The 71,643-nt window shown below is 47.3% G+C and overlaps 1 protein-coding gene and 1 long non-coding RNA gene across 2 annotated transcripts; both read left to right on the top strand.

The window, feature by feature from the left end:
* Positions 1-17,466: 17,466 nt before the first annotated feature.
* LOC134429177 (uncharacterized) lies at positions 17,467-49,444 on the top strand. The gene is made up of 2 exons (XR_010030538.1): positions 17,467-17,532; positions 47,511-49,444. It is a non-coding gene; the product is annotated as an uncharacterized LOC134429177 (long non-coding RNA).
* Positions 49,445-53,454: 4,010 nt separating this feature from the next.
* Positions 53,455-54,369, top strand: LOC134429302 (olfactory receptor 14I1-like; the record flags this gene model as incomplete). Its single annotated transcript, XM_063176434.1, has 1 exon — positions 53,455-54,369. A coding segment is annotated over exon 1 (915 nt), but the record flags the coding sequence as incomplete, so codon positions are not given.
* Between the last annotated feature and the right edge of the window lie 17,274 nt (positions 54,370-71,643).

Genomic DNA, 71,643 nt, shown 5'->3' with positions numbered 1-71,643 from the left:
GTGGTGGGCAGTCACTAATATTAGCTCAGCAGAGGCCTCTTCGGCTGTCCAAGTGTAGCAGAAATACAAATTCTCTGCTTCATGACTGTGTGGCAACAGCTGCTGGTGTGGATGTGTCAGCGTTGCTTCGTGGATTACTCCTGGGAAGGAATTGCGTGCACAGGCACAGTATGATGCCTTCAATCTCCTCTAATTACTCCAATAGGATGATGGCCAGAACTTTTAGGCAAAAAGCATCATGACAGAATAATTTACAATATTCTCCAAACTACTCCTGTGGTTTTGATTTTCTTACTCATTAGGTTCAGTGTCTGGCCTCAAGAAATCAGTCCAGAAAGAACAGGAAAAGCTCAGCTTACAAGTTAGAGTGCAAGTCTTTAATCTGCTGGTTTTACAGCATGTACAAACAACTTTTCAACATATTTGCAAAAAAATCTCTTAGTTCTTGCTATACCTATCCAGAACCTGACTCCTTCCTCGTTTTATTTTGATTTGAGATCCAAGCATGATTTTTTTCTGGACAGGGAAGTAAAACCAGCTGCAAATACAGACTACAATTGTGCCTCTATTCTGCAGGAACTGAGCTGTAGCTTGGAATTAAAGGCAAGAAGTGATGCCATGGTAAATGTGACCATTTAGTGCTGGCATAGGAGCCTTCTGCAATGCTCCACCAACCCATGGTTCACATTGCTACAAACTCTCTTTCTGGTGTTACAAAGAGTGTTGAAGATCTGACTGTAAGTAAAAAAAAATAACCAGAATGTTAATTTTTTTTAATATGGTGAACAATGACTATCTAATAATTCAGAGCTCATAGAAGTGAGTATTCAGATTTCCACTTAGTATGTGCTGGCAGTTTTAATTTGAAATCAACAGGTTTATCCAAATCAAGTTATCCATAGGAATTAATTTGCTCTATGATCTACCTAAAAATGCCTCATTGTCTGATAAGTTTCGCAGAAATTTGCAAAGTCAACACTCCACAGATTTTCATTTCTTGTTTAGTGGCTATTCTGCAGGAAAGCTTTTACAGAGTAATCAGTTTGGATGTAATTAAAATGCCAGTACATTTCACCTAGCCATTTTGGTATTAGAACAAAACCATATGACTGCACAGCCTTTTAAAAAACATTTTAAAATAAATTTTCAAATCAACAGTCTGAGTAGGGCTCAGAATAAAAACTCTACCAAACTTCAGCTCCATTGGAAGATTCCCTTGTCACCCTGTGAATCAACTCTCCATTCAGAAGATTAAAAGTCCCCATTATGGTGGTTTTGGTATGGTTAGGAATTGGGGAAGGGTCTTCTTCCTTCTCAGCTCCATGCTGCTGTGCCTTTGGGATGTGGCCTGCTGGCCTTTGTTTGTGCAGCCCTGGTATTTCTCCATGAGGCAGAAAGTGCAATTGCATTTCCAGCCCAGAGCCCATGAGGAGTGGGGCGTGCAGAGCTGTGCCAGACCCAGGCCAGCAGCTGTGCCCCAGAGGGTTTTGGTTCCTGCCCAGTGCAGCTGGTGCGCCTCCTCCGTGAGTGCCTCCCTTGCCAGGTGCCCATGGACAGCAGGTGCAGGGCTCTGCAAGGGGCATGGAACAGGGTGGGGATGTCTGCTGGCAACAGAGTGCAGCGGAGAGCAAACAGTCCAGGATGGTCCTGGAGTGTGTGACAGAGAACTCCTGACACAGCTGGGGACTGGGCCAGTGAGGGAAGGCACTGCTGGGCCTGCTGTTTGTGAGGAGAAAAGGGCTGCTGGGTGACAGGAGGGCTGGAGGCAGCCTTGGGCTCAGTGACCACAAAATGCTCGTGTTTGATTACCAGAGAAGGAACGAGAGACGTTGGGGAAGTGTTGACCTGCAACAAATTGTGAATTTGTTAAGCTTTAACAGGCAGTGCTTAGTCGTACCTTCCCTCACACCAGTGGTTAATGTGTGCAAGTGGATGTCTTAGCCTTGAGAATAAAGACAGCGGGCCTACTGAGGAGGTAGCTGCAATGCATTCAAGGAGGAGAGGGGTCTTAACCATGGGAGGAGAATTTGAGGAACGGGATGTTCACCACATGACCACCAGAGACCCTCAAGAGACCCCTACTCTAAATGTTAGTAATTTTGGGGAAGGGATTTAAACATGTCAAATACTTTGTGAGAATGTTTAGCCTGTGAGTTTGAGCAAAGTAATGAATAAAAGTAATGAAAGTAATGTCTTAGTTCCATGGATACTAACATGTGGGTGTGCATGTTTCAGGGCAGTGATTCCCATGCACCCAGCACTGAAATAAAGTAAAGCTTCTCACACGGAGCTGGCAGTGTGGATCGGCCCTGCTCAGTAACTTTCATTTTGGTCATTCCTATTGAAGCATAAAGAATGGTTGAAATGAAATATTTTCCAGCTGTTTCCCTTTGGTTTACCTGTCTGAGGGTTAAAATTCTGTGCTGCAGGTGTGCTGGGTATGTGCAGAGCACTGCAGCCCCAAACACCCCTTGGCTTGCCCACAAGTTGTCATGCCTTGTTGCCAGCTGTGCCCAGCTGTGGCAGGAGAAGGAGCCCGCAGCACAGTGGGCACCGTGCCCTGCCCAGCCGGGGCTCTCTGGCACAGAGCAGCAGCAGCGCCAGCACCGTTCAACCCGCTCCTGCCTTGGCTGCCCCTGGCACACAGAAGCCTCTGGAAATCAGCACGGCCAGTGGCGTTCCCAGCTTGGAGCAGCTGCTGCTGGCGGGCAGATGCTGCCAGTTCGACTGCTGCCAAAGGGGAAAAAAGGCAGAGATGTACCGGAGCCCTGGGCATGCCTAATAAAGCTGCAATGTCAGTAGCCCCACGTGTCCTGTAACTGGCTCCCAAGGCAGCAGAGAAATGGGCTGTTGGAATGTCAGTTCCTAATGACTGCAGATCCTAATCACAAGACAGTTTGGCACAGCTCAACTGTGTCATTGCAAAATCACTCGCTCCACATGCCTTGTGGTCTCGTGCCACCAACCTCTCAAGTTACTGATTTTCAATGTCATTTTACGTGGCAATAAAAAAATAGACTTTCAAGGACTGAGGAGGAAGGAGCTAACCTTTAATGAAATAACAATCATGAAGAGGTATAGGAGTCCCAATGTTGTGAATTATTTAGACAGGTGAGAGGTCATGGTCTTACCCCATGGATGTGTTTTTGCATGAAGCAAACATGAGAGGTAAAAAACCCACTTTGCTCAGTGGCAGAAAGTAGAGCTGTTAATTTTTATTTATTCATATTTCTCTACTCATCTCCAATGGATGAAAAGAAAGTGCATCTTGTCTGCATGAGTCTTCCCTGGCATACCTAATATGATAATTATTCCAAAATTATTCAAAACCTGCATCAGCTGTATCTCCCAAACTCAATAGCCTCGAAGTTCACTGCCTCCACATTTATTTGGATTGATTTTTTAAAGTTTCTAAAGTGCGGATGAAACATCCTAAAGTGGATTTCGCTTGGATTGTTGCCCCTCTTTGCCATTGCTATGCATGCCAAGAAGACTAGGTTATTATTTCCAGAGACACCTTGCCAGGTTTTTTTATCTGGGCTGTTTCTAAACTGCACTTTTCATTTGCTTCCCATCTAAGACATCTCCTTTTTCACAGATATATCTTTCTCTTTGAGACTGAACAGATTGCAAACAATGCACAGCCAAGAGGGAATATCTATCCCTTTGATTCTGTCCTTGTAACAAAGGCATCTGGAAATAAGAAACCTGGAAGCAAAAAATCAACGTAGCCATGCACATTCATCTCCACACCCTTGTTTTCTTTCTTTCAGCTACCTTCTGGGTGAGGAACTCTTGCTGGTTATGGAGTACATGGAGGGAGCCAGTCTGAGCAATGTCATCAGCCAGACCTGCCTGTCTGAAGATGAGACAGCAGCCATCAGTTGGGAGATCAGCAATCGCATCTGTGTTTCCAAGGGCTTGGGCAGGATTGTCTGGGAAACAGAGGCTCAGAACAGGAGAGGTTTCATGTGCCAAGCTTGTTTCTGTTTTTCTGCTACTCTATGGACAAGTGAAAGCATCTCAAGTGAAAGGCCTGCCAGTGCCCCTGCACTCCCTGTACTCAGTGCCAGTTCTCCTATCACCTGCTTTTGAATTCTCGGTCTGCCTCATGTATTTGTATTTGCTGTTCTCCACCTTGCCTCTCTAAATGTTTGCCTGGAGTCTGTCTTCACTGCATTCCTGTCCTGTAAAATCAAAGGTGCTGGTGGCAGGATTTGAAATAACCAGTAAAGAAAAAAGAGAGAGACTTGTTTCTCTCAGTCCTCAGCTAAAAAGGATAGGAGTGCAGCCAGAATGCTCTTTGCTTCTGAGCACATGCACTGCAGCAGGAGTCATCCTGGCTGGTTGGCAGGGGACAGCCTACAACAGCAGGTGCTGTTGCTCTTTCAAAAGCTGACGTGCCTTTCCTCAGAAAGGTCCTGCTCTGCAAGTGTTGGAGCAGCAAGCTTTTCCTCTCAGTGGCCGCTACTGTTCTGCCATTTCTCCCCATTCCCCTGGAGAGAGAATCTTTTGGAGCTGTTTCCTTTCTTGTGTGATGAAATCACATCACTCATATTTGCCCTCCTCTTTCTTTTTTCTCCCTCAGTGCCTGCAAGGACTGGATTTTCTTCATTCAAAGATGTGATCCATCGAGATGTGAAGAGCGGCAACATCCTTTTCAAATCCGACGGTTCTTTCAAGCTGGGTCAGTATATTCTTGGTCAGGTGCAGCGTTCCAGGGATGTGGGTGTGGGGCTGCTTGGAGTGACTGCCAGCTCCCCAAAAAATGCTGCTGGTGGCAGTGGAAGGACCCCTGCTGTGAGCTGAGGGCACAGTTGCAACGTGCACAGAGGTATAAGGAACCACAAGCAGTCAAGAGTGGCCTTGCTCTGTGTGTGTCCCTTCCGGAGGGAGGGAGTTACAAGTCTAAAGTTTCAAAAGAACAAAAGCCACTGCTAGAGGCAGTGTAAAAAATGGGAGGATTTTTAAAGTCGCCAATGCCAGGAGATTCAACAGCACAACTTCAAACTTCTACTGGGGAATTCTTTTGCTTGTTTCCTAATTGCACAGAATTCAGATAAAACCAGTATTTTGCTTTCTCCTCAGCTGATTTTGGCCTCGCTACTCAGCTCAGCCCTGAGCAGAGCAGACGGTGCTCGGTAACCGGGACTCCTTGGTGGATGGCGCCTGTGTAGAAGTCCATCCGAAAATCCTTCATTTTTTGCCTCACAATTGTCATGAGAAAAGACTACCGAAGAGTTAAAAGTGCTGAGCCAGTTGGGAAAGAAAGTCTCCAGCTTATCTACTGTGTTCACAAGTGATGTTTGCAGAACACGCCATGCTGTACTCGAAGGGGGCATGCTGCCCTTTTCTGGACAATTGAACTGGACTTTCTTCCAAACTCCTGAGCTGGCTGGACTGAGCTCTGGGGTGGTTCCCCTCCGCTCCATAAGAAGACCCCTCTTGCCTGTCTTCAACCACCGTGACGGACCAACAGAGATGCGAATCCCCTCATCAAGGAACCAAGAACCCCTCTGGCACCCTATTGACACCCCCATGGCACCCCCATGGCACCCCCATGGCAACCCCCTTCCAGAGACTGGGACTGTTCTCCCTCCCAACTCAGGGAGGGGGAAAACTTAATGTACCTGTGAGCATTCGGCCATGAAAACAATGGACTTCTCCCCTCCATGGAAACCTAATTTCAGTTACCTTCCCCCAACCAAGAACAGTATATATATTGGGGTTCGGTCCGACTGTCCTTTGAGTACTCCCCAAGACGTGCACCAGCGAGTTTCGGCGGCGGGACCCCAAAGACATCACGTTTTGGTAGCTATACCCCATTCCCTGACCTTCTTTCCTCCCTTTTTCCTTGTCTTACCCTTCTCTTCCCCGGATCCCTTAACCAAACGCATACTTAGCTGTGGTTATAATCAATAAACTATACCTTGTTGATTTGTTACTGCAAAACCCCTGTGCCTCTTGTGTTGGTTATTTTGCACCCAAAAATCATTCGTCACCCGTTTATTTTGGGCGGACCTTCACATAATTGGCGTCACGGACAAGGATTCCAGCAGCCAGTGAGATTTTGCAGGTTCTGTGTAGTTTGTAACCTCTTACAGACTACACACGCCAAGGCCAAATCTCACACTCGATTGAGCACACAGGCTCCGGAATTGACACAAAAGATTTTTCGGTGCAAAAGCAGGGAAAATTGTTACTGTCATTTCTGATACTGATTTTACCGGCACGGACACTGACACTGATACTTCTCCTGATCCTGATATTGATGCTGTTACTGATATTGATACTGATATTGATACTGTTGTTGTTGTTGTTGTTGTATTTGAATTGAATCTGAACCTGTTACTGTTGTTTTTGAGTTGAATCTGAACTTGTTACTGTTGTTTTTGAGCTGAATTTGAACCTGTTACTGTTTTTTACTGCTGTATTTTGTGTACCTGGACTGTCTAAAAGGGAAGGGGCAGACTTGAAGTAATTAAGCAGTGCCTTTTAGACAGATATTGTCCCTTCACCTACACAGGGAGCGAGGGGCGGCGCAGCGAAGGCTGAGTGGCTTTTCCCTGTTCTAGGTTTCTGGTCCCCTCACAGAGAAAACATTTGTGTGTGTGTGAGTGTGTGCGTCTGGACTGTCTGGAAAGGAAGGGACAATCTGAAGCAATTAAAACAGTGCCTTCCAGACAGATTTGGTTTCTTCAGCTATCTAGGGAGACAGAGTGGAACAAAAGTCTGTATGATTGTGTAACTTGAGTTCGCAAATCAGCTCCCTGGTATAGTCCTAGTCCCTTCACACAAAAATGAGTGAAAATCTCAATCCTAAAGCAAAAGCTGACTTTTACACCTTGCTTGCTAAATACCATGCCAAACCATCATCTGGTGGAGAAACTTGGGCAGAGAACAATTGGTTTAATTTGGAAAATGTCATTGATAGAATATGTTCTCTGCAACATGAATCAAAATTCAAAATGGGTAAAAATAAAAACATTCTTTGCTCAGTTCTTGGAGCATGCCTTACTGCAGCCATAGAAAACCGCTGTAAACGGAGAACTGAAGAAATGGTAATTATAGATTCCCTTCAAAATTTGGTTGAAATTTTGCAAAAACAGTTAAATGAGGACAGAAATGAAATTTACACACTGCGAGCTGCTCTTAGGGAAGAACACCAAAGCCATACACAAAATCAACTCCTCTACAGAGGAGGAAGAAAAAGTAACACCTTGCATTAAAAAGATTTATCCTTACAAAGAACTTGAGGCAGCAAAACAAAAAGAATCTGAAATAGCTAAAATTTGTGGGGAAAATTGTTGTCCTCATTTGAGACCTTTTATTAAAACTGAATACAATTACATTAATGATGAAGACATGGATCCCCACATAACAACCAAACAAACACCATTCAGCGCTACCGAATTAGCTAAATTAAAAAAGGAATTCGGTCGCCTTCCCCACGAATCAGAAACAGAATATGTGTTCCGTGTGTCCCTCACTGGTGGAGACCAGATTAAGTTAACTGAACAAGAAGCCAGTGGTTACTGGGGACACGGTGTTTTCCTAACAACGGGAGATAAGCGTGATGCCTGGTCTCTAACACAACGTGCAGCCTATTGGGCTGGGGGAATAAATCCCCTGGAAAGGGGTGATCCCTTAGCAATTGCCACTACCCCGACCAAATCCTAGAAAGTGTACAAAAAGCTGCATGTTTGCAAATGATTCATGAGAAGAAATTAATTCCTGGTTTTGAATCCCCAATGCAATTGCCTGTGAAGCCTGAAATTATGACCCCTTTAATTCGCGGGCTTCCAGAAACATTGAAATCAACCGCAATCACTATTCAGAAAACAGTTATGGCTCTAAGCCCAATAGATAGATTAGAAAGACTTCTTAACAACTCCACTGATCAGTCTGAATCCACTGACACTGCACCTTCTCCCTACACACCAACACAGGCTCCCACAACACCATCTGACACATCTAACAGTAACCGCAAGACTTGGACATGGGGTGAGGTAGCAGTTGATTTAATAAACTATTGTAGACAGTATGGGCCTGTAAAAACCCTGGAAGAAAAATCTGAAAAAACAAAAGGTGTCCGGTTTATGGGAACCCCTAACACTGAAAACACAGAACCAGGAAAACAGATTTCCAACAGACAACGCTGGTGGATGCTGGGAATAAAGAAAGGGGTTCCCCGGGACATAATGGATGGTTTACCACTTGAAAAATTGCAGAAAATCATAACTAACTGGAATTTTAGAAGAACAAATACCCAGCCCAGTGCCCCGATCCCCCTCCCTCACCAGAAACTAACAAATACTCCTACCAGTACACAGTTCAGTACACACAATACGTCACAGTCTTTCACACAGAACACAAGCAATGAGCCAAAGTTAACCCTTTCACAGTCTCTTCCTCGGAACCTGGGCAGTGAAGCTGCATCTCAGCCTCTCCCACAGAACACAGCCAGTGAGCCAAAATTAACTCTTTCTCAGCTTCTTTCACAGAACTTGGACAGTGAAACCCTGGCTGCGTGTCTCCTGAAAAGCACCAGCAGTAAGCCGGAAGTAACTCTTTCGCAACTTCTTTCACAGAATCTAAGCAATGTAACTGCCCACCCGCCCGTGCCCCAAATCACAAACAGCGAATCTTCACCAACAGAGCTTTCGGGAAACTAATATCTCCACTGCTTACAGGTGAGCGAAGGGGTGGAGATTGGGTTTACTTACGAAGGCTCACAAAAAATAAATCAGGAGACATGTTAATTACAGCAATCACGGGTCCTAAAAAAGTTCTGGTAACCTACATTGTTGATACGGGAGCCCAGATCTCTGCACTAACACATAGAGATGCCCAGAAGTGTGGAGTTGTTCCAACAAAAAAGCAATGTTGCGTTCTTAATGCTTTAGGAACCATAGAACCCATGAATGTTGCTTTAGTCAAAATAACACTCCCTGGAGAAGAAAATCAATTGATTATCAAAATGGTAATTGGGGACATACCGAATAATCTGCTAGGGATGGATGTCCTCTCAGGAAGACAGTGGGAAGACACCGAGGGTTTCCTGTGGTCTTTTGGCACTCCACAACTTAACATTAGACTGCTTCAAACTGCACCCGCACTGCCTTACAGTAAAACAATCAATGTGAAACAGTATCCCTTGCCTTCTGGAGCTAGAGAAGGCATCAAACCAGTTATTCAGGAATTGCGTGATCAAGGAATAATTGTTAACACACACTCCCCATACAATTCACCCGTGTGGCCAGTCCGAAAGCCTAACGGGAAGTGGAGGCTTACGGTTGATTACCGTAGGCTGAATGCCAACACTGACCCTCTGACTGCAGCAGTGCCAAATTTAGCTGAACTGATAACATCAATACAAGAAAAGGCTCACACAGTCATGGCAATGATAGATGTCAAAGACATGTTCTTCATGATACCTATACAGCCAGAGGACATGGATCGCTTTGCATTCACATGGGAGGGACAACAGTACACATTCACCAGACTCCCTCAGGGATACAAACACTCTCCAACACTAGCACATCATGCTTTAGCAAAAGAATTAGAAAAGATACCTAAACCTGACACTGTAGCTGTGTACCAATACATTGATGACATTTTGGTAGGAGGAGATGAAATTAAAGAGGTGGGGGATCTCCAGCAGAATATAATCTCTCATCTGGAGAGCCTTGATTTAAAGATCCCTCCAGAGAAAATCCAAAAGCCTTCTCAGGAAGTGAAATTACTGGGAATTTGGTGGCGATCTGGCAGCACATGCATCCCACCTGACACTCTAACTTCTCTAGAGCAGATGAAAATGCCTGAAAACAAAAAAGACCTCCAGCAAGCCTTAGGACTGTTAGTATTCTGGAGGAAACACATCCCAGATTTCTCAATCATTGCTAGGCCCCTTTACAATTTACTGAGGAAAGGAATTAAATGGGATTGGACTGCTTCTCAGGAGGAAGTACTGCAGTTATTGATTTTTGAAGCCACTGCACATCAGGCATTGGGGCCCATCCATCCTAAAGACCCTTTCCAAGTGGAATGGGGATTTGCCTCCTCAGGGCTATCAATACACATCTGGCAGCGAGGTCCTGAAGGCCCAACAAGGCCTGTCAGCTTCTTTTCCCGTGGTTTTAAAGATGCTGAAAAAAGATACACTACCTGGGAAAAAGGATTGTTTGTTGTTAGCTTAGCTCTCATTGAAGTAGAAAAAATCACACGGCAGCAAGCTATCATCTTGAGAGGTCCCTTCAAGGTAATTAAAGCTGTCACAAATGGGACCCCTCCACCTGACGGCATAGCTCAAAAATCATCAGTCAGAAAATGGTATGCTCAAATAGAGTATTACTGCAATAGTTTTTCTGTCACAGAAGGTGCTGCAAAATTCTTAGCCATACAAGACACTGAGAGCCTAGATAGTAGCCAAGACAAACCTGCTTCTGTAATAAAAATAGCACCACCATTCTCACCTGAGTTAGCAGCAAACTGTTGGTTTACAGATGCTTCCTCAAAGCGGGAAGGAAAAATTTGGAGATATAAGGCGGCTGCCTTACATATTTCATCTGGTGAAAAGATTATCACAGAAGGGGAGGGCAGCGCTCAGGTAGGAGAACTCATAGCCCTCTGGAGTGCTTTCCAGCGTGAGGCACAAAACACTTCTCCTGTTTACATCTATACTGATTCATATGCGGTATACAAAGGCTGCACTGAGTGGCTCCCTTTCGGGCAACAGAATGGCTGGGAAGTTAACAGAATCCCAGTGTGGCAGAAAGATAAGTGGAAAGAAATCCTAGAAATCGCCAGTAAAGGAAACTTTCTGGTTGGTTGGGTAGCTTCTCATCAAACAGATGGAAATCAAGCAGGTGAATGGAACAACAAAGTTGATGAACTAGCAAGGCTTAGCCCCCTGAAAAAAGAAACTATTTCAGAGGATTGGAATCAACTGTTAGAATGGTTACATGTAAAAAGGCAGCACACAGGTGCCAAAGATCTGTACCAGGAAGCACACGCCCGCAGCTGGCCAGTCACCAGAGAAATGTGTAAAACATGCATATCGGCCTGCGAACAGTGCCGCAAGCGACTGGAAAGGCATCCTTTAGAGGATGACCCTCTGCATTTGAGGAAAGGTAAAGGCTTGTGGGATGCGTGGCAGATAGATTATATTGGTCCTTTTAAGAAATCAGGAGGTAAACATTTTGTGTTAGTAGGAGTGGAAATTGTATCTGGGTTGGTACAAGCTGATGCTTTTAAAAGGGCCACAGGTGAAAATACAGTTAAAGCTTTGCAGGGGTGGTTTGGAACTTTTCCAAAGCCGCAAGAAATTCAGTCTGACAACGGGTCTCACTTTACTGCCAAGGTGGTTCAGGATTGGGCCAAAGCCGAAGGCATAAAGTGGACCTTTCACACTCCTTACTACCCTCAGGCTAACGGGATCGTAGAAAGGACAAATAGCCTTTTAAAGTGGTTCCTTAAGCCCCACAAAGCAAGCTGGGACTGTCGACTGTGGGAGGCTGTTAAAGGGGTAAATAGCAGGTGGGGAGTGAATGGCTGCCCCAAAGTCACTGCCTTTTACCCCACACCTCCAAGCATCATCCCTTCGCTGGAAGGTCCTGACGATGCAAACAATCCATCGCATTACCCTGGACAACCTGTCTTAGTGGACCTCCCCTCGGTGGGCGAGGTACTGTCTGTGCTGAAAACCCCTCTGAATAAATATGCATGGGTAGCCTCTGACGCTCTTGGAAAAGAGCACCGCATACACACACGCTGGATAATCCCCTCCTTTTAAACTCCTTTCTGCCTCTCAGTGGCAGGATTTTTGTTGTTCTTGCTTTTACAGGTGAACCCCGAGGGACATGAGAGTCGTCTGAAAACATGATAACCTTGCTAATACTTTTCTGCATTTTACCGCAATTTCATGGACAACCCCCTGGTGAGCAGCTGTGGCTTGAAGCCGTTGTTCAGCACACCAGTGCCCTTGGAACCTATCCTAAGGGCCGTTACCCGAGCCTGGCAACCCTAGTGCAGCATGACTCCAAGGTGTACCACCTGAATGAGTGGAGGTGGGACCAGAATGAGTTGATGAGAACCCTTACGGGAACGGTTGGTGAGTCAATTGTGGTAACATGCAGAAAAGTGGAAGGAACCCTCCATGAAAAGGCCACCTCCATCATAATTGCTGGAAATTTTATGGAAGCAGGTGGAAAGAATTACCTGAACATCCCCTCAGCAAGATTGTGTCCCACAAAGAAATGGGGTTGTTCCAAAATAGAAAGTCCCCTTACTCTGTGTTGTCGCCAGGAGCATGTTGGTAGTTATGTTTCTAGTGCCAAAACCACCAATGTTGCAATTACAAAAGATTGTAATGATGAATCACTTGATTGCTGGTACAGTTTTACTTTGGCCAAACCCACTTACGTGACATGTCGCTGGGAGAATGACACAGCCAGTCCATTAGGACTGAGAGGCTTGGTTTACACATTTAAGATAAACACTGTACCAAAACCCACACCGAGTGCTGTAATTACACTCTCTCAGACCCTAAGTGAGAGCCTTTTTTCTAACTTCACATCCCGAATGGCAGGAGCAGCAGGGAACTCCTTCGAGTGGCCCTGGTCTCATGCCTTCCTGCAATCTACCGGATCTATGGGAGATGTCACGGGTCTGAACTTGCTAACAGTAGTTACACATGAGGATATGTTGTACACCAGACAAGAATGGGAAAGACGCAGAGCCTGGCAGGTTCATGGAGTAGTGGGTGAAAAAATTAGTGTTGGGTGCCGAATGGTTAATGGGTCTAATTACAGCAAAGCAAGGTCAATCAGTGTTTCCACAGATTGGGAAAACGAACAGCAGCAAATCTGCACACACCCAAGCATACGGGATTGCTGGTACAGTTTCACATTAACCAGCACTACAGAAGTAATTTGTCTCTGGGCCAAAGATACTCAAGGCCTTTCTTTTAAATTTATAATTAATGTTGAAACTACTGCTCCCACTGTCACCACTGTTACCACTACACCCATACCACCGGTCATACTCATCCCAATAATTTTCGAGATTGGACCTTATGTGATCAGGAAAACTGGCCAACAACAAATATTGTTCAATCCGGCATGATCTCTCAAACAGGTCAAATTGCTAATGCAGAACAATGTTTCAGATATTGAACCAGCCTGTTCTCCGTTCCTGCAAACTTCTTTTGAAGGCTGGACCACTTGGCTTCGGAAACGAAGCTCTTTTAAGAGAACACCAAGGGATGTGACCGGTGTTGTGGGTACAGGATTGGGAATTCTGAATAGCATTGACTCTGAAGTACTAATGAACAAATTGGCTGCTACAACTAGAGATCTGGCCGGACTGCAGCAACCACTGAGGTCATCTCTGTCAGCCTTAGGGACACACCAGTGGCTGCTGTCAAACATTTTGCCAAATTGGGAAAGAGTGAATGTGGATGATCACAAATTGGTAATTGATGCACTTAGTGCTACACAGAACAATGTTTCCTTAGCCCTCAGCTGTGTCCAGGCACAATTGTGGATGCAATCTGTCTCTGCTGCAATCATAAGAGAGGGCGAGGAAGGCACCTTCCCCACAGAAATTCGGAAAATAATCTGGGACAGTGCCACTGAATTTGAAAGAGAATTCCAATCCTGGTGGAACCTGGTGAACTTTACCTATGATCCCATTTCAAACACAGCCACTGCTTTTGTCCTAACCATACGCAATGCCTCTGTACATTTGGTCTTCCCTGTTATTGCATTAGGATTAAACCATGACGGAGCTGTTCTCTATCCTACTGAACATGGGGGATGGGCCCGTCAGGTTGATGACAAATGGCAAACTGTTAACCTGGAAACTTGTGTTGTCCGAGAACAGCAAGGGTTTATCTGTGAAAGCAATGCAATTGTAGCTCAGGATATCTGTTTGGACACAGAGCAGAACATCTGTCATTTTGAGATTCGTCCACATGAGGATACCCAGACAGTTCTTATATACATAGGCAATGGCTGTGCATGCTTTAGAACGACATGTGATTCTGTCTTTGTAGAAGATGTGGTAGTAGATACGAAGAATCATTCAAATTTTTGTGCTTGTAACTTTACTAAGATAGTAGGATGCGATTTCTCTTACGAAGCTCCAGTTACTTCTCACCACCTACTGCAATCCAACTACACACTGATCCAGAAGCTGATGCCCACTCCTATCGGAATGAACCTCATCCTCGTGAGAAAACTGTTGCTCCATCAAGACCTGATTGACATCCTCGAGAAAATCAAGGAGAGCGGACAGAAGACCTTGGTGACTGTTCATCACAACGTGAACCAAATACACCGGGTTATGGAGAGGGTAAAGCAGGATGCTGAGCATAGGTGGTGGGATACTCTCTTTGGGTGGTCACCTACTGCCACAGGTGTCCTGAACAGTGTGTGCCATCCAATTGTTGTTCTTTTGATCCTAGTTACGCTTGGCTTTATCTTGTCAGCAGCCCTATTCATTTTGAATTGGAGAATGATGAAAAAGCTTAAGAAACTGTCAGCTGTAGTCAATGCACACCGCTTAGCTGATGTACTCGATACAATAGATGTCCCCAAAACACTTGATACGAAACGGTTATGAATCAAGCATATGTGCTTTAGAACAACTTCTTAAATATCAAGTATGACTTACAGAAAGTTACTTTAATCTTTAGTAAATAATTTTAAAAGACGATGATTATATTATGATTTGTTTGTTGTTTTGATTATTTGTGATTTGTTTTAATGTTTTTGAAATTGTTAAACAAATGATATTGCTTTTAATTGATTAACATTTTTTGAAATTGTTAAAATTAATCATAAATTTTGAAATTGTTGTAACAAATAACCACGTGTGAAGTTGTTATGATGATCGATATTAATTATGTTTATGTTTGTTGGTTCCCCTTTTCCCTTTTTCTTTTCCTTCTCTTCCCCTTTTATCCCCTCTCTCCTGTCATCCCTACTTTTCCGGGGTTATGCTACCAACGTGCAATGAGTTTCGAAGACACTCTAGAGCTCTGCTGATGAAGATTCCTCAAGACAATCGTGAGTCACGGGGTCGTGTAGAAGTCCATCCGAAAATCCTTCATTTTTTGCCTCACAATTGTCATGAGAAAAGACTACCGAAGAGTTAAAAGTGCTGAGCCAGTTGGGAAAGAAAGTCTCCGGCTTATCTACTGTGTTCACAAGTGATGTTTGCAGAACACGCCATGCTGTACTCGAAGGGGGCATGCTGCCCTTTTCTGGACAATTGAACTGGACTTTCTTCCAAACTCCTGAGCTGGCTGGACTGAGCTCTGGGGTGGTTCCCCTCCGCTCCATAAGAAGACCCCTCTTGCCTGTCTTCAACCACCGTGACGGACCAACAGAGATGCGAATCCCCTCATCAAGGAACCAAGAACCCCTCTGGCACCCTATTGACACCCCCATGGCACCCCCATGGCACCCCCATGGCAACCCCCTTCCAGAGACTGGGACTGTTCTCCCTCCCAACTCAGGGAGGGGGAAAACTTAATGTACCTGTGAGCATTCGGCCATGAAAACAATGGACTTCTCCCCTCCATGGAAACCTAATTTCAGTTACCTTCCCCCAACCAAGAACAGTATATATATTGGGGTTCGGTCCGACTGTCCTTTGAGTACTCCCCAAGACGTGCACCAGCGAGTTTCGGCGGCGGGACCCCAAAGACATCACGTTTTGGTAGCTATACCCCATTCCCTGACCTCCTTTCCTCCCTTTTTCCTTGTCTTACCCTTCTCTTCCCCGGATCCCTTAACCAAACGCATACTTAGCTGTGGTTATAATCAATAAACTATACCTTGTTGATTTGTTACTGCAAAACCCCTGTGCCTCTTGTGTTGGTTATTTTGCACCCAAAAATCATTCGTCACCCGTTTATTTCGGGCAGACCTTCACAGCCTGAAGTGGTGACAGGTCAACCATATGGCCCCAAAGTGGACATATGATCTTTGGGAATTGTGGGAATTGAAATGATAGAACAAGAACCTCCTTACTTGAGCGAAAGTTCTGGCATGGTAAGGAGCAAATACTCACTGATCCCACTGTCTTTCTCACCTGTCCCATGTCCTGTGTGCCACTGGACAAAATCCCATTGCCATCTGCTGGAACTACTTCCATCAACGTCCCCTTCTAAAAATGTCCCTCCAACACATCAGCATCTGCTGGACTTTTGGTTGCATCAGTGGGGGAACTCAAGCCTTACCACATGCAAACAAACTCCAAACAATCTCTATTTTCAAGCAACACTTTACTTTGGGTTAGTGGTTCCAGTTCCTTTGTCTGTGTAGATGGCCTTAATAACAGGAAAATGCATCTTAAAACTGTTGTCATCTTTCCAGAAATGAAGGAAGGAAACCCAAACCCAACAAAGTTTCTAAAACTGTGGTCTTCAGAGAGGAACCTAATCCCATGAGCAGTTTCTTCTCACTGGGAAACCTGGGCATAAGGGTGTAAAGGCCACAGAGTCTCTTCTGCTTCTTGTGCAGTGCTGCTGAAACACTCAGTGACCGTGTTTCTCTCCTAGCCCAAGCAACATTCTCCACGTCACCAAGCCAGAGCCTGGTGAAGTGGAGAGCCTGAAAAACCTCCCATTTGTTTCCTGGCACTTTCTGGGATGGGCCTACCATTCATGCATTGACTTGAGTAGCCAAATGACTAGAGGGTGACCGTAGGAACAGCACTTCTCCTTCTTCTGACCAAGGCAATTTTTCTTTTGCTGCAAAAATGGGAAGCTGAAATTTTCAGACTGCTGAGAGACAGAGCTGCAGGTGGCTCCTGTGTGCCCAAGCAGGCATTTTCATCCCAATACATTTGTGCATGCATCTTAATGTGTCTGTGTTGAAGAGGAGATTGTAAATGTTTGTTTCCTTACTTGGGTATTAACTGATGGATTTCCTTTCTTTTCTTCCTATTCCCATTGTTTTCAAGAACAGCACAAAAAGCTTGATGAGTTTTGTTCTAGGGCACGTGCGCTTAAAGGACCAACAAGCACTGCAGTGATGCCTTTCATGTACTAACACTTGAAATTAGTTAGTATAGCAAAGTCCCTCTTCCCAAAACCCTCTCAAGCTGGTATGAATCCTCAGGGAAGGAAATGTCCTTTTGCCGATATAGTTCCCACTAACAAGGTCAGTCAATGAAATCAGCTGCCAAGGCAAGATCTGCGGGACGGTGGAAAAGCTGTGGCTGCATCGGGGTTTGGGTTTTTGGTTGGTAAAGGAAAGTCATCTCTGAGTCTCTCCCAGGGCAGAAACTGCCACTGAAGAACAGAGGTTAAACAAAGGGATCTGGGAGAGCCTTAGAGATGTGAAGGCAGGAGGTGGAGCCTGCTGTCTCCTTTTTCTCCAGGCTGTACACCTGATAGCCACAGTAGGGACTCCACAGCTGCGGCAGCCCAAGCTCCTTTCAGTTTTGCTGCGTGACTTCCTGAGCTGCTGCCTGCAGAGAGACGAGGCGCGGCGCTGGTCTGCCAAGGAGCTCCTGCAGGTAAAATGTGAAGGGGCTGCAGGTGAAACAGGCTCTGAGGGATGGGCTCCTCCTCCACTCAAGTCCAAGGCAGCAGATGAGCCCCCTTCCTCCTCACCTCCACTCTTGGTACTCTTCAAATGAAAATGGTGAGGAATCCTAGACTGGGCTGGGCTGGCAGGGCCCTGTAAATGTCCTTTGGTGCAAGTGTCCTGCAATGAGCAGGGGCATCTTTAAAGAGATCAGGTTGCTCAGAGCCCTTTCCCACCAGAGCCGGAATGGTTGCAGGGATGGGGCACCTACAAGCTCTTGTGGCAAGCTGTGACAGGATTGCACCATGGTCTGAGTAAACAAGTTCTTCCTTAGACCTACTCTGATTAGATGCCCTTTGTGTTTAAAAATATTTGTCCATATCCTATTGTAACTGGCCCTGTTATAAAAGATGTCCCCCACTTTCTTCAAAGCCACTCTGAAGTCTTGGAAAGTGGCAATAAAGTCTCCCTGGGGCCTGTTATTCACAAAACTGAATAACTCCACCTCTCTCCGCATTTCCTGAGAGGAGAGGTGCTCTGTCCTCTCACTGTTTCTGTTGCCCTCTTTTGTGATTTGGTGGAGTGTTCAGTTTTATCTAATGGCAAAAGAATTGAAATAGAGCAATGCAGGGTACAAAGACATGAAATGGTGGTGGAGGAACTCAAGGAAGCCAGTGCCAGCCTAGGGGTCAGAGATTTGGCTGTGGGCAGGAGGGGCTGTGGGGGGCTCACTGTGAGGGGCCCTGGTTTGTGCCTCCCAGCCCACCCTCAGAGGTTTCTGCCATGCAAACAGGAACAGCTGGGAGGGACTTGTCCCAGCCCCATCTGCTGCCTGGCACTCTCAAGCAGACGGGAACTGTGCCAGGGTTACTGCCAGGTTGTGTGGCAGAGAGGGAACTGCAGGGCCCAGGGCCACTGGGCTGGCCCTGCTAGGAAGGAAGGAGCCATCCAGCACAGGGGATGGAAAGGTAGACACTGCTTTCTGTCCCTGTGGGAATCAGCACAGTGCCTGTCTTTCAAAGGCAGGGACCTGTGTGAGCCATTAAAGTTTCGTGAAAGGAAGAAAACCCAGGGACAGAAAGCGCTGTTTCTAGAGCACTGGCAGGGCAAAAATCCCAGCATGATGAAGACATCACAATGAACAGATGAGTGGGATTCTGGGCCAGGTTTGCCTGTGATGGCAAGGTCCTGCACATGACAACTGGGGAACAGATGCTCCCATTGTTCTGCTTTCTAGGTCTTTCTAGGAACTAGAGGAATCCTGATTGAGTCTGTGAAGCACTGAGCTTGGAAAGTCACGGTTCACTGTTCCTTGTTGTTTTGTTTTCTTTTTTTCCTGTGGACAGCATCCATTTGTAACATCAGCTAAGTCAGGATCCAGCCTGGCACCACTCATCAACTCAGTCCAGAAGAAGTAGGAGACAAGAACATATCATGTCAAGATGTTATCTCCATGGCCAATTTTGAGTAGAATTGTAGAGTAGTATTCTAGAGTAGGATTGTTGAAGAGTTTTGTAGAAGAAGATTATAGATTCGTATTATTAAATTAAGTAATTAAATAAAGTTTCTGAAACATCAACTCATTTGGAAGATGATTGGGAAGATGCCCCTTCTGACCCCTTCAGAAAACTCAACATTTCCTTCTGAAACACCAGTTGTTTTTTATTGGTGCTAAGACATGTTTATGCCTTCTTTTGTATGGTTTGAAAGTGGGGAAGGTTCTTCTTCATTCATCCTCCCCAGAGCACACTGCCTTTGGAATATGAGCCACTGGCTGGTTATGGCACAGCTGTGGTATTTCTAGTTGAGACAGAAAAGGCAGTGGCATTTGCACGAAAAACCAAAGGAGGAGTGGGGCAGCCCAAACATCCTGGGTGGATTCAGGCCTTCAGCTGTGACTGGAGAGCATTGGGGTTCCTGCCACTTGGATTTGGATCCCTAAATGCAATAATCTCTTTGGCTGGAGGAGAGCCTTGCTCAAGTGAGAAAGCAGAAAGATCAAAGAGGGTGCTCGGGAAGGTCTCCTGTGGTGCAGAGCTGTCAGCGCCTGTGAGGTGAGAGCGGGCCCGGCCTTGCCCGGGCTGGAGCCCCAGCAGAGCCCTGGCAGAGGCCGGAGCAGCCTGAGCTGCTGGGAGAGAGGGAGTTGGGGATATGTCTGAGGGTTTTGCTTGAGGAATGAGCTGATTTGGAAGAAAGCAGCATAATCTCAGTAGGCAATCTGTGTTTTCTTCATTCATTTCTGAAAGAAAATCACAATGCATTGCACAGAGGTAGGGAGACTAGGAAAGAAAGGCCTTTTAAAATCAGGCCTTGCTCTGCGCTAAATTCCCAGCTGGCCTGTTACGTCTTCTACGTGCAGCCAGCTAACTTCCCTTGGGAAAAGTCATAAGAATAAGTGCAGTTAGCACAACAAGCTATTGTGCTAAGAAAACTGTTTGCATCTGTGATAAACAAGAAATCTGTCCCATGAGCGTCCATGAAGGAAAAGTGTAATCACCTGAGTAATAGTGAGTCTTAGCATGTACGCACCAAAACGCCTTCTAAGCAATGAATTGTTTGGAAAGAAAACTACCAGCCAGTTGAACACGAGGTCTGTGAAAACAGTATAAAAATGAGTTATGTGAATAAAGAATTGGCTTTCCCTGCATGAAGAAACTTTGTCCCGGCTGCTTTATTGACACAGCAATGTGGCTTCACTCTGCAAGAGCACTTGCAGGGTGTATTAATGAAACACTTGTGATTGATTCCCAGAATAGGAAGGAGAGGCGTGTAACAAATAGGGCTTAGTCTTGTGAATTCCTTTAGCTTTAAAGGAGTGCTGAACCATGTATTCCCCCACTGCAGTGCTTACTGTGTGCAAGTGGCTATCTTAGCCTTGAGAATAAGGAGAGTGCTCCTGCTAAGAAAGTAGCTGGAATGCATTCAAAGGGATGAAAGTGTTTTTAGGAGGCTCTTGACCACCAAAGGAGAGTTTGAGCAATGGGAATATTTCCCAAACAACTGTGTCAGGAACCAGAGTTTTGTCCCAGGCCCTGCTGTATTTGATCCATGTTTAAGCAGGATGACAAGACAATGAAGAAAAGTGTCTTGTTTAGCAGGTGGGACCTTGACCTATGAAAGAGAAACAATGTATTGGTCAATCGGTGGGTAGTCAAGCTTTGAAAAGGGAGCTGTGCATAATGGAGCCCTCAGTGGCAGGGAGTATCCTGAGCCATCATCTCACAGCCAGCCATGTGTGAGCTAAAGCTGTAACTGGGAAAATTCCACTCCTGAGCAGGAGACATAAGGCCTGGATCTGAGCTGGAAGGGTGAGAAGGATGAGATGCACAGCGTTTTGATCCAGGGGATGTCCTGGTAATGCACTGCCTAACTGCCCCTGCTGCCAAGCACAACACTCCATCTCCTTCTCCTGCTCAGCGGATTTTTGGGAATCCAGGGGTTGGTATGTATTGTTTGCTACTGCAACTAATGGAATAAATTTGCTTTGCAAGCTCAGTTGTGTCTTAGGTTCTTTTGTGCATGGATCTCCTCTTGAACCTGTGGCAACAACCAGCAGGGACCTACAGGACACTCCTGTCTCATGTCAGTAAATTCGGGGAAGTGATTGAAATATGTCAATAAATTTGGGGTAATGTTTAGCTTGGGAGTTTCAGCAAAGTATTGAATATGTCTTAGTTCGATGGATACAAACTAGTAGGTGAGATAGCTGGGTGTGCAGGCCTTAGGGAAGTGATTCCCTATGCACCCACCACTGAAACAAAGTAATGCCTCCTTTCTAGCCCAGAGCTGGCAACAGGGATCATGCCCTGCTTCGTAGCTTTCATTTTGGCAGCTTCTGTTAGCAGGTAAGAAAGGTCAAAATGAAACATTTTCGAGCTGGCTTATGCTTTTAGGCACCAAAGCTCTGTGCCACAGGTGTGTGCAAAGCAATGCAGCCCCCACAAAGTCCTAGGTTTCCCCACAAGTTGCCAGTTTCACTACTTGCAAAGGGGAAGAAAGACAGAGATCTACATCCACAGGAGTCCTGGCCATGTCCAATAAATGTGCAAATATGTGGGGAGATTTGCTAGGAAGCATTTCAGCTGTGATGCCAACAGTGGCTTCTCTCCTGGTTCTGTGTGTTCTGGATGAGTAATGCAATTGTTGGCTCTGAAAATTAAAAAGTAGATGTTATGTGGATGTTCAAATGTGTAGTGATGGTATTGTAATATATCCTCCCATAGTCCTCTTTGCCATCCCCCTTGTAACAGCCTTGGTAGTCAGGGCATTTGGGGAGGGCTGGCTTGTGACCAGTAGGCAGGTTGTAACAACACCTGACCTCCAGTCAGGATGCAAGAAAGTAATCTCCACCAATGGACAGCAGAGAAAGAGTTGACTGACAAAACTTTTGGAGGAGCTGAGAGTATGAAAGGCAGAGCGTCCTTTTTGTAGGTGAGCACATGGCTGCTAATCACAGAGACTCCCAGTGCCGCAATTTTTCCTTATTCATTCCTTTGTTAATGTTTAATATACCTTTTAAAATGTTAAAAATGAAAGTCATTTCTCACATGTGCAATGCTGTGGGCCACTTTCTTGGCCTGGTTTCCTTTGCTTGTGTCCCATCTGAGTGCTCAGCTGGGGTACAGGCTGTAGGTTCTTGAGGCACTCCTGGAGTTCCTCTTGGATCCCCTGAACAACAAGGTTTGGCCCATGAGGGGATTTTGTGCTGCTTTGCGACAGAGAAGAACTTCCCAGGCTCTTTTGTGTTTGCTGTAGGGAAGGCTGATTATTGCTGTGCATAAATTCACAGACCAACACGGAGCGTTTGCTTTGTGATGTCAGGGCATGGTTGCCACCTTGTCATAGTGACATCAGAAGGTTGCCTTGGTGCACGGAAGGCCTGAGTGTCAGAGCAGCCCTAGGCCTTGCTCACATCAGGAGAACCCTCCTGGTTGGCACCTTTGTCAATGGGTAGCTGCCCACTGACAAGAGTCTTGTGTCTTCCAGTGTTGTGGTGAATTCCCGCAACACTGCCACCATGTTTCACCATCTGGCCACGGCAGCTTTTGCTGCTTATGGTGTTTGTTTTCTGCGTATTACGTGACACACTTTGTTTGTAAGTAGAGTTTTCCATTCTACTTAGGTTAGGGTTTATCCTAACCTGGCTTTTCTATGTCTTCCTGCTCTTTCTTTGTGGCTGAGTTTCTGATTTTGAAAGAGAAAGAGCATTAGGATGCCACTGGTTTGGTAAAGCTCCTGTCAAGAGGTTCAGCTAAAAGGGGGTGTCTGTAGCCACAGGGGCAGCATTTCCAAGGGAACATGCAGGGCTCTGTTCCCACCACAGGAGAGTCATGGCAGCAGAGTCTGGCATTTCCTCAGTTTGCTGGGACAAGCAAGACACCTTTGAAAATGTAGACTGTCAGACCTTCTTTAAGGCCTTCCAAAAACTCTGCAGTTGTTCCCAGAATTCAGGGAAAGCTTCTTTCTTTTTAAATTTTGTCATGAAAGGATTTGACTGTCTAACTTAATAACCTTTTACTGAGTGCTAAAATAGTTATTCCCTTTGAAAGGAAGTGGAAACTCTAGAGCAGTGAGTGTCTACTTCTGAACCCTAGAGGTGCTGCTGTGCTCTTCCAAAACTGAACTGCCGCTGCTCAGGGGAATTTTGGGAAGCTTTTCTGGGCAACCGTTTCCTGCAAGTTAATGAGAATTAGTGCATGTAACTGATTGGAAAAAATAAAAAAAAGTACCTGAAGGAGAGGATTTCAGAAGCTGCTGCGTGTCTTTGGTAGAACAGGAGCATTGAGTGTTAAAGAACAATTTGCATTTTCTTGATCACATTTGTATTCATTTACTGGCTAAACTGGCTGCAGTGTAGGCACAGCCAAGAATATTGTCCATATCCCTTGCTGGCTGTGTGCATGAAATGTGTCTCCTGGAGGGATGTTGTGAAACGGGAAATCATCTCTGTTTGAATTGACTTGTTCTGTGGGATTCAGCAGCCCAGGCAGTTTTTTGACAGCATCTGGTTCATTTTCCCTTCCCACTACAGGTCACCTGAAGCGTGTATTAAGCAGTGCTAAAGATCCTGAGGTGAGTGAGAAAGGAACATTTCATGTTCCTGGTGTTTAAGAATTGTAGAGGAAGATGTGAGCTTGGCCAGTAGCAGTAGACTGAAGAGGGTCAGCTAGGAAGGCTGAAAGAAAATCCATTTCCATGCCTGAGACAAAAGTAACAAAGGCAGCGATAGATATTTGTAAATTTCCTTCTCAGAGTTTGAAGAACTAAAAAACTAGTTTTGAAATGCTTGCTGACAGCAGATAGGAAAAATTTAATTAAGAGCAATTTCCTGTACAGTTGAATTAGATAATTTTAATTTAAACAGAGTGACTTAAAACCCTATTTCCATCAAACTTTATGATATCTACTTGGAACATGAGGTGGTAGAACAGGAAGGCCATCTTGCAATGGTGCCTGCAGTATCTGAAGTGCAATGTGCACCTTTGTGGCTGGGGAGCAGCGTGGGCCCAAAGGACGCAGGGCTGGCGGCCGTGAGCAGCTAAAGAGGAGGCAGCGTGGGGCCAGGGGGCCAAGAAGGCCAAGGGCACGGTGGCTGTGCCAGCAGCAGTGGGGCAGCAGGAGCAGGGCAGGGAGCGTGGCCTGTGCTGGGCAGCGCTGCGGCCACAGCTGGAGTGCTGTGTGCAGCTGTGGGCCCTGGGAAGCAGAAAGTCATGGAGGGGCTGCAGCGTGGGCACAGAGGGACAGGGGAGCTGGGCAAGGGGTGCAGCACAAGGCCAGGGAGGAGGGGCTGAGGGAGCTTTAGCCTGGACCATGGGGGCTCTTGAGGGACCTACAGGCAGACTTCCACAGATCCCTGCCTTAGATCCATAGAGCCAATGCTCAGCACAAGGGCTGTTTCCCTGCCAAACATCCCTTCACTGCATCCAAGTGCTTTAGACACTGGAGAAGGTAACACTTTCATATTTTGTTTATTTGTTTGTTTGCTAGAAGGAGAAGCCTTGTGTAATTTCTCCTTCTCCAAGGAGAAAGGGAGCTTTTTCTCAATCTTTCCTGCCCTTTTCCAGCACTGGCAGAAACACATCACTTTCAGGTTAATGGCTCCCATGTCTTTTGGCAGCCCAGGGAATCAGTGTGTGTTGTGTTTGGGAATTGAGCAGGAGGTCAATGCCCTTGCATTCCAGCTGGTGCTCAGAGATTAGAGGAGCTGGGAGGGGCTGGGCTGCATTTCTGACTCCAGCCACTTCAGCACCATCAGTGTGGCTGAGTCCAAGAGAAGAACTTGCCCCAGCACAGATACACAAAGAGTTGTTTTGCGGAGAAAAGAAGAAACCTCAAAACTTTATAAAAGTTGTAAAGCTTGGTATGTTTATTTAGGGCAGGACACAGCAGAGAAACTTCTCCTCAAAAGGCATGCATACCCCTGAAGATCTCAGGTCTCCTTTTATCCCCCTTCCAAATGCATATGCATACAGTTTCACAATAGGTTCATACATATTCATTCCGCGTGACATTTATCACCAGTTCTTCTTTATCAAAGGAATTCCTAGGTCAGAGGCAAATTGACCTCTTGGTCTTTTCTGTTTTTCTTTCTCTGTCTCCTTGCTGTCTCGGCATGCGAGTTTTTCCTTCAGCTTTGGCCTCACAGACTTTTCACCTCTTCTAGACACTTCACCTAATTCAGAATGGATCTCTACTCTGTCTCATTCCCCCCTCTCCTAGGAAATAAGTAAATTCTTTTACTTAATGAGAACCCTCACGACAATAAGTGTCTTTTAATGCTAAACCATGTTCGTTTGATAAAGAGGTTAATACAGCTATTCGTTGTAGTGTTCTCCAGTCCCAAATTAACAATATAGTGGATAATCCTAAGCTTATCCCAACTAATATTAGTAAAACTACAATGGGGTGGCACAACTTATTAAAGATTCCATTTGCAGTTGGTGACCACCCAAACATCACATCCCACCAGTGATGATCCATATTTTGTTTTATTCTTTGTAAAAATCTGGTTATCTCCTTTGTATCCTGTTGGACAGTAATTAAGGTTTTCTTTCCACTTTCTTGGATTTCCTTCAAGATCTTAAATAGGCCTTGGTGCTTAATTCATTGTTTTACTAATGTAGGGTTCATCCCAATAGGAGTACGTGGTAGTCTGTGATACATTGTGTAGTTAGCTTTAATCAGCTGGTGGGATGTCGCTGGGGCCAAGTACGAAAAATCACACCCGATAATCTTAACAAAATTACAAATACAGAAATTATAATGATTTCTACTAGGCAGAATAACATCATTGCTATCAATTTTTACAGCAGCACAGGAGCACAGACAGCTCTCAGACATATACACCCTTTTCCAGTATATACGAGCACAGTTTTCTGGTCAGATGCTGGATGAACATAAACAGTGGCTTTATGTATGGTAAGCACAAAGGCAGTGGCCACATTAGAAACAGGATCATAGGTGAAATTCACCATAGTCCACCAGGATTGAAACTTCCATTCAATATCAATTGCATTATCCCACACAATTTCTTGAATTTCAGCTGGAAAATTACCTTCACCCCTTTCCCGTATGATCAGAGCTGCTGTTGCTTGCATCTATAACTGTGCCTTGTATACAACTGAGAGCTAAAGACACATTATCTTGAACTGTATTAAGTGCTTCTACTATTAACTTGTGGTCTTGGTCCCCGGCCTTTTCATACTTCTTTACTTTGGCAGTGCTTTGAAATCTGCCACTGGCTAGTTCCTAATGCCAATAGAGATTACTATAAAGGCTGCTTCAATTTTGTTAGGCTACCTGCTGCAGTGGCCAGTTTATTCATCAGTATTTATGAATCAATTCCATTTAAAACTCCTAATCCTGTCCCTAAGATGCCAGTTAGATGTTTGTTATGGGGAACAGGAACTGCTTTCTGTCCATCACCATCCCTCCCTGCCAGAGGGATGTGCTGGGCTCACACTGCAAATTCAGACACACTTCACAAGTGTATCTGACAGAGGTTTAGGTCATACTTGAAGCAGATGTTTGTTCTGAAATGTAGAGACCTCAGGGAATCTAACCTCTCCTTCCCCCTCCAAAGCACCTGATTTCCCAGATGTGTGGCAAGCAGGAATGTCTCTCCTGGTCTACGAAACCTCACCCACCTTGCCCCTAGCTAAGATCAAGCTGTGGACTGTGTTCAGGGCAGGTCCAAGCCTCAAGTAAATAATGAAGGGGAAGTCTGAGAGAAGAGCCTAAATTCATTGCAGTGCCTCAGAAGAAACTGGGATCAGGTTTCTGCTACTTGAAACACTCAGCACAAAAGTGATGCTCAAAATCCTACAGCCTGCTGCTGAGCTCTGAGGGGGGGGGTCTCTCTCTCTCTACCTCTTTTTTAAGCAGAATCCAACTGCCTCAGACTGGGACAATCACTGATCCAAATCTCAGTAGGAAAAGGGATAGCTATAAATAAAGAAAATCACCTTCCTTGCTTGGGTTAATTCACCACCTGCAGTTCAGCACCCTTTACCAGCCATTGCCTGGGTGTTCAGCCATCCAGCTTAGAAAATGACTTAAGGAAACTGATTTCTTGGTGTTCCTAGTTTTAGGCACCAAGAGAGCTGGCTCCTTCCTTTCTTGTTCTGCTCCTGAGATATGCCTGTTTTTGTAACCACGTTGTCCAGCCCTCAAAGGGTGTTTTTAGGAAGGATGGTCGGGCTGGTTGGATTTTTGAGATGTTAATTTGCATTATCAACTCTACACGTTTGAGAGACCATTCTGGGTTGAATAATAGTTGTTGTTCACTTGCATTCTTTACTACATAGGGGCCTATTTCATACACTTTGGGTTCAAGTTTGGGTAGAGTCTGAACTAGTATGGGTTGTATAAGGCCCTGCTGTGGTAAAAGGTGCAGTGTCCCCTTTGAATTTAAATGAAAGTCTGATAGCAACTCGAGCTCAAAGGCTGGTCACTTCTACAGGCTGTATCAAGGTGAAATTACAACAACAGTCTGATTCACTTAGGCTATCACAGACTTCCTGCTGTTCATATACACCAGGGGAGGTTCAGACACTAATTACATCTGGTCTCCCATAAGCTACCCTATTGATGACCTGGCACCCTACTTTGATTTCTTCTCTTCTGATTCCTTGAAGAGTCCACAGTTCCTGTTCTTGCCATTCTTGCTCCTCACATACCTGATTCTCGTGGATTACTACAGTAGATATGTTTAAATCTTTTATCTCAGAAGGTTTTTCCATGGATCCAGTATACTGATTAAATGCCAGGGACCAAGGCCATTCAGCATTGCTTTGGATAGAGGTACTCTCTAGTTCTAAAACTTCAGTTATAATTACATACAAAACAATTCTGTACACTAAAATATGAGCTACTCCCGACCGCAATATACTCATTTTGCCCAAGTAAGTTTTAGTCTCATTTCATTGTCTCCTGGTGTCACTCCTGAAGGGGCTTCTGGGCCTTCTTCACCCGAGAGTGATGGATCCAGGCATTCTGCTCCTTGATTTTGATTGCAGTGAAGGTGGTGAGAAGTACTTGCAGTGGTCTCTCCCACTGTGGTTCTGAAGTCTTCTCTGTAAGAGACTTATACATCATCCCCAGGCTATCTAACTTCCCTGCTCCGAGTTCCAGCCACACGTTTCTCAATTACTCTGAGCTGTTTGCTTAATGCCAACATGTAGGTGGACATTCCCTTTGTATTCTATATGGTCTTCTATAAGGCATTCCAAAAGGATTCAGCATTCCTTTAGCTCAAGGTTTAGTTTGAATTTGCAGTAGTGCTAGTGGAGGAGCTTGGGCTAGGGTAGATTAACTTCTTGCCCCAGTCTTATGATTTGCTACTTAATCAAATGATTCATTCTCTCCACCTGGCCGCTTGATTGGGGACGGTATGGGGTGTGAAGTTCCTAATCTATGCCCAGATGGCTACTAATCTGTTGCACTATTTTGGAAATGAAATGTGATTCTTTATCTGAGGATATTGTTGCTGGAACTCTGAAGCGTGGTATTATTTCTTGTAAAAATAATCTGGTCACCTCTTGAGCTTTGACAGTTCTGGTGGGGAATGTTTCTGGCCACCCTGAAAATGTATCTATCAATACCAGTAAATACTGATACCCCCCCTTTCCTTAGGAGTTCTGAAAAATTAATTTCCCACTGCTGGCCAGGCCCATGGCCTCTCCCAGTCTGACCGAGTTTAGGCCGGGGGGTATTTTGGGGTTAGTCTGGAGGCAAGGATCACACTGTCGGCTTACCTGAGTGATAGTGGCATATAAATTCCTGACAACGATACAACGATTGTTTCAATCAGATGTGTGTTCTAGAAAGCCTGTGGAAATTACTGCTTCAAAGTCAACACTTCATTTCAATGCACTCTGTATCACTGGCAGCCTTGGTCATTTTGAGAAAGGACCCACACTCTATAAAAGGCTTTTAAGTAGTTAGGCCCTAGTGTGTTTTCTGGTGCCCTTCCTTCACTAGTAACCACGAAAATGGGAAGGGATTACTAGCTCTCTTTCAATGGTAGCCCACCCCTTTCAGTTGTATGTCTCTTTTGATTAGTACTATTGTATTATGGCTTACCTTTGAGGAAAATCTGTGCCTTACCCTTTGCTGCTTTCTTTGCCTCTCCATCCGCCAGCTCATTTCTTTCCTCTAATATTAAGCTCACTCTCTGGTGTGCCTTAATAGGCTTTTTCAGGTAGCTGAACTGCTTCCAACAGCTGGATTGTCTCTTCTTTCCCTGTGAGATAAGCAGTCCCCTTTCCTTCCAGATGGCTCCATGTGCATGTATGACTCCAAATGCATACCTCGAGTCTGTGTAGATGGTTATTCTCCTCCCTTTTGCCCTTTCCAGGGCACGGGTCAGGGCAATTATCTCAGCCTTCTGTGCAGAGGTCCCTGTTGGTAAGGGTCCAGACTCGATTACGTCTCTGTAGGTGGTCACTGCATATCCAGCATGTCACTTCCCATTGGCAATGTAGAAGTAAGCAAGTGCCTTCTGGTATGGACCCAAGTCCTGAGCCAATATTCCCAGGGCAATTCCTTGCGTGGAAAAAAAGAAAGAATGGTTTATTTACATCTGGAAGTTTCAAAGCTGGAGCCCACATGAGGGCACTCTCTCTAGCTGGTGAAAGGCCCGTGTGGTGTCTTTTGTCCACTGGAGTTCTCAGTTTCCATTGGCAATAAGAGCATAGAGGTGTCTGGGGAACAGTCCATAATTATAAACCCACAGCTGGTACTACCCTGCCACGCCTAAGAAGGTTCAGAGTTCTTTCGTTGTCTGGGGTTTCAGGGTTTGGCATATGGCTTCCCTGCCTTAAAGTCTGCTGCTCTGCACTCACTTCTTACCCCAGGTAGATTACCTTCTGTTTCACTACCTGTGCCTTTTTCTTTGAGACTCTGCATCCTTGGAGTCCTAGGAAATTCAAAAGGCTTACCGTCCAGGCTTCTCTAACTTCCCTTGTCCCAGTGGCTACTAGAAGATCATCCACGTACTGCAACAGCCTCCTTTCCTCTTGTGGAGCTTCCCAGGACTCTGGGTCTTTGCAAGCTGTTCTCCACTCCAAGTGGGGAATTTTGAAGCCTTCAGGCACATGGACTATGTGAGCTTGAATTTGAATGCAAAAAATTTCTGGCTGGCTTCGTGGATAGGGAGGCAAAAGAAGGCATCTCTTAGGCCTAAAACAGTGAACCAGGTTAGCTCAGGTGCGAAACAAGTTAGTAAAGTATATGGATTTGCTACCACAGGGTATAAATTCTGTGTCGTCTTATTAACAGCCCTTAATCCAGTACTATCAGTTATTGGGCTGATTCCTTCCTTATCTTCCTTTTGAGGGTACTACTCAGCTCTCACTAGTTATGTTCTTTCCTTAAGGTTGATTACCATGGGGGGCATCTTTCATTCTCCCTGGTACAGCAGAGGCCCCTACCCTTGAAAACACTTATTTACTTATTCTAATATCTCCTTACTAATGTCTTTAATTTCGGTGTCTGTTAATGTTAAGACTAACCTCTTTACATAATTTGCCTCCAGAGTAACCTTTCTCATTTGAGAATGTTAGCAAATTGAGCGAATTGTACAAAAGCATTTAGGTACACATAGTACACATATTACTTTAAAGGTTTGCAAAAATATGCCTTCTCAGACTGGCCAGTTGTTCAGTTGTTCCCCACACTAAACCATAAACATTCTCCACAAGTACTAAAGCTTTATTTAAAACTGAATATATGGCCCTTGTATCAATTAAAATTCTTCCCTTTTGGGGAGGTCATCTTTATCCTCCCTCCCTTACCTTGGGACCTTTACAAATCATATGTATTCATTTTGTGAACTGTGATTGCTTTGCATTTTAGCATGATAATCTTTGTTTGACTTCATACATTGCTATCTTATGCTGTATGCTGAACAAAACGTTTGATTTACTTTCTCTTTGCCTTGTTCTCCTTTTCAAGGGCCAAGACCAGAGGGCGGTCTGATCTCACAGTCTCTTTGCCATTCTGGGTGATTTCTTAAAACAAAAAGACATTTCAGCATAAAAAACCCCATCCCATTTATCTTCCTATTTTAAAACAGTACTAACAGCAATGAAGTATTACAAATCTTTTTATTTTCTGAGCTGCTCTTACTGGCAGCCTTCTCCCAGTGAGCCCCTCCTAAAAAGGGCTAATTTAGGAACCTCTTTGCTCTGGTCAGTTCTCATTACCTCTTTCTCCCTGCCCTATCTCGCTTCCACTCAAACCTCTTTTCACAGACCTTCATAGTAGTTTCTCAGTTTTCCTCCTACACACATGCAGCTCCAGTTGGCAGGTATCATATGTGATTCCCACACACAAGCTCTAAGACCTTAGGTTCTGAATCCACTTGATCAGAAACCTCTAACTTGCACTCAAGGCATGTGCCCTGACGCTTATTAGAACTAGCATTTCTCACAAACACCGCACTGCAATAATACCTGCACATTCAGCTTTTGCCCACAGGTCATTCCCGTGTTCCCTAGGGAGACAGGGCAGCCAGAGCTGTCCCTGTGCCCAGGGGACAGCCACTCTCACCTCATGCAGCGTGCCAGCCTCTTAATGCACCAAAGGCTCCCCGAAATCGCCCACAAAGGCAGGCTCTTCTGTTTGTTACAGAGAATTTTAAATCCCTACAGCAGACTATTCTCAGTCCAGACTTGCTATGGTACCAGCTGAAGTCTCATTAACTAATTAATCTCTTCTATCTAAACTCAGTTTTACAAAATTAAGCACTGTGTCTACTTACACTTGTTTTACTGCCTTGCAAAAAAAGGCTGTACTTGTCACAGCCGAAACTCTGATATGCCTACAGACACAGATACCCCTTTTATCTCAAATTCACTAGAGCCAAGGCTTGAATTGCTGTGAGGGGGAGAATTCTTGGAATTCCTTTAACTTGCTTTATCGTAGTTAAGCATAAATCACCATACTATAGTTCTCCTGTGTAAAATGCTACTCTTGTTGCAACAAAATCATAAAATCTCCACAAACACCACTATACAATCCGAGAATCAAATTACCACAATGCAGCGGAAGAAAATCACCACACAAAATCACTGGGAAAGGGCATATCTCTCAAAGTGCTCACTTTTCTCAACACAACACAGCATACCATAATTCGGCATTTACTCACATCAATTTTTCCTGGACACAATCAAAATAACAGCACACAGTCTAGAGATCAAGTCCAAACATCCAAGGCAAAGGAACTCTCTGAGCTCATACTCATGGTAAAAATGCACCAAATCTACGCAAATCACTACATTTAAAGACAATAAATATCATCACTTACAGTCCTCCACTCACTTCTCCGCAGGCAAATTCTCTCCCTGCCCCCACAGCCTGCTGGAGCCGGTGCCTCAGGCCTCATTCGGCATCTTCAAACACGGGTAGAACTAACCCCCCCCATACTGTAGGGCACTGTAGATTTACTCTCTTTTATATACCATACACTTATACACTTGCACGATTAGAAACGCAGTGCACTGACCACAAAATGTATTGACCATACAGCGACACAGTGTCCGGACATCACACACACAAACAAAACACACACAGGCTCAGCAGTTCTGCTCTATCAGAACAATGAACCCCCAATACACACATACACGTGTTCACCCGCCTCACCCCCAAAGCCACTAGCAGTTCCGCTCTATCAAAAGGATGAACCCCCAACACACACATACACGGGTTCACCCGGCTCACCCCCAGAGCCACTAGCGGTTCCGCTCTATCACAACGATGAACCTCGTCTCTATACAGCTGCTCCATCAGTTGAACCCAGACGTCTCTGGGTGGTTTACTCCCTTCCTCTCCTTTCCCTCCCCCGGGGGCCCCTCAGTACATACCGTATCTTCCTCCACAGGCCAGCAGGTCATTGTCTGTCTTCGCAGGTGGCAAGCGAGACGAGCGGAGCCCCACCAGGAAAAAATCCTAGGGTGCGCCTTGGAGTTCCGTCTATCCCCCCTGCACCTGCGGGGACAGAGAACTTCTACCTGGCTCGCCAAAATGTTTTGCGGAGAAAAGAAGAAACCTCACAACTTTATAAAAGTTGTAAAGCTCGGTATGTTTATTTACGGCGCTGGATGCATGCAGAGAAAATTCTCCTCAAAAGGCATGCATACCCCTGAAGACCTCAGGTCTCCTTTTATCCCCCTTCCAAATGCATATGCATACAGTTTCACAATAGGTTCATACATATTCATTCCGCGTGACATTTATCACCAGTTCTTCTTTATCAAAGGAATTCCTAGGTCAGAGGCAAATTGACCTCGTGGTCTTTTCTGTTTTTCTTTCTCTGTCTCTTTGCTGTCTCGGCATGCGAGTTTTTCCTTCAGCTTTAGCCTCACAGACTTTTCACCTCTTCTAGACACTTCACCTAATTCAGAATGGATCTCTACTCTGTCTCAGAGTGCCGTTCCCAGTGCAATGCCCTGGGTCTGACTGCATTCAATAAGGACCCACACGCTCCAGATTCCCCAAGAGCGTGGGTTACTGAAACAACAGGAGAGCAAGTTCAGGATGGCTGCTGACTGGGGCACTGCTACCGAGTATTGATGTGTGTAGCAACAGAAAGGACAGTATTTATTCAGAGTGACCCCCATGTGGGGAATAATGTGATTTGACTCTATGATTTAGAAGTTTAAACAAATGCTTTATTAAGCTATGGTATATTACACTAGTACTACATTAAAAGTCTACTAAAGAGATACTATACTAAAAAGCTACTAAAGAAAAACTTGTAACTGTCTCCAGACAGTCATGACACAGCTTTTATCTAATTAGCTAATCAATCTAAGCAACTACCACTAAAATCCAAAATAACAAATCACTTTCAGTAAACAATCACTATAACACATTCTACATGTACTAAACAACAAGAGAAGCAAGTAGAGATAATAATTGTTTTCGCTTCTTCTCTAACTTTCTCACTACCTTCCTTTAAAAAAAATCTAGGAGAGAGAACTATATCTCTCTGCATTCAAAGAATGTAAATACTGCAGTACAGTAAAAAGAGATTATAAAAGTGAGATCTGTCTATCTCTCTGTCTATTTGAATCTTCCTGGCTCTGCTCCAAAGCAGTGGAAGATGCAAAGCTCACCTAAAGACATCCCTTCAGGAGAGGCGTAGAGACAAGTTCCATTGACTGATCCTGAGCAGGCAGAGATGTTTCCCCCTCCAGAGATGGTTGTTTTTTCCCCTCATGTTTTCCTCCTCCAGCCTCTTTTGCCCTGAAGCCTTCTTTTTATCCTTTAAATTTTTGCATGTCCTAAGGGAGTGGAACTATCCCATACTGTAGCTGGGATCTGGTGACTTTGCTCATACATGCATTACATGACACACGGTTTCCTTTGCTGGCATCCCCAGGGCTGTGTAAGTGCATTCGTTAATGGTGCCTTATGAGAAACTCTGTTACTGGTGGTCAGGATTCTCAGTTGACAAAAGAGGGAGAAGAAACACCTTGGTCCTCCTCCATATACTGAGGTGGCCATAGAGGTTCTCTGACCTCCATCAGAGATCTTTGCATGCATCCTCATCTCCTGAATGACCAGCTTTTCTAACAAGAGTGTAGATGTCAGGAAGGAGGAATGCTGGTGCAGGCCTGAAGAGAACATGAACTCCAGGAGTGTCTCTCACAAAGAGTGAGCTCACCCAGGAAGGCCCTGCAGAGCAAGGATGGAGCTGTGGGACAGGATGGGGTGTCAGTCTTTACTGAAAGACAAACAGGACGCAGCAGAAGCAGAAGGAGGCCCTCACCAGACCCTTGAGACACCTTGAGACCCTTGCCACACCTTCCCTGTCAGCTGCCTGAGAGGCTGTTGGGGCTTCTGTCCCAGATGGTCCCTGATTGTAGAGCCAGGGTTTCTTTGGAATCTGTGCCTCCCCTCGGGCAGAGAACGACCCAGGAGAGCAGCAGCACAGTGCTTTAGGAACGTGTGAGCCCAGCAGCCTTTGAGTCTTGGCCCACAACGGGCGTAATGAAAGTTGAAACCCATCTTTTCCTGCTTTCTGTGCAGGTGCTTCTAGAGAAAGAGCAGGAGCACACTCCCTTATCTGACATGCCATGCCAGACTCAGGGAGAGCTGTTCCCTGCCCGAGAGCAGGAAGAGCAGCTCAGGCAGCAGGTGGAAGAGCCACAGGAGAATGGCCAGGTAGGCTTGACTGGCCAGGGGACAGAGGGAAGTTAAGGAAGAGGGGCATAAACCAGAGCTCCTGGGACTGAGGAGGACAGGAGTCCCACAAGCACTGAAAGTACAAAGCCTTGGAATCTGCAGAGATCAGCACCAGGACAGGATGGTTACAGTGGAAGCAGAGCTGGGTAGGGAAGCAGAAAGAAGGGGCTGAATAAATGTGATTTTGAGGCTAAAAGAGGGAAAAGCTGAGCTTGATGGCAGCTCTCAGTCACTTGCTCTGCATTTGTGTGCACAGAATATCAAGGCAGAGCCACAAGCACAGGCGCCTGAAGATCAGAATGACATGGCAGTGAAGAGGAGGAATGAAGACATCCAAGAGGAGAAGAATCTCCCTTTGCAAAGAGGCAATCACAAAAACAGGTGAATGAAGGAATGGCAGCCACTCCACTCATGAAAGAGTACTCTCCATTGTTGTTTACAGAAAATTGACAAACAGATGCAGGCACAGAGCTGCAGGAAATTGAGGCTAGGGTCAAGGCAGGGAAGAAGAGGCCAGACGAAAAAATTAAGTTCATCAAAGAGAAAATGAATCGCCTCCTTCAGGAGCAAAAGGCTCTAGAAAAGCAAGTGAGTGAAATAGCAATAGGCACTGCAGTCACCCAAGGGGTGGTTTCTGCCCTCCTTGCCTTTCCAGTGCAGAGCAGCAGGGGTGGGTGATGCCTCTGAGTGCCATCCTGATGAGGCCTCTGTCAGAGCTGCTCTCAGGGACACTTCCTGCTCTGCTGGATCTCAGCTGATGCTCTGGACAGTGGCATTACTCGTCTGGCCATTTAACCAGCAGTCATCCGAATGAACTCCTGCTGGCTTCTTCCAGGTGACCTTGTTTCTTGAGGTGTTTTTTGCAGGTGAACATGGTCACTCACATAGATTTGGAATACGAGCTACAAGCTGTCTGCATCCCTTGCGAATCTGCTCCTGTCCTTTTCTTTACTTTCTTCCTAGTCGATGACTCCTGGCTGACGGGGACAAGCTGTAGGCTCTGACTGCTTTGTTCTGTTTGACTTGAGGTGGAAGTGTCGCCATCCTACCTGGCAGTCTGCAGAGAGTTCCAGCAAATGACGGGCAACCAAGAGCCCCGAGGCTGGCATGAGGCCCAGGAACTGAACCATCCAGAGATGCTGCAGGATAAGCACGTCCCGAGGAAGGTGCAGAAAAAGAGAATTTCATGGCAGGAGGTAGAACATCAGAATGAGGAGCTGCAAATGTATCTGCAGAGCTAGGAGGGGGAAAGGAGTCTTTGGGAGGAAGTGGAGCGGTCATTGCTGCAGTCATCCTTTAGAACAAGAAACTGGCTATGAACTCAAGTAAAACCAGCCTTTGCTTTTGACCATTTGGTTTCACAAGTGGACATCCAAAGCAATCCAGTTGAAGAGCTCTGCATGTGGCTGACAGCAGCTTCCTAAGGGCTTGCATTTCAAATGGCAATCTCTCTTGCATTTCAGGGCAATCTCTGCCACACCTTCCTGACATCAACTCATTTCTTGTCTCAGATCGACACCGACTCTGACACTGAAGCTGCTGCAGAAGCAACAGCGCTGTCCCAAGGAGCCTTTGCTCCCCAGCTGAAGAAGTGGAGCCTGAGCCCTTGGTTCACCTCCCGCACTGACCCAGCTGCTGCTCAGCAACAGGAGATGGCGGGTGACTCCCTGGAGCCACAGAGTACGTCTGGTATCTTTCTCATCTGAGGGACAGTGTGTTGTGTGCACGTGTCAGCATAGCTGTACCAAAGGGTTCTGCTCGGTTTAGTGTCACAGAAGTGCTGGCAGTGCTCCGAGGCAGCAAGAGAGAGCTCTGGCTGTTCCTGCTGCCTCTGAGGGCAGTTTAGACTGGCTGGAGTTTGCCTGGGCTTCCCTCTCTGCTGAAGGCAGAAGCAGGGATTGTTCCTGGATCAGCAGAAGGCTGTGACTTCTTGAGTCCCAGCCCCTGGCAGAAGCCCTGCTGAGATCAGTCTCTAGGAGAACACATCAAGCCCTTTGTGATTCTGCAGCACAACCCAATGAATCTGATTCTTGCCCTTAACAGCTGCCAGTGCTGTGCTCTCAGATAAGATCTGGTAGGGTTGAGAAGAGAGCCCAGTGGATTCTGTGTCTACCATCACCTGTTGGGACAAAAAGGGCACTGATCTGCGCCTCGGTGTGGCTGATCTCAAAGCCCATCCTGTTGTGTCCTGAATGGGGGCAACAGCTTGTCCGGGGCTCAGGCTCACTCTGGCTTCTTCCCATCAGTGCCTGTCAGTGCTCATGCTTGGGCTTTGCCAGCCTTGTTGTGGTCGCTGCCCTGCCCCTGAGGGCTGGTGGGAATGCAGAAGCTGGAGCCTTCCTTAGCTGGGAGGGTCCCACTGCTGCCCAGCTGCTGCAGCGCAGAGCTGCCTGAGGCAGCAGCCCCTGCTCTGGGCCGGCTTCTGCTTCGCACGGCCTGGACTCACAAGAGGGTCAGCATCTCCTCTGGGCAGCTCTCTGTGTCACAGGGACGCCTGAGGAGCACTGCTGTCCTCTGTGCCCATGCCCGCCGTGCCGAGTTGGGAAGATGGGGACGCGTGCGGTGCTGAGAGGGCGAGTGCAATGGGAGCGACTGATCCGTGCTGTCAGGGTGAAGAGAAGCAGCGCGGTTCTTCACGTGGGGCACGGGCAAGGGCATCTTTGGGCTCAGCCTGCTCATAAAGGGTGAGGGTCCTGATGCTGAAAGCCCCGTGGGGATTGGTTCTAGCATGAGCTGCTCTGGTTTACAAACGCAGAGGCATTCTTCTGGCAAACTGCTGCAAGGTGGAAAAGATGGGAACACTTGGCAATATTCCTCCTGTTCTGAACTTGGCATCTGTTCAGAGGAATTGATTCCAGATGTCCAGGTGCATTTAATCTTAGCAAGTAGGAAACCTTTTATAAATCGCCCAGTGTTTATTCCCAAGAAAACAAAGGCACTGTTAGTTCCAGCTCTCCTTAATGTTTCTAGATGACAAACTTACTTGCCTAGGTAGGTATTCTCTTCTGCTCTCAGTCTCCTCTGAATGTATCTCCCTGTGCTTCCCTGTGTGCCCGCTGTCAATAGGTCTCTCACTTCAAAGGATGCTGGAAATCAGTCTCTGTGCCAGCCACTTGTGCTGTGGGCCTGCTGTTCTTTTCTTGTTGTTCCAGTTCCTGTTCCTGTTGTTGTTAGCCAGCTGTCCACAAAGGGAGGGCTCAGAGCCCCAGACAGTGGGGCTGCCTTTTGTATCTCCTAGAATGTGGGATCTCTGCTTTAAAGTGAACATCTTGCATTTTGTTTCCCTCAGGGACAATGGTGAAGATGGAAAATCCTATTCTAAAATACATTGAACTGGAAAATATTGGCAGTGGGTGAGTCCAAGCAATGTTAATTGTACAAAACTATGCATCAGGTGTTTTGCTGGCGGAATAGGTATCAAGTGTGAAGTCAGACAAACTGCAAATGTGTTCAGGCACTGGGCTTAGATTGTCAGTGCTGATCAGAATTTCTAAGTGTGCTCAGAAGGCATTCAAAAAGACATCTCCATACTTCCAATGTCCTGCAGGTCTGTGGCATTTACAGCACAGATCTCCTGTGTGGGCCGGCTTTCACTGCAAGATCTGAATGGCTTCTCCTTTCTCTGCTTCTGTTTTGTTTCCAGGAGTTTTGGAGATGTTTATAGAGCACTCAACACTGCCACGGGAGGAGAGGTAAATGTCAACAGCCCTGCAGACTCTGCTGCACTCGAGGGCTTTCCCCTCTGGTGTGAGCTGTGGCTGGAGCTTTGGGCAGAGCTATGCTGAAAAGGCATAAGAAGCACAGACTGGTGCCAGCCCACAAAACACATTTGGGACTTTGTCCTCCTCAGCTGCCAGAAGCAAGGCGCGGAGGGCAGCGGTTCCTTTCAGAGAAGGACGCGCTCACTCGCTCTCCATTGCTAAAACAAATGTGGTGCCTGCGAGCACCTCACTGCTCTTTGGGGCTACAGCTTCAGAGTCCTGAATGCTCATTTCTGGCTGCCAGCAAATCCATCTGAAAGTTACTGGCAGTTCCTTAGCCACCTGCAGTGCTGCACTTGGGAACTGCACATAGGGAGAGATCTGCAAGGCGTCCCTGAAAGCCCTAAGCCCTGCCCATAGCCCAAGATGTATCCACAGAGTATTAAGGCATAGATTACTTCTTCTGAGTCCCAAACAAAGCAGCAGAGTGTGGTCAGGGGTTTGTGGGTGATAACTGAGACACCGCTGTTACCAAGTGGTCAAGGCAAAATGTCAGTGGCCCCATGTGTCCTGTAACTGGCTCCCAAGAGAGCAGAGAAATGGGCTGTTGGAATGTCAGTTCCTAATTACTTCAGTGCCTAATCACAAGGCAGTTTGGCACAGCTCAACTGTGTCATTGCAAAATCACTCACTCCACGTGCCTTGTGGTCTCGTGCCACCAACCTCTCAAGTTACTGATTTTCAATGTCATTTTAGGTGGCCATAAAGAAAATACAGCTTCAAGGACTGAGGAAGAAGGAACTAAAAGAAATGAACTCATGGTCATGAAGGTGAATAGGAATGCCAACCTGGTCAACTGTGTAGACAGGTGAGTTGTGCTTTTGTCCCATGAATATTTGTTCACATATTGCAAACATGCAAGGTAAAATCCCACTTTGGTCACTGGCAGAAAATAGAGCTGTAATTATTGGCTAATTATTATTGCTCTTTTCATCTCCAGTGGATGGGAAGAGATTGCATTTTGTCTGCATGAGTCTTCGCTGGCACATGGGATTTGAAAATTGTTCAGATACCCGGATGAGTAATTCCTTACAAAATCAATGATCTCTATATTCACAGCCACCACTTTGTTTTGGAGCTTGATTTTTTTCAAGTGTCTTCTTTGTCCAGATAAACTAAAAAGGATTTCCCTTGGATTGTTGCCACTGTTTTTCATTGCTATGCATGCCAGGAAGAGCAGATGCTTTTTTCCAGAAACACCATGCGTGACAGGTTTTTATCTGGGCTGTTACTAAACTGCACATTTTGCTTGCTGCCCATCTAAGACATCTCCTTTTTTGCAGCTGTGCCTTTCTCCTTGAGACTGCACAGATGGCAAACAATGCACAGCCAAGACAGAATGTCTATTCTTTTATTTTGTCTTTGTCTCAAAGGGACCTGAAAAGAAGAATCAACCTGTCTTTTCCAAACAGCAACCTAGCCATGTACATTCATCTCCACACCCTTGTTTCCTTCTTTCAGCTACCTTGTGGGTGAGCAACTGTTCCTGTTTATGGAGTACATGGATGGAGGCACTCTGAGCAATGTCATCAGCCAGACCTACTTGTCAGAAGATGAGATGGCAGCTATCAGTTGGGAGGTCAGCAATCCCATCTGTGTTTCCAAGGGCTTGGGCAGCATTGTCTGGGAAACGGGGCATCAGAGCTGGAGTGATTTCCTGTGCCAAGCTTTGTTTCTGTGTTGCTGCTATTCTGTGGGCAAGTAAAAGCATCTCAAGTGAAAGGCCTGCCAGTGCCCCTGCACTCCCTGTACTCAGTGCCAGTACTCTTATCTTCTGCTGTTGTATTCTCACTCTGTCTCTTGTATTTGCATTTGCTCTTGTATTTGTCTCTTGTATTTGTATTCTCCACCTTGCCTCTCTAAATGTTTGACTGGAATTTGTCTTCACTGTATTCCTTGCCTGTAAAAGCAAAGGTGCTGGTGACAGGATTTGAAATGATCAGCAAAGAAAAAAGACTCATTTCTCACAGTCCTCAGCTAAAAATGATAGTTGTGCTGCCAAAATGCTCTTTACTTCTGGAAAGTGACTGATGTGATACTTCCAAGCCTGTGCTGAGGCCAGCAAGAAAATCTTTGTCATGCAGCCTCCCACCCAAAAGTGATCTGCTTCACACCAAAGGGAGGGACTTTTCCTTTCCAAGCCCCTCCTTTGTCCTCTGCATAGAAAAAGCTCATCCACTGCGGCAGGAGTCATCCTGGCTGGTCAGCAGGGGACAGCCTACAACAGCAGGTGCTGTTGCTCTTTCAAAAGCTGACATGCCTTTGCTCTGAAAGGTCCTGCTCTGCAGGCGTTGGAGCAGCAAGCTCTTCCTCTCAGTGGCCATTACTGTTCTGCCATTACTCCCCATTCCCCTGGAGAGGGAATCTTTTCGATTCTTTGTTTCCTTTCTTGTGTGATGAAATCACATCACTCATTTTTGCCCTCCTCTTTCTGTTTCCTTGCTCAGTGCCTGCAAGGACTAGATTTTCTTCATTCAAACCACATCATCCACCAAGAGGTGAAGAGCAGAAACATCCTTCTCAAAACCGACGGCTCTGTCAAGCTGGGTCAGTATATTCTTGGTCAGGTGCAGTGTTCCAGAGATGTGGGTGTGGGGCTGCTTGGAGTGACTGCCAGCTCCCCAAAAGTGGTGCTGGTGGCAGTGCAGGGACCCCTGCTGCGAGCTGAGGGCACAGTTGCAACATGCACAGAGGTATAAGGAACCACAAGCAGTCAAGAGTGGCCTTGCTCTGTGTGTGTCCCTTCCAGACAGAGGTGTCGCAGACATTTCTCCACAGGAATCCTTTCTTTTGGATTTCTGTGTCTTCTGGAGGCCAGAGGCTTCAGAAGACAAGGTAAACAATTATTATCAGCTGCTGTGGAATGCAACAGGGACACCTTGATTGGTTCATTTCCTATGTTTATAATTAGGAGCCAATCACCAGTGCAAGCTAGGGGACTGAGTCCTTGAACACAACTTTGTTGTAGATTCTTTTCTATCTATTCTTAGCTAGCCTAGCTGCTCTGCAAACCTCTCTCTATATTCTATTTAGTATAGTCATAATGTATTATATATCATATCTTAATAAATCAAGCCTTCTGATCAAGATACAACATTCACCGTCTCTCTATCACCAGCTGCGACCCACTCAGGCGCGGTAATACAGAGGGGGCTACAATCTAAAGCTTCAGGGGAATGAAGTCCACTGCTGTGAGCAGCGTTAAGAAACCTGGGATTTTTTGGAAGTGGCCAATTCCATACTCCCTTGGCTAAAGCCCCAAGGACAGTTGGGGACAGTTCTCCAGGAGATTGAACAGCACATTCTTAGCCTGAGAGTGGGGAATTCTTTTTCTTGGTTTCCTAATTGGAGCTGTATTTCATGGTTTGTGGTTTTCTCCACAGCTGACTTTGGCCTCTTTGCTCAGCTCAGCCCTGAGCAGGGCAGACGCAGCTCTGTGGCCGGCGCTGCTGGGTGGCTGGCGCCTGAAGTGGTGACAGGTCAACCATGTGGCCCCAAAGTGGACATATGGTCTTTGGGAATCGTTGGCATCGAAATGGTGGAACGAGAAGTTCCTTCCTGGAATGCAACGCCTGTCTTGGTAAGGTGCAAATACTCACTGATCCCACTGTCTTTCTCACCTGTCCCATGTTCTGTGTGCCATTGGACAAAATCCCATTGCCATCTGCTGGCACCACTTCCAGCAAGGTCTGCTTCTAAAAATGCCCCTGCAACACATCAGCATCTGCTGTAGCTTTGGTTGTATCAGAAAGGGAAGTGGCAGTTCAGAAACCTAACCAGTTCAGAAACCTGCCATTTTTGCCTCCAGCCATGCCTGAAATTTTTCACTTGATTTTTGAACAATGTTGGAACTCTGTTTCTGAAGGACAAGAATTTTTCAGCTCCCCACCATGGCCAGTGGCTGAGCTCAGCTGAGAGTCAGGATTAAACCCTCTTTGTCACCTCTGGTAATGTGGGAAAAGAACAGAAAGCCACATAAATTATTTGTACACAAGGGGAGTGCATTGCCATTTCTGTCTTTGAAATTCTCCTTTGGGTTAAAGAGGATAATAGCAAAGTCTCTGGTCACCATCTATTTCAGTGCCATGAGCACAGAGCTATCATGACAGTGGTGGGCATTTTTATGGAGACTCCAATGCCTCTTGCCATTGTTATTTTTGTCTATTTGAGATGGATTCTGCAAGTTGAGGTTTGAATAGTTCCAAGTCAGTGTCTTATGTTTCTAAATATCATCTTGCAAAAGCAGAATGAGCTCTCTCCCTCCAACTTGTTAGCCTGTTGGAGCTTGGTTCCACATGAACCACACTGGATAAGGATCAGCCGATGTCTTGCCAATCTACACTGTAATTCCGTGGCCTGAGGAGTATCAGAAAGACCTGCTGAGCTCCATGGACACTGTCAGCTGCATGGAAGTGAGCATCCTTGGCCTTGCTGAAGAAACTGGAGCTCAGATTAGGTTAGATGCTCTTGAGCAGGAGAAAGGCTGCAATTATCGGGTGTTTCCAGAGGCCTACATGCCCCGAGGGACTGAGTTCTGGGGAGCAGCTGGATGTTTCTGCACATCATGGAAGGGGATTGCCATACAGCTCAAGCCCCACCAGAGGCAAACACTCCCCAGCTCTTCTCAGGCAACATTTGCTTTGGGTTTCAAGTTGTTTCCACTTGTCTGTCTGTGAAGATGCCCCTCAAACCACAAGGCAAGCCTCTCAGAACTGGTGTTACATTTGCAGAAATGAAGAAAAGAAGCCCAAACACAAGAAAGTTGCTAAGCCACTGGTTTTTAGAGAGGAACTTAACAGCCTGTGCAGTTTCTTCTTACTGGGAAACACGCCTGAAACCTGGGCATGAGGGTGTAAAGGCCACAGAGTCTCTTCTGCTTCTTGTGCAGTGCTGCTGAAACACTCAGTGACCGTGTTTCTCTCCTAGCCAAGCCACATTCTTCCCGTCATCAAGCCAGAGCCTGGTGATGTGGAGAGCCTGCCAAAACCTCCCATTTGTTTTCTGGCACTTTCTGGGATGGGCCTACCATTCATGCATTGACTTGAGTAGCCAAATGAGTAGAGGGTGGCCGTAGAGATGGAACCTCTTCTTCTGATTTGACCATGAAAAGTTTTTCTTTTCCATGTAAGGAAAGCAGAAATTTTCAGACTGCTGAGAGATAGAGCTTCAGGTGGCTCCTGTGTGTCCAAGCAGGCATTTTCATCCCAGTACATTTGTGCAGGCATCTTAATGTGTCTGTGTTGAAGATGAGATTCCAAATGTTTGTTTCCTTACGTGAGGAAGACCTGATAGATTTCCTTTCTTTCCTTCCAATTCCCATTATTTTCAAGAACAAAGCAAAAGGCTTGATTAGTTTTGTTCCATGGAAGCTGTGCTTAAGGGACAAGAAGCACTGCAGAGATACTTTCCATGTACTAACCCTTGGATACAGTAGAGTTAGTATAGCAAAGTCCTTCTTCCAAAAAGCTTCTCAAGCTGGTATGAATCCTCAGAGAAGGAAATCTGCTTGTGGTGATGTAGTTCCCACTAACTAGGTCAATCAATGAAATCAGCTGCCAAGGCAAGATCTGTGGGATGTTGGAGAGGCTGTGGTTGCATCGGGGTTTGGGTTTTTGGTTGGTAAAGGAAAGTCATCTCTGGGTCTCTGCCAGGGCAGAAACTGCCAGGACAGAGTGGAGCTTAATCAATGGGATGTGGGAGAGCAGTGACAGATGGGAAAGAAGCAGGTGGAGCCTGGTGTCTCCTTTTTCCCCAGCCTCAACTCCTGATAGCCACAGGAGGAAGACAAAAGCTGCAGCAGCCCAACCTACTTTCATCTTGCCTGCGTGACTTCCTGAGCTGCTGCCTGCAGAGAGACGAGGCGCGGCGCTGGTCTGCTAAGGAGCTCCTGCAGGTAAAATGTGAAGGGGCAGCAGGTGAAACAGGCTCTGAGGGATGGGCTCTTCTTCCACTCAAGTCCAAGGCAGCAGATGAGTCCCCTTCCTCCTCACCTCCGCTCTTGGTGCTCTTCAAATGAAAATGGTGAAGAATCCTAGACGGGGCTGGGCTGGCAGGGCCCTGTAAACGTCCTTTGGTGCAAGTGTCCTGCAATGAGAAGGGACATCTTTAAAGAGATCAGGTTGCTCAGAGCCCTTTGCCCCCGGAGCCGGAATGGTTGCAGGGATGGGGCACCTACAAGCTCTTGTGGCAAGCTGTGCCAGGGTGGCACCATGGTCCGAGTAAACAAGTTCTTCCTTAGACCTACTCTGATTAGATGCCCTTTGTGTTTAAAAATATTTGTCCATATCCTATTGTAACTGGCCCTGTTATAAAAGATGTCCCCCACTTTCTTCAAAGCCACTCTGAAGTCTTGGAAAGTGGCAATAAAGTCTCCCTGGGGCCTGTTATTCACAAAACTGAATAACTCCAGCTCCCTCTGAATTTCCTGAAAGGGGAGGTGCTCTGTCCTCTCACTGTTTCTGTTGCCCTGTTTTGTGATTTGGGGAGGTGTTCAGTTTTATCTAATTGCAAAAGACTTGAAGTGGAGCAATGCAGGGTACAGAGACATGAAATGGTGGTAGAGGAACCCAAGGAAGCCAGTGCCAGCCTAGGGGTCAGAGATTTGGCTGTGGGCAGGAGGGGCTGTGGGGGGCTCACTGTGAGCCTCTGAGGGGCCCTGGTTTGTGCCCCCCAGCCCACCCTCAGAGGTTGCCACGCAAACAGGGACAGCTGGGAGGGATTTGTCCCAGCCCCATCTGCTGCCTGGCACTCTCAAGCAGACGGGAACTGTGCCAGGGTTACTGCCAGGTTGTGTGGCAGAGAGGGAACTGCAGGGCCCAGGGCCACTGGGCTGGCCCTGCGGGGAAGGAAGGTGCCATCCAGCACATGAGGGGCAGGGCATGGAAAGGCAGACACTGCTTTCTGTCCCTGTGGGAATCAGCACAGTGCCTGTCTTTCAAAGGCAGGGACCTATGTGAGACACTGGAGTTTCCTGAAAGGAAGATAACCCAGGGACAGAAAGCGCCGTTTCTAGAGCACTGGCAGGGCAAAAATCCCAACAAGGTAAAGAAACCTGAATAAACAGATGAGTGGGATTCTGGGCCAGGTTTGCCTGTGATGGCAGGGTCCTGCACATGACTGCTGGGTAGCAGATGGTCCCATCCATTGCTCCTTTTTCTGGGTCTTTTTAGGACCCAGAGCACTCCTGATTGAGCATATGAAGCACTGAGCTTGGAAAGTAATGGTTTACTGTTATTTGTCCTTTTTTTCTTTGTTTTTTTTTTTTTTCATTTGTTTTGTTTTGGGTTTTTGGTTTTTTGGGGGATTTGTTTGTTCTATGTTTTTTTTTTTTTTTTCATTTTTGTATTTGTTTTTGTTTTTTGGGGTTTTTTTGTGAACAGCATCTATTTGTAAAATTACCTGAGGCTGAGGCCATCCACCCTGGCACCACTCATCATCTGAGTGAAGAGGAGGATCGAGAAGCAAACAGTGCTATAATCATATCAGGACCATTTTCCCCATAGCCATCTTAGAGTAGGATTGTAGAGTAGGACTGTAGATTGTAGAGTAGGGTTTAGAGTAGGATTATGTGGAGAAAAGATAAAAGACTCTGCATAATTCCATGTAAATCAGGGAGAAGCCATTTATTGTGCTTCTAAACATAGTTTATAATTACTTCCTATCCTATAGCTTTCTATAGTCATGCATTTTTTGGTTGGTTGCTGTGCTTTGTCCACGCATCTCTTGACTGGTAGCTCTATTTTGTCCTGAGGCAAGCACACATCTTTTTCCTAATCTAATTGGTAAAAGCTATAAGTGTCATATTATTTGGGTTGCTACCCATTTGTCTGTCAGCAACTCTTCTGCTTCTTCTTTCTGCTCGCAACATCACCTTTTTATCCACAAAGTTGAATGCAGCTTTATTAAAAACCTGACCTAGTCCTAGAAGGTTGGTTAGTTTAGTTAGCTCCAGAAGGTTAGGCTGGTTCATTTAGTGCCTGTCCATTTTCCTGTAAATACCACCCTAGAGGATTATAGAGTAGGATTGTAAATAAATAAAGTTTCTGAAACTTTAATTCATCTGCAAGAATATATTAGGAATGTAAAGCTAGGAGTGACAGGGATAGAGGAAGCAGTTGTGAAGAAGCGGAGACCATAGAAATACCTTGCTTAAAAATAATTGAACAGTCAGGAGAGGCTTGGACCACGAGCAGCAGGTCCAAAGGTCTTGCCAGCTGGCCATGGGAGAAGAGTTCACCATGAGGAAGATGGCTTTCTTCCTCCCATACAACCACTCCCTCATTTCAAAACCCACCAACCCAGTTGAGGGAGTACAGTTGTGCAGCTGTAATAGATATTCAGCTGATAAAAATGCAAAATAGGCAGGTAATAATTTTGTAATATGGGCCCTTAGGAACCTAATGTAAAACCTTTTCTGTAGAAATAGAGAGCAGGAGTCTGCAACTCCTTGCACGTGTCTTTGGAAACTAGTTCACATGTGTCCAGCGCTGCAATAAATACCCTTCTTTTCTACTAGAATAAGTTGAAGAGTCACCTGTCCATGCTTCAAGGGTTCTGCTGGAGTTGTGAACTGATTTGCAAGGGAGCAGAAGAGTTTCAGCAGGCAATTTTTGGAAGAGATGGAAGCCTCTTGTGAAGGGAAAGCCATTTGGAATGAAGTAATGATCCCAAAGTCCATACAATTGTATCTTTGTGTCTGAATTTAAATCAGAATGATTATAGATAGCTTCATGCAATTTGTCTACAAATGTATCAAAGTCTTCATTCTTTCCTTGACAAATCTGTGTAAAAGACATAGTGTGTAACTTATCTGGAAGTGCAAGAAATGCATTATATGCCAGTTTTTGGCTCATCTGAAAGACTTGATCAATGCTCTTAGCCTGGGCAGTGGCAGTAGCTCAGGGCCCTTTGCCAAGTATAACTGTTGTGCTGTTAAACCATACAGAGGATCACCCTGCACTCTAGGTCTTGCTGCTTCTTGAGCACACTTTTCCTCCCAGCTTTTATGACACATCACCTGCTGATGGGGTGGCATTCTAAGTCTTATTTGGGTATGCACATCAGCTGGAATTAATGTGTTAGATGGAAAAATACACTGCAGAAGTGACTGTGCAAGTTGGGATTTTCAAACAAATTGTGAAATTGCAGCTCTCAACTTTTTTAAAATCTTCCAATTGAAAGGTTTTCAAACTCTTCTTGCAGCATTAGTTACTACAGGAAAAGCTTCTACATCATTGGAGAGAAAAGTCCCTTCCACAGTAACTTCTGCAATAACTTTTTTTCTACTTTCGTTTCTCTTTTGTGGAGATAAAGCTTGATCTGCAATTCCTGAGAAAGCATTAGGAGGACCGTGCTATTCTGGGAAATGGACACTGTTTGCTCCTAGCATTGAACAGATGCTTGACATCAGGCACAAATTCCAACATACAAAATGTAGCATGCATCTATTAGGCTCAGACTGCAAGGATAATGTAGAATTGTGGAATTGGCCTTCATTTAAATTGGCATCACTTTTTACACCAGGATTAACTTCATCAAATGTCCTTACATAATTCAAACAATTGGCTTGTTGGACAGGAAAACAAATTAACATTACATCTGCAATACTGAATGAGCTCACCACTGATGTAGGTAGCATAGGCCACGCTGTGTTAGAGGATAGGGCTGCTATAGAATTTGTGTTGCTAGGGCAAGGAGATGGGTGTGAAGATTTTGAAGGGATGTGTTGCATGAGTTTCTCTGACCACTCTGAATCTATTCACAAGAAACTGTCATTGGTTAAGGAGAATATGAAAAAGCTTACAGTGGCTGAGAATTCTTTTGATGAGTGGCTAAAATCCTGGGGAATAACAGGCTGGCTCAAGGACTTAGTATGCTTTGGCATTATGTATTCTTGGCTATGTAATTAATAAATAATTCAATGTATTATTGGCTTTGTATTCTTTTTTCAAGTCTGCTTATAGTGCCTTGCTTACTATGCTATGTGCAAAACGTACTTGATCATGCTTTTAAATCAGTCTGGCTTGTGCAAAAACAAAACCAGGGAACTGTTGAGAGTTTTTTGCAGATTGAGGAATTTTTGTTAGACAATGGCCATATTCAGCCGATGCACAATCCAGCCTGTTTTTACTAATGGACAATGGACACATTCACAAACAATGAATATTCAGAAATGGGTTCGGAATATCCTTGAAAGAGATAAAAGAAGAAGAATCATCAGGACTCAGCAAGTTGGTCAGAAAGTTTTGAAAAGTCAGAAAAAAGTGAGTCATGAGTGGGCCAGACGATCACAGCAAAACGTGTGAAAAATTAGATGATCCAATCAGCATTCTAATTTAGATGTGCGAACAGCTAGGATTAATCAATCATGTATTAGGTAGAGACGTGTGGACAGTAAAGATTTATTATAAATATAGTCTTTTAATGGATAATAAATTTGTCTTCACTGCATCATGTTTGTCATGGCGTGTTGTCCCTGTCCCTTAACCTCCGTGCCCCGCAGTGGTGGTACCCACTGTGAAAGCCAATGCCAGTGTTGTGAGTAAAACACTTCTAGGATCAATCATTCTCTAATATGGGATGCCAAACAGTATTGATTCAGACCTGGGAACTCATTTCACATTGAAGATATTGCAGAAAGTTGTTCAGACCCTGGGAGTAAAATGGGAATTACACACTCCAAGGCACCCACAGAGTTCTGGTCAGGATGAATCAAACTCTTAAAAGAGCTCTAGTTAAGCTAATGATTGAAACCCAAATGTCATGGATAAAATGTCTCCCTTTGGCCTTCTTAAGAATTAGAACCCAACCCCAGTCAGATCTGGGGGTGTCACCCTATGAAATGATGTTTGGGTTACCCTTCCTGACCTCACCCCAGAAGGTTGCCACCTATGAGGAAGGGGAAACCAATGCCAAGAAATAAGTGATGTCCATAGCACAAACCTTAGAACAGCTAAGAAATAAAGGGGCAATTCCTCAAACTCCCACCCTGGATTTCAGAATCCATAATATTAATCCTGGGGATTGGGTGATGATCAAGTCATGGAGAGATCAGCCTCTAACTCCTCAGTGGGAAGGTCCCTTTCAGGTACTGCTCACCACCGAATCAGCCATGCAAATTGCAGAGCGGGGATGGACTCATGCCAACAGAGTCAAAGGCCCAGTAGAAGAACCCAAAGAATGGACTGTAACATCTAGGCTGGGTGAAACATGATTGACTCTCAAGCAGAGACTGAGAGACAACCAGAAAAATACCAAGATACCCAAAAAGTAGACTCAAGCTTCTACCAACTAGCTGAGAACTGTCTTCCTGTTTTCATGAGTGAGAATTACCAGCATCTGTTGAGGGGAAGTACACAAGGGACTGTAAAAGGCAATGGGACAGCTTCTTTAAGAAAATAAGACAAAGAGAGGAGGGCAAGACCAGGTTGGCCCCTTTGTTCACTACCAAGAAAGCTCCATATCCCTGCTGTAGAGAGGGAAAATTTTTGACTCAATTGTTCGAACAAAATAACTTTTAGAAAAAAAAAAGTGAGTTTGTTATAGAAGAGTAATCCCATGGTTGACTCTCACAATTAAGGGGGGAATATTAAAAATATGTTAAGAGGGGAGTATTAAATATATGTTAAGAGACATTTTGTAGATGTATAGTTATTATTCCCATCCCCTTGCATTGTTATCACAGGATGGCCTCAGTAGTCAGGGCATTTGTTAAATGCCAAATGTTACTATGGCAGCACCTGACCTCCAATCAAGGTATAAGAATGTGATCTCCACTACTGGACAGTGAGGAAGGCATCGATTGACAAGACTTTGGGAGGGGCTAGAGATGTAAAAGACAGAACATTCACTTGGTAGATAAGCACATGGTGACTGAATCCTTTGCTCCTGATTTGGTATCTTTTCTTGATTCAGTCTTCTATTGTATTTTGATAAGGTATTAATAAAGCATTTAAATTTTTGAAAGGGAAAATAGTTTCTAACATGGGATTGGGGAATTTGGGGCAAGGTTGTTCACACTGGATCAGCTCTCAAGGTGAAACTTCTCTGACCTGGCCAGACCTCCTTAGGAGATACCCTAGATCAATATCAACCACAGAAGGCTGCAATCACCTCTTGTATAATAAAAACAGCAATAAAAAACACCCTTTAAGATAGGAATACATATTGCTTAGAAGGTCTCTGAAATATTTCTCCATAACTTTAAAAGGAAAACTTTCAAATGAACTGCACTGGAGCAGAGGGAAATCAAGGCAGAGCCATGGTTTGTCAGGACTTCCTTGATCCTAATGAGCCCTGTGGTGCATTTGGAGCTGAATCCTGGAACCTCAGGGCCTGAGAGGAGATTGCACAAACCTTGCCAGGAGTCACAGTCAGAGGAAACACCCAAAGTGTCTCAAAGCATGAATGGGTCCCACTGAGGTCCATCCCCAATACAGGCTCCTCATGGACACCATGGAGAAGAGAACTGGAGACCAGAATGGCACAAAAACTTCTGAGAGACTCAGTGCAGACAGGAAATTCCAAAGTACCTTAAACACCTTGAGTATCTCAAAGTATTACTGAGCCCAGCTGAGTGTCAGTACAAAGCTCTCAAGGGATTATCTAAAGCAGATAATTGGGGCCATGATTGCACAAACCACTCACAGAGTCTGTATCAAAAGGGAAACACCAAGTACCTTAAATTAATTAAAGTACCTGAAAGCATTAATGAGCCTCACTGAGTGTTGTTACTGACAAAGCCTCTCCAGGGACTAAATAAAGCAGATAATTGGAGACAATGATGGCACAAACCTCTCACAGACTCCAAGCCAAAAGCCAAACCCAAAGTCCTTTGAAAAACCTGCAGTCCCTGCAGGGAGCATTAAGGAGCCCCCAGGGCCATTCCTGAGCAAGGCTCCCCAGGGACTCCTTCCAGCAGATCCTTGAGGCCACTGGGATGTGGGCTGGGGGGGGATGCTGAGGGTAGGACAAGGGGCTGACAGTGCCCAGCCTGGCTGGAGCTGTGCCAGGAGGCCCCAGGGCCTCAGGACAAGGTGTCTCTTTACAGCCCTTGGTGGCACAGACCCTGCTGCTGTGGCCAAGGGCACCAAGACTTGCCTTCTCTTTGTCCCTACCTGTCATCACTGCCACCAGTTCTCTGCTCTGCCTGGGGCCTGGGGACTCTTTCTCTGTCGTGTCCCTCAGTGGAACCCATTAAAAGTCCAAGAAAGTTTGGAGTGTGATTCTGACTTGGAGTTCTGGAGAGGTTTCTTCAGCTCCCTCTGAGGGACTGATGTTCAGGGCCTGAGCACAAAGCCCTAGAGGCTCATTAAAGTCCTTGCGCTGTGTCTGTGCTGCTGGGCTGGGCTGGGCTCCTGGCAGACAGGCAGCTCCCGGTAACCAAGAAGAGCTTCAAAAGCACATTTCTCTTGATGAGCAGCTCTTCTGCCAGCCCAGCAGGGCTGGGGCACTGCCTGCAGCCACCTCAGGCACAGCACAGAGGCACAGAGAGCTTCAATCAGTCAGGGCTGGGAAGGTGCTGAGAAGTTCCTGGGGCAGAATCTCTGCCAGCCCTTGGCACAGGAACCTCTGGCTGCAGGACAATGCACCTGCAGCTCCTGGAGCCATCTTCTAAAGCTGGAACATCCCAATGCCTACAGACCCGGTGAGTACATTCTCTGATTGTCTCTTGTGCAGAGCAGCCAGGGGTGCCCAGGGCTGTCCTGCAGAGCAGGGTCCTGCAGCCCAGGGCACTATGCTGGGGCAGGGACTCTGCTGCCTGCCAGGGACAGCTCTCAGCCACCCCTGGCAGCTGCTCCCAGCACTGGGGGATTAGATCTGGGTGGGAGGAGACAGCTGGCAAGGCTTGGAAATGTTCTCCTTTTGTGGTGGGGATGATGCTGCATTGTTCAGGTCTGCTCTTAGCATGGCATTAAACTCCAGAACATTTCTAAGTCGATTATGCAGGGAGCAGAGCAAGGCAAGGACTGCAGAAAAGGGAAAAATCTACTTTTTTATTCTAATGCTCTCGGGTTCCTGGATGGAATTTGTACATAGATCTTCATCTCTCAGTTCAGGTCTAGAAAAATAAATTTTTTCTCAGATCTCACTAAACCAGGGAGTTAAGGAAATCAGCACAGGGCCCCTCCCAGGCAGCATCAGTGTTGCTTTTCCAACCTCCTCAGGGTTGCCATCAGAGCTGGCTGAGCCAGAGCTGCCCCTGGGCCCTGCCAGAGCTGGGAGGGGTCTGCAGGGCAGAGCTGAGCCCCAGGGCTGGGCTGGGCTCTGGCAGCACTGGCAGGGCCCAGCCCTGGGCACAGGGAAGCAGCTGCTGGCAAGGACAGCTCCAGGCAGCAGAGTCCTGGGCAGGCAGTGGGGGGAAAGTGCCCCCAGGCTGTGCTGGGATGTTTAAAGTGCTCCCCAAACCAAGCTATTCCATGATTTCTTTTCTTACAGATCCTCATGCCAAGACAGAAGAAATGTCCAACAGCAGCTCCATCACTCACTTCCTCCTGCTGGCATTGGCAGACACGCGGCAGATGCAGCTCCTGCACTTCTGCCTCTTGCTGGGCATCTCCCTGGCTGCCCTCCTGGGCAACGGCCTCATCATCAGCGCCATAGCCTACAGCCACCACCTGCACACGCCCATGTTCTTCTTCCTGCTCAATCTGGCCCTCAGCGACCTGGGCTCCATCTGCACCACTGTCCCCAAAGCCATGCACAATTCCCTCTGGGACACCAGGAACATCTCCTACACAGGATGTGCTGCTCAGCTCTTTTTCTTTCTCTTCTTTATTGTGGCAGAGTTTTCCCTCCTGACCATCATGTGCTATGACCGCTATGTGTCTATCTGCAAACGCCTGCACTACGGGACCCTCCTGGGCAACAAAGCTTGTGCCCACATGGTAGCAGCTGCCTGGGCCAGTGCCTTTCTCCATGCTCTGCTGCACACGGTCAATACATTTTCCCTGCCCCTCTGCCATGGCAATGCCCTGGGCCAATTTTTCTGTGAAATCCCACAGATCCTCAAGCTTTCTTGCTCAAAATCCCTCCTTAGGGAACTAGGGCTCATTGCCATCAGTGCCTGTTTAGCACTTGGTTGTTTTGTGTTCAATGTTTTCTCCTATGTGCAGATCTTCAGGGCCGTGCTGAGGATCCCCTCTGAGCAGGGACGGCACAAAGCCTTTTCCACCTGCCTCCCTCACTTGGCCGTTGTCACCCTATTCCTCAGCACTGGCATATTTTCTGACCTGAAGCCCTCCTCCATCTCCTCCCCATCACTGGATCTGACCCTGTCAGTTCTGTACTCGGTGGTGCCTCCAGCCCTGAACCCCCTCATCTACAGCCTGAGGAACCAGGAGCTCAAGGCTGCAGTGTGGACACTGATGACTGGATGGTTTCAGAAACACTAAACTGCTGGCCAATTTCTGCAAATCACTTCTAATAAAATGATCTTTGATCCTTCTTGTTGGTTTCATTTTGGAGGTCATTTTACTTTGTTTTAGAATTTTAATATTGTTAACCAAATAATATCATTGCTTCTGACATTTCTCATTTTGTTTCCTTCCACCATCCCTGTTCTCAAAGACTATGTTAATGAGGGGCTGTGCTCTCAGTACCTTTAAAGGAACTAAAGGATCTCCCAGCAAAGTTTTGTGCAGAGATGCCCTTATGTTGCCTTCCCTGGAGCTGCAGCAGCAATATCTGTGTGCAGAGCTGGGGGCAGATCAGTGCTGGCCCAGCAGCTGTGCCCAGCAGCAACACTTGGTGTTGCCAGTGCTGCTGCCATGGCCCTGCCCCGCTGCCCTGGTGGCCCTGGTGTTGCTGTAGGGCCTGAGTGCTCTCGGGGCCGGGCACAGCCCTGGGGGTGGCAGTGCCGGGGCTGAAGCAGGGACAGGCCTTGGGCACTGCTGGGGCAGCGCTGATGCCTCAGGCCAGGGCCTGGGGGTTCCAGGCTCCTTGCCCAGGCTCTCTCAAGAACACGGCCAGGCCAATGCTCAGCACAGAAAAACCCCGTGAGCAGCCCAGGGTGGCCATGGGCAGGCTGTGGGCAAACAGGATGGCTGGTGCCATGCAAGGGCCCTGGGGCAGATGGGAAGGAGCAGCAGAGCAGGGGCTGATCCATCCCCAGTGCGCTGCACAGCCCAGGGCAGCGTCCCAGAGCGTCCTCATGGAGCTGCCAAAAACATCCCCCCTCTGCAACCCTGGCCTCTCCCCAAGCTCACACAGGTGCCCCATCCTTCAGACACAGACACGGCAGCACTGGCTCAGGAGCCCCTATTTGCATTGCACAGAGCAGGCAGGAGCACCCTCATGCTGTTTCTGTGGGGACATGAACATGAGGGAGCACAAATGCCATCAATCTCCTCGGGCCAGCAAAGGCTGGGGCACACCAGAGAAACCACTCAGCTTGATCCTGGCCTCTGCAGTCAGCCAGAAAGTTTGTTCCCATCAGCTGGGAGTTTCCTGTCCCACTGCAGATGCTGTTTCTCAGAGCCAGGGCTGCCTGGCAGCCACCCCCATACTGCCCTGAGAATTTTCTTGGCTTCACCTTTGCTTTCTTTCCACTTCCCTTTTATGAATTTCTTCCCATTGCCCACCCCTCTTCCCTTCCCAGCAAACAGCCCATCCCTGTTTGCCCTTTCCACTCTGGCCCCATTCCCCATTGCAGTTCCTGACTTGGCACCATGGGAATGTCCCTTGGGCAGCAGGATCGTCCTATAAGTGCTGCAGGAATTGTCTGCAGGCTCCTGCAGTGCCTCCTGCTGCTCCCTTGCCAGAGGCACCACAGGCCAGGGGGGCACATCTGGGCTGCTGTGTCTAGCTCTAGGGCTCCCTGTTCTGGACAGTGAGGAGGAGCTGCAGAGGCTCTGCAGGACTGACAGGATGGGCTTTGGGGCTGGCAGGAGAAGCTGAGGGACCTGGGTTGCTGGAGTTCCTGAAGAGGAGGCTCAGGGCTCATCCTGCAATTGCTTCAAGGGTGGTTTCAGAGAATCCCAGAATCAGCAAGGGTGGAACAGGCCATGGAGATCATCAAGTCCAACCTGTGCCCTGACACTGCCTTGTCTCCCATGAGCCTCCTCTTCTCCAGGATAAACAACCTCAGCTCTCTCAGCTGCTTCTCAAAGCTCTTGTGTTCCAGACCCCTCACCAGCCTTGTTGCCCTTCTCTGGACACGCTCCAGCCCCTCCATGTCCTTCCTAAATTGAGGGCCCCAGAACTGGACACAGCACTCAACGTGCTGCCTAACCAGTGCTGAGCACAGTGGAAGAATCACTGCCCTGCTCCCACTGGCCACACCATTCTTGATCCAGGCCAGGAGCCATTGGCCTTCTTGGCCACCTGGGCACACTGCTGGCTCATGTCCAGCCTGCTGTTCATCAGTCCCTGCAGGTCCCTTTCTTCCTGGCTGCTCTCCAGCCACTCTGTCCTGTAGAAGTCCATCCGAAAATCCTTCATTTTTTGCCTCACAATTGTCATGAGAAAAGACTACCGAAGGGTTAAAACTGCTGAGCCAGTTGGGAAAGAAAATCTCCTGATTATCTAGTGTGTTCACAAGTGATGTTTGCACAACACACCATACTGTACTCGAAGGGGGCATGCTGCCCTTTTCTGGACAATTGAACTGGACTTTCTTCCAAACTCCTGACCTGGCTCGACTGAGCTCTGGGGTGGCTCCCCCCCGCTCCATGAGAAGACCCCCATTGCCTGTCTTCAACCACCGTGAAGGACCAACAGAGATGCAAATCCCCTCAACAAGGAACCAAGAACCCCTCTGGCACCCTATTGGTACCCCCATGGCACCCCCCTGGCAACCTTCTTCCAGAGACTGGGACTATACTCCCTCCCAACTCAGGGAGGGGGAAAAATCTAACGTACCTGTGAGCATTCGGCCATGAAATGGAGCAGTCTCACCCCCTCCTCCTGTTCCTATTCACCCTTCCCCCAACCAAGAACAGTATATCTTGGGGTTCGGTTCGACTGCTTCTTTGAGTAATCCCCAAGACGTTTACCAGTGAGTTTCGGCGGCGGGACCCCAAAGACATCACGTTTTGGTAGCTATACCCCATTCCCTGACTTCCTTTCCTCCTTTTTTTCCTTGTCTTACCCTTCTTTTCCCCGGATCCCTTAACCAAACGCATAATTAGCTGTGGTTATAATCAATAAAATTGCACCTTGTTGATTTTTTACTGCAAAACCCTTGTGCCTTTGTTGGTTATTTTTGCACCCAAAAATCATTCATCACCCGTTCATTTCGGGTGGACCTTCACATGTTCCCAGCCTGTAGAGCTGCAGGGGTTGTTGCGGCCAAAGTGCAGGACCTGGGACTTGGACTTGTTAAACATCACCTTTTTGGATTTGGGCCCTGGATCCAGCCTGTCCTGGTCCCTGTGCAGATCCCTCCTACCCTCCAGGAGATCCATACTCACACCCAGCTCGGTGTCATCTGCAAATTTGGTGATTTTCCATTCTTTTTCACACATGTGATAATCATTTCCCCAAATTCATTAACATATTTCCCCTCTCCTTAACCCATGTGTTCTTCTGTCCTGGGGGTCTCTCTGCTGGTCCCTGGTGCTCGTGGACCCCAATATTCCAGTGGGCCTGGCTGAGCTTGCAGGACACTGAGGCTGCTGAACTTCCAGTTCCCCTTCTCACACAATGGGCATTGTGTGGTTTCCACAGGCCTGGGGTTGTGGAGAACAAGCTCCAGGTATCAGCTCACCTGATGGAGACAATTGCTCATCTGGTAACATGAGGTCACAGAGTGGGCTGAGACATCACAGAGTGGGTTATGTGAGGTCATTGACCAGCTACGACATCATAGGCCACCTCTGTGACATCAGAGATCCAGCTGTGACATCACAGGGCAGACTATGACATCACAGACTCTGGTGTGATATCAGAGATCAGCTGTTTAACATTAGAGAATAGTCTGTGACCTCACAGAGCAGGCTGTGACATCCCAGAGGGGCTGTGTGACATCCCAGCAGGGCTATGTGAGGTCACTGGGTTGGTCACTCCGCCCCAGCTCCCCCTCACAGTTTCTCCCAACAAGTCCAATGCTCTTCATGCCCAGCAGGGTCCCTGTCCCCCGGGATCCCCCCAGCCCACCTGGAGCCACCGCCTCCACCAAAGGATGTTTCACAGGATCCACCCCAGAGCCTGACAGGGAATAAGGGGCCAGGGCTGTGTGACCGGGACATCAAGGACAGGGATTATCCAGGTCACTGCAGCCTGGTTTGGGTTGCCCAGGGCAGGAAAGCTGTCTGGCAGCTGGAGCAGGGTCTGGGAAGGGCCTCCAAGGTGGGGCTGGAGCCTTTGGGCTGTGAGCAGAGGCTGAGAGAGCTGGGCTTGTCCAGCCTGGAGCAGGGAAGGCTGAGGGGCTCCTCATCCCAGCCTGGCAGTGCCCGCGAGGAGGGGATGGAGAACACAGAGCCAGGCTCTTCACCAGGGGCTGGTGGGAGACAAAAGCCGATGGGTGGAAGGGGAAAGAGGGGAGATCAGCCAGGACAGGAGGAGATGAAATGAGTCAGGCTGCTTTCAGAATTTCCTAAACACCAAGAGCAGCCTGACCTCCCTTCTCCATCTACCACTGACAGCTTTGCAAATCAGGAATTGTTTGAGCTGTTTTGCCCCCACTCCAGGACGAGCATCCTGATACAAGAACTTTATTGTGTTTTTTATCTATCACAGAACCATGTTTGTCTAAAATTAATTTTAGTATGGAAATCACCTGTGGAAGGTGCACTCATCAGACACTGCTGAGACATTGCACATAGCTCAGGGAAGAGATTGATTGTTATTAAATTGTGTCCTTTCCAACTATGGTCTGTTGGCCATGAAGATAAAAAACCTATGTCTCTGAGTGTCACCAGTTCCTGACCCCTAAAGGACACAAACCTGATGAGTTGTGGTTCCCACTCCAGTGGCTGCACTTGCACCTCCCTCCATCCCCAGAGCAGAGCTCCCTTGTCCCAGAAAGAGCCTGGCAATGCAGGGATGAAGGAAACAGGACAGGCTGTGGGGATCAGGGGCACAGCATGCCCAGGGATTTGGGATGGTTGTGAGCCCAGGGCAGGACCCAGCCCTTGGCCTTGGTGAACCTCATCCTACTTTCTTGGGCCCATGAATGGCTCCAGCCTGTCCAGATTCCTCTGCAGAACTTCCTGCCCTCCAGCACAGCCACACTCCCATCCAGCCTGGGCTCACCTGGGAACTGACTGAGAGTGCCCTCGATGGCCTCATCCAGATCAACAATACAGAGATTTCATTGACCTGGCCCCAATCCTGAGCCCTGGGGACACTCCTGGATATGACGCCATTCCTCAGCGGCTCTGAGTGCCGGGGGTTGTATGAGGGAAATGGTGGGGTGGGGGCCATGAAGGGTCTTGATTTTCATATCTGCTCAAACTGCATTAGGAGGTGCTGGGGATCAATATCAACTGGGGATTGCTGATATCAATCTATAAAGAAGAAAATAAAACAGGACAAAACAGTTCTCTCTGCATTGTTTTAAATATGGTATATTCACTTTTAATAGACTTCTGAAATCTGTCTAATTAACCACAGAAGATCTGAAAACTTAGATTACTCCCATGGGCTTTTCTTGTTTTGGGTGTTTTGAACAAATGTTTATGAGCTTTTTTCACTTAATTCCTGAAGTGAAGAGCTCAAGAAAGAAGAGCCCCCTGGAGTAGGAAAATTGATCAGCACCCTCCAAGTGGATGAGGATCCATCCCCATCAGGGCAGCAATGAGCAGAAATGGGCACAGCTTTGTGGCTGCCCCAGCTTTGGCATGGGCCCTGGGCCTGGAGCAGGATCACCTCTTGAGGGCCCCAAGGCCGGGGCTCTTGTGCTGCCCTGGCAGATGGGATGGCAGCAGGGGCTGCAGAGCTCTCAGCACCTCAGCCCGAGGGCAGCAGGGCAGCCAGGGAACCTCCTTTGGCCTTGGCCAAGCACCTTCCCCCATGGCTGGGGCTGAGTCCTGTGGCAGCTGCAGCTGCTGCTGTGCCCTTGCCAGGGGCTGAGGCCGAGGGCCAGTGGCCAGAGCAGCCTGGCCTGAGCAGAGCTGTGGGGCCAGAGCTGGCTGGGCTGGGCTGGGCTGGGCTGGGGAGAGGCCCTCGATGCTGCCCAGAGCTCAGGGCAGCTGGCAGAGCTTGCAGGGAGCTGGGCTGGTCTCCGAGAGGCTGGCCCAGAAACCATCAGTGTCCATCTCAGCCTGGCTGAGCGTGCAGGGGCCAGGAAGAGCAGCCCAGAGTCCCCATTTCTCTGTGTGGGAGCTGAGCTTGTGAGCCCTTGAGCCCTGCCAAGTGCTGGGGCTGCACCTCCACCTCCAGAGATGTGATAGATGGGAGCAGGAACAAATAATTCCTTCTGGATTGTTTCTTGTATTTGCTTATGCAGGTGACCTGGAGTCATATGTAGATAAGCTGTTTTGATTCAGATAACTTGGGTAAAGTGATAAGAATAATATTTTTAGCTGACAAAAATACTTCACACATAATACACAATAAGAAAGAAAAGACACATAATCAGAAGAGCATCTGAGTTTTTAAGAGCGTGAGACTCATTGATGTCCCAGCAGTCAAACATGTTCAAATACTTTCCTCAAGGGTTCCTTGAGATGAGAGGTGACCACCAGAGGCCAAGGACAGCCAGAGCTCTCTGTCCTGGCAGCTTTTGTCTGGGAGAACCCTTGCATACAGGGAAGTTTCGAGGGGAGTATCAATTTTAGCTGTGGGCACCTGGAAGGACAACTGGTTCTTTTCCATAGGAAGGAAAGCACTGGGCTCCAGTTCTCCAGGGGCTGATGAGAGGCAGCCCTCAAAATTCCAAGATCAGCTGGGCCTGTCTAGTAGGCCCTGGGAGGCTAAACCAGCCAGATCTTTTCCATGTTCCCTTGGTTTCATGGTGCTCTGCTGTATCACAATTTTCTCCTTGTTTCTGCAATGTCGCAGTGGCCCCGTGCTTCCAAGAGGCCCTGCAGGATCACAGAGGCCCCTTGCTTCTGTGGAGCCCCACAGTGTCACAATGGTCTCCATGATTCCATGGGGCCTTGCAATGTCACAATGATCTCCATGGATCCACGGTGCCCTGCAGGATCACAGCAGCCCTTTGGATCCACGGGGCCCTGAAATGCAGCAATGGCCTCTTGGTTCCACAGATCCCTGCTGCTTCACACTGGCCCCTTGGGACCATGCAGCCCAACAGAGCCACAATGATGTCCTTGGTTCCACGAGGCCACACAGTGTCACAATGGTACTTGGATCTATGAGGCCCTGAAGTGTCATCATGGTTCCACAGGAAGGAAAGCAGGAAGGAAAGCATGGAGCCCCAGTCTTCTAGGAGCTGATAAACAGCAGCCACTAGAGGCTGAGACCAGCCAGATCTGTCTGTCCTGGCAGCTTTCATCTGGGAGCAACAAAATAAATATCTCGTATCTCAGATATAAATATTCTGTATCTCAGGTATACGGGATTTTGGGGGAAGAATCCCAATTTCAGCCCATGAGCACCTGGATGAGAAGGCCAGGTCTTTCCCTCAGGAAGGACAGGACAGAGCCCCAGTGTTTCCAGGGCAGATTAGAGGCGACCACCAGAGCCAAATTGAGCCAGGCCTGTCTGTCCTGGCAGCTTTTGCTCGGGAGAAACCCTTGCATGTAGAGAATTTTGGAGAAGTACCAATTTTGTCCAGAGCTGCGAGCAGAGGCTGAGGGAGCTGGGCTTGTCCAGCCTGGAGCAGGGAAGGCTGAGGGGCTCCTCATCCCAGCCTGGCAGTGCCAGCCAGGAGGGGATGGAGAACACAGAGCCAGGCTCTTCTCCGGGGGGCCTGGTGGGAGACAAAACCAATGGGTGGAAGGGGAAAGAGGGGAGATCAGCCAGGACAGGAGGAGATGAAATGAGTCAGGCTGCTTTCAGAATTTCCTCAACACCAAGAGCAGCCTGACCCCCCTTCTCCATTCACCACTGCCAGCGTTGCAAATCAGGAATTGTTCGAGCTGTTCTGTCCTCACTCCAGGACGAGAATCCTGATACAAAAAGTTAATTGTGTTTATATCTATCACAGAACCACATTTGTCTGAAATAAATTTTAGTATGGAAATCACTTGTGAATGTACTCATCAGACACTGCCAGGATGTTGCACATGGCTTGGGGAAGAGTTTGTAATTGTGTGATTGTTATTTTAATTGTGTGATTGTTATAAAATTGTATCCTGTTCAACTGTGGTCTGTTGGCTAGGTCCAGTATGGGCTGGAGGGAGCTCAGATTTGCACAAGGCTGCTCTGAGTGCCAGGGCTTGGATGGGAGAAACAGTGGAGTGGGAGTAGGGACTGAGTCTGATTGATTGTCAGCCATGAAGGGTCTTGATTTTCATATCCATTCAAACTGAATGAGGAGGAACTTGGATTCAGTGTCAATTGGAGATTGCACATATCAATGAATTACTAGTGAAGAAAAAAAAATTACAGGACCTAAAAAATATTTTCTTGCTGTCTTTTTAATCTCAGAGTGTTCACATTGAATAGGCTTCTGAAATCTGACTAATCAACAACAAAAGATTTGAACACTTAAATCAAATTATTCCCAGTGGCTTGGCTTGTTAGTGTTCTCAATGTTAATGAACCCTGGGACACTGAATTCCTGCACTGAAGAGCTGAAGGCTGAACAAGCCTCTGCAGCAGGAAAATTCAGCAGCAGCCTCCAAGGTGCTGAGGATGTCAGCAGCCCCCACTGAGGCCATCCCTGCCCAGAGACCGTGGGGGAATGGGCAGACAAGGAGAGCATCCCTGGGGCTGGGGCAGCACAACTCAGAGGCACCAGCGGCTCCAGCTGGGCAATGGAGTGTGGAATGTGACTGGGAAAGCCCTGCCTGGGCTGTGCCAAGCAGGACAGAAAAGCCCTGACTCCCATCCCACCAAACAATTCTCTCAATAAGACATTTAAAAGGAGTTACAATTATTTGTGTCCTCTGAGTTAGATGTACTGGAGAAATGCCTACAAGAGATTCTCAGGAGTTCAAAACAACCAAACAGCCTTTACTGGGGATTTTAGAAAATCAGAGAAACTTTGACAAAAAGTTAAATATGACAGTCAATCAAAAACAAACACTTCTCAAAGCATTAACTTGGCCCATTCAACTTCACTAACTGTAAAGCCCATTCAATTTTAAGTTAATCAAAATTTGCAAGGAGACAGAAATAGAAGAAGTAGATGCACAAAGAGAGAAAGACAAATAAGTAACAGAGAAGCACCCACACCTGGATTCCAGTGTTTTTCAGATGGAAATTCCAAGAGGGGATAGGGTCAAGATGTGTGCTCTCCTTGTAGTCAGCCTTCAATACCCCTTGGTCTCCCTGGGCCCTTCCCCCAGGTGGGGCTGGACTCATTTGGTCCCTCAGGAGCTGGGCTGGTGCTGCAGAGGTGGCTGTGGAGCATTGTCTGTTCTGTGCCAGGGACTGGCAGACACTGCTGGGCTGGGATAGAGGCTCCAGGGGGATTGGAGTTTCAGGGCAGGGCAGGGCTGGGGTTCCAGGGCAGGACAAGGCTGGACCTGCCCCTTCCTCCCCACACATGAAATGATTCAAGCCAACAATATCCTCCAGTTTGTCACAATAGGCACTGTTGAAAGTGGAACCCAAATTTGGCCATGGGCACCTGTCCGAGAAGGACAGTTCCTTTCCATAGGAAGGAAAGCACAGAGCCTTCCCTAAGGTTTTGGGGCCAGATTAGAGGTGACCTTTGTGAAACCACTGCCAGACAGATTTGTCCTGGCAATATTGCTATGGGAACAATCCCTGGATATAAGGAAATTTGGAGGTGAAATCCCAGTTCTGGCCATGGGTGCCTGGAGGAGGACAGTTCTTTCCCATAGGAAGGAAAGCACAGAGCCCCAGTGTTTCAGCAGCAGATGAGAAGAGACCCTCAACATGCCAAGGTCAGCTGGACCAGTCAGGTGGCCCATGGGAGGCCAAACCAGCCAGATCTGTTCTGTGTTCCCTTGGTTTTGTGGGGCCCTGAGGTGTCACAAGGGCACCTTGTCTCCATGGGGCCCCACAGTGTCACAATGGCCCCCAGGTTCCTGAAGGTCCCGCAGTGTCTCCATGGTCCCAAGGATTCCACGAGGCCTTGCAGTGTCACAATGGTCTCTGTGGTTCCATAGGCCCCACAATGTCATGTCACTCCTCTGCTCAGTGAGGCCTGCACTGTCACAATGGACCTTTGGACCATGGGGGTTTGTGGTGTCACAGTGCTTTCCTTTGGCTCCACAGTGTCACAATGGACCATTGATGACAGGAGGCCAGTCTGTGTCACCCTGGAGCTTTGGTTCCATGCAACCCTGCAGTGTCACAATGGTCCCCCTGGGTTTCTTAGTGCCACAATGCACTACTGATGACAGAAGGCCTCACAATGTCACAATGGCCCCTTGGTTCCATGCAGCCCTGCAGTGTCACAAAGGCCTCTTGGTTCCATGGTGCCCCACAGCATCCCAATGCTTTGCTTATTCCATGTGGCCTTGTAGTGTCACAATGGTCTCCATGATTCCATGAGTCCCCCCAGTGTCACAACACCCCCTTGGTTCCATGAGGCTGAGAAGAGTGTTAATGGTCTTTCCATGGTTCCATGGCTTCATGAGGCCTTGCAATGTAACAATGAACCTTTGGTTCCATGGGATCTCACAGTGTCACATGGCCCCAAAATTCCATGAAAACCCAAAATGCCATAATGGTCTCCACAGTTCCATGAGGCCCCTCAGTGTCACAGCAGACCCTTGGTTTGATGGGGCCTCTCAGTATCACAGTGATCCCTACATTCCATGGAGTCACACAGCATCAGTACAGTCCCCTTGGTTCCATGAGGCCCAGCAACGTCACAGTGCTCCCTATGATTCTATGAGGCCCCACATGTCACAATGGTCCCATGGTCTCACAGGGCCCACAGTGTCACCATGGTCCCTTCGTCTCACAGGGCCCCACACTGTCACAATGGTCCTTGGTCTCACAAGACCCCACAGGGTCACAATGGTCCCTTGGTTCCATGGGCCCTTTGCTGCTGCATTCCCCCCTCCCCTTCTCAGGCCGCCCTGCCAGCTGAGAAATGCTCCTTGGGCCTCGGCCTTGGCCAACAGCCCCTGGACTCAGCTCCTCTGCAGCTCATCACAAACACTGTCTGCTCCAGGCACTGCTGCTGCCCAACCAGCTCCTGGTTCCTGTAGGAGCAGCACTGGGAACTGTTTTTGTTCCCTCAGTTGCACAACATCCCTGTTCTCACACTGCCAAAGAAAGCTGTTGGTGCCAAGTGCGGCCAGGATGAACCATTGCTGGGACTGAAGCCCCTCTCTTGGGGCCCTGCAAACAGCGCTCCAAAAGGAGCCCTTGGAGTTCTCCTGGGCCAGCGACTCCCTCTGAGTGGGGCCTCTCCCAGCCGGGAACTCTCCCGTTTGCTGCACTCGGGGATCCCCAACAATCACAGAGCCTGGGCCGATCCCCTCACTCCTCCAGGCTCAGCCCTTTGCCCTTTGCTGGGGACATGCCAAAGCATCAGCAGTGAGCATTGCCTGCCCTCAGGGGAATATCTCACAGGGGCCTTGCACTGACTCTTTGTGTCTGTGGGCACACAGGAGTGCCTGTGCTGGGGAAATGTGGCAGAAATGCTACACTCTGAGAGGCTTGAGTGCCTTGGATAGCTGTCAGTCAGGCCTGTAGGTAAGATTTTGTCCCAAGGTCTAAGTGGATTTAAATGCTGCTAAGAATATTTCTTTTGCTAAGTTGTTAAGTTTAAGTCATTAGCTAAGTTAAATACTGTTAAATGTCATTCCTCTGTTAAGTTGCAAAGTCATAGATTATAAGTTAGGTTAAATAGTGTTAAGTGCTGTTCTTTTGTTAAATTGTCAAGTTTAAAGTATCAGTCAAGGTTATGTTATGTCCTGTCAAGTGTGAGCTCTGTTAAGCTTTTGGGCCATATTCCTTTTATCTGTGCCCTCACTGTCCTTTAGGCACACACACATAGGGACAGTTCTTGGTTCATTCCTGGTTTGATTGCCTGGATTTGGTTTGGTTTTGTTGTTTCCTTTGTTGTTTTATTGTTCCCAGGCACAGCTTTGTTTCCTTGCTGTGCCTGAAGTGTCCAGTCAGGAACAGAGTGACTCTTGCCAAGGACCTTTGTGCTGCTGTCCCTTAATATTAAATCTGGTTTCAGCTGATCCCTTGCTGGGGTTTTTTTCAGCGCTCTCAAGGCCTTGTTTGCAACAGGATGAAGAAGCCCTGGCCCAGGCTCTGGCCCTGGGGGACACGGGGATGCTGCCGGGGGTCCCTGTCCCCCTGTCCCACCCCCAGGGCCCCGGCCCCCGGCCCTGTGTCAGGCTCTGGGGTCGTCTCATGGAACATCCTCTGGGGGAGGCTGCGGGGCCGGGGGCGGGGGGACCCGGGGGACCCCGCTGTGCACGAGCAGGGTTGGACTGCTCTGGGGGGAACTGTGAGGAGGGCTGGGGCAGAGTGACCTCCCCAGTGACCTCACACTGCCCCTGTGATGTCACAGAGCATCCTGTGATGTCACACAGCCAACGCTGAGATGTCACCCTGTGATTTGATACAGCTGCTCTGATTTGGTGGTGTTCACAGGAGTGCCAGGGCAAGGGAAGAGACGAGAATCATGACTCCATGTTTCAAAAGGCTGATTTATTATTATATTATATTATATTATATTATATTATATTATATTATATTATATTATATTATATTATATTATATTATATTATATTATATTATATTATATTATATTATATTATATTATATTATATTATATTATATTATATTATATTATATTATATTATATTATATTATATTATATTATATTATATTATATTATATTATATTATATTATATTATATTATATTATATTATATTATATTATATTACATTATGTTTAGAGAGAATTATATATTAAAACTATGCTTAAAGAATAGAAGAAAGTATTTCATCAGAAGGCTAGCAAGGAGTAGAAAGGAATGGAATGAATAAAATCTTGTGACTGACCAGAGAGTCTGAGACAGTCCCGTGATTGGCCATTAATTAGAAACAACCACATGAGACCAATCAAAGATGTACCTGTTGCATTCCACAACAGCAGATAATTATGGTTTACCTTTTGGTTCTAAGGCCTCTCAGCTTCTCAGGAGAAAAATCCTGGCAAAGGATTTTTCATAAAATATGTCCGTGACACTCTGTGATGTCACAGATTGCTCTGTGATATCACACAGTCACACCGTGACATCATAGTCTGTTTTATGATGTCACAGCCAGTTCTGTGATGTTGCTCAGTCACCCAGTGATGTCACAACCCACTCTTGGGTGTCCCAGAGCCACCCTCTATGATGGCAGAGTCTGCACTATGACATCACATCCTACTCCATGACATCAGAGCCAGCTCTGTGATGCAACAATCCCTTCAGTGATGTCACAAAACCCTCTATGTGATTTCATACTGCCACTCTGCAATGTCACAGCACACACTTTGACATCACAGCCTGCTCCATTATGCCATACAGCCATGCCATGATGCCACAGCCTGCTCTATGATGTCCCACAATCCCCTCCATGTTGCTTTGGCTGCTCGATGACCTCACACAGCCCACTCTGTGCTGTCACACAGCCCCTTGCTGACATCACAGCTGCTCTGTGCCTCTATGACACAGCCACAAAGGTGCTGCTGTGACACAGCCCCCTCTGGGACATGCCACAGCCCCTGCCAGTGCTGAGCCCCTGTCAGATCTGTCTGTGCCCTGCTGGTGTCCCTGAGGTGCCCTGGCAGTGCTCCAGCCCTGCTGGGCTGTGCACAGGAGGTGCTCCTGGCCAGAGCTGTCTCTCTGCAGCTCTGCCCTTGCCAGGAGCTGCCTCTGGGCCAGGAGCCTGGCCCAGCTCAGCAGCACAGACACAGCACAAGGACTTTAATGACCCTCTGGGGCTTTGGTGCTCTTTGCATCAGACCCAGTCCCTCAGAGAGGGCTCAAAGAACTTCTCAAGAACTCAAAGTCAGATTGAAAAACTGAAGTTTCTGGTACTTTCAGTAGATCCCTGTGAGGCACAAGACTGACAAAGTGTCCCCAGGTTCAAGGTAGAGGAGAAAACTGGTGGCAGTGATGACAATTTGGGGCAAGCAGGGGAAAGGTGTCTCTGATCCTGAGCAAACCTGTGTCTCTGTCTCTGCAGGCTGTCGTCATCCCCCACCTGCCCCACCTGGCTGTCCCCTTCCTTTGCTGACAGCTCTGCCTCCTGCCTGCCTCTGCCTGCCCACACAAAGCCTTGGCTGCTCCAGGCTCCTGCTGGGGACGTGCAGCACCACAGCCCTGCCCTGCCAGGGAAATTCCTTTCTCTTTGCTTCCAGTCTGGGCCTCCCCAGCTGCCTATGGAATTAATTTATTCTTTCTCTGGCTGTTTTCTACTATGTCAAAAGGATCCACCATCTCTGAAACCACCCTTCAATCCCTCCCAGGGCTCTCCTCTGCTGTTCCTCACTCCCCACCCCACTGAGCACAGAGCTCCTCTGTCCCTGTACAGTGCTCATGTGCTTGAGGCCATGGGTGCCTGGACAAGAGGCACAGTTCTTTTCCATAGGAAGGAAACCACAGAAACCCAGGGTTTGAAGGCAGATGAGAGGAAGTCACCAGAGGCCAAGGCCAGCCAGATGTGTCTGTCCTTGCAGCTTTTGTCTGAAAGCAGCCTTTGGATATATGGGGAGTTTTGGGGGTGGAATTCCATTTTAGCCATGGGTTCCTGGGCTGGAATGACTGTTCTCCATAGGAAGGAAAGGTGGAGTCCCAGTGTTTCAAAGGCTGATTAGAGGCAGCCCCAAGGAGGCCAAAGCAGCCAGACCTGTGGTCAGGGAGGAATCCTTGGATAGACAGAATTTGGGAGGCCAAACCCCACTTTTGTCTACGGGCATCAGGATAAGAAGGACAGTTCTTTTCCATAGGAAGGGAAGTACAGAGACCCAGTGTTTCAAAGGCAGATGAGAGCTGCCCCTCAGGAAACCAAGAGAACCTGAACAGGCCTGGCAGCTTTTTCTAGGATATATCCTTTGATATAAGGAATTTTGGAGGCTGATTCTCAATTTTGGCCATGGATGCCTGTAGTTGAGAGATGTTTTTTTCATGAGAAGAAAGCACAGGCCCCAGTGTTTTGAAAGCAGATGAGAGGTGGCCCCCAAGAGGCCAAGGCCAGAACAGAGTGGGTTGTGTGAGGTCACAGGTAGGGCTATGACATCACTGAGTTTGTTGTGTGAGGTTGCTGAGCAGCTACAGCACCACAGAGGGGATTGTGTGACATCACAGAGCAGGTTGTGACATCATGGTATGGCTGTATGACATCACAGAGCTGGCTGTGAGGTCAGAGTGTGTGCTGTGACATTACAGAGCTGCAGTATTAAATCACAGAGAGGATTTTGTGACATCATTGAGACTGTTGTGACATCACACAACTGCCTGTGACAATAAAGATTAGGGTGTGAGGCCATAGAGCAGATCCTTCCATCATGGAGGATGTCTCTGTGACATCAGAGAGTGGGTTGTGACATCACTGGTTGGCTGTGTAACATCGCAGAGCAGGCTGTGAAAACACAGAACAGTGACATCACAGGGTGCCTGACATCACAGTGTTTTCTGTGACATCACAGTGCAGCTGTATGACATGGCAGGGTGACATCCCAGATTTGGTTCTGTGGCATCACAAAGGTGATGTGTGACATCCCAGAGTGGGCTGTGACATCATTGGTGTCTATGTGACATTGCAAAAGAGCTGTGTGGCATCATAAGGAGATGTGTGACATCACAGGTGGCTGTAAGACATCACAGGGGCAGTGTGACATCACAGGAGGCAGTGTGACATCACAGGATGTGTGTGACATCACAGGGGCAGTGTGAGGTCCCTGGGGAGGTCACTCTGCCCCGGCCCCCCTCACAGCTTCTCCCAGAGCAGTCCAACCCTGCTCGTGCACAGCAGGGTTCCCTGTCCCCCCGGCTCCCCCTGCCCCTGGCCCCACAGCCTCCCCCAGAGGATGTTCCACGAGATGGACCCCAGAGCCTGACACGGGGACGGGGGGCCGGGGCCCTGGGGGTGGCACAGGGGGACAGGGACCCCCCCGGCAGCGTCCCCATGTCCCCCAGGTCCAGAGCCTGGGCCAGGGCTCCTTCACCCTGTTACAAACGAGGCCTTGAGAGCGCTGAAAAAAAACCCAGCAAGGGATCAGCAAAAACCAGATTGAATATTAAGGGACAGCAGCACAAAGGTCCTTGGCAAGAGTCACTCTGTTCCTGACTGGACACTTCAGGCACACCAAGGAAACAAAGCAACAACAAAAGCAAAGAAAATCCAAGCAGTCAAATCAGAAATTAACTGAGCACTGTCCCTGTGTGTGTGTGTGACACAAGGATAGTGAGGGCAAGGATAAAAGGAATATGGCCTAAAGCTTAAAAGAGCTCAAACTTAACAGTACTTAACTTATACCTTAACCCTAACTGATGCCTTCAACTTCATAATTTAGCAAAATTGGCACTTAACAGTATTTGACCTAACTTATAACACATGACTTAGCAATTTAATAGAGTAACACTTAATAATATTTAAGTTAGCTAATAACTTGAACATAACAACTTAGCAAAAGAAATACTCTAGCAGCATTTTATTTGGCTTAGACCTCCTGAGTTAACATTACTTACTTATATCTGGATTTCTGACTGACTCAGCTATCCAAGGTTCTCCAACCCCTCAGAGAGTAGCATTTCTGCCACAATTCCCCAGCACAGGCACTCCTGTGTGCACACAGACACAAAGAGTCAGTGCAAGGCACCTGTGAGAAATTCCCCTGAGGGCAGGCAATGCTCACTGCTGATGCTTTGGCATCTCTCCAGTGGGCAAAGGGCTGAGCCTGGAGGAGTGAGGGGATCGGCCCAGGCTCTGTGATTGTTGGGGATCCCCGAGTGCAGCAAACGGGAGAGTTCCCGGCTGGGAGAGGCCCCACTCAGAGGAGTGGCTGGCCCAGGAGAGCTCCAAGGGCTCCTTTTGGAGCGCTGTTTGTAGGGCCCCAAGAGAGGGGCTTCAGTCCCAGCAATGGTTCATCCTGGCCGCACTTGGCACCAACAGCTTTCTTTGGCAGTGTGAGAACAGGGATGTTGTGCAACTGAGGGAACAAAAACAGTTCCCAGTGCTGCTCCTACAGAAGTCAGGAGCTGGTTGGGCAGCAGCAGTGCCTGGAGCAGACAGTGTTTGTGATGAGCTGCAGAGAAGCTGAGCCCAGGGGCTGTTGGCCAAGGCCAAGGCCCAAGGAGCATTTCTCAGCTGGCAGGGCGGCCTGAGAAGGGGAGGGGGGAATGCAGCAGCAAAGGGCCCATGGAACCAAGGGACCATTGTGACAGTGTGGGGCTCTGTGAGACCAAGGGACCATTGTGGCACTGTGGGGCCTCATCGAATCATGGAGACCACTGTGACATTGCTGGGCCTCATTGAGCCAAGGGGACAGTACTGACGCTGTGAGGCTCCATGGAATGTAGGGATCATTGTGACACTGAGAGGCCCCATCAAATCAAGGGTCCATTGTGACACCGTGAGGCCGCATGGAATGATGGAGACCATTGTGACAGTTTGGGGTGTCATGGAACCAAAGGACCTTTGTG

Source organism: Melospiza melodia, chromosome 25 (genome assembly GCF_035770615.1).
Source record: "Melospiza melodia melodia isolate bMelMel2 chromosome 25, bMelMel2.pri, whole genome shotgun sequence".
In the NCBI taxonomy this organism is placed as follows: domain Eukaryota; kingdom Metazoa; phylum Chordata; class Aves; order Passeriformes; family Passerellidae; genus Melospiza; species Melospiza melodia.
Note: the sequence above shows the minus strand (reverse complement) of the source record. Positions and strands in the feature narration are given on the sequence as shown.